Here is a 72089-nt window from a genome sequence, read left to right as displayed (position 1 = left end):
GGATGATGGGATTGATGACAGAGGGTGCGAGATGGCATGAAGGAGGAGGAGGGGAATGACGGAGCAGGACTCGGGGCCAAGGGGGGTGACATCGGAGAGGTTTTCCACACCAGACCAATTCGAAGTGAAATCGAAGTGAGCTTGAATGCGAATTTTATGATGTCACTTTTTTTCTGAATTCATCAAAATGAGGAGTCACTTTGGAATCACTGCGGAAGCACCACAGAAGGGGCTCCCATAGAAAGGAATGGCATCTGATAACACATTCACATTGTGACTTGAATCTGCATCGTTGGAAGGGCAGTCACGTCGGAACTGATCTGCAAAAGCTCTAAAAATCTCTGTGTGATAAACCCCCTAGCTTTAGCTAGGTCCAGCTGCAGCTTCATGGCCCTTGTTTCCCTTTTCATAGACTCATTGCTTGTTTTGCCATTTCAATGTGGATAATCACTAAGATTTTAGTGCTGAATAATTCCTAGCACCTGTCTAATACAGTAATTTGCACATCACTTAACAAAATCACAAGACGTAAATGAACTCTCAGATTTGCTGCCAACCCTCACCTTTTGCATGGCTCACAAGCATTCACACGCCACCCAAATTTCCACACCCCTTCACACATCTCAGATTATGCTCTACATGGATGATTTGATTCAGTTCAGTTCCAGAACATGCAACTATGCTTTCCCTTTTTATTTTTCCTTCCATATATATTGTGGGTTTCAAGAAACAATATGTGAAGCAAACTCTAGTTTAATTGCCACTGATATTACAACCACGCAGAAATTATATACTAAGTGTGAGATATCCCATGTGTATGTCTTGTGATAGTAAACACATCCATAATTCATGTCATAACTTGCTAAATCATAATTCGGCAGTGTATATGGCGTTTCCGTGCATATTTCTGAAATCTAGGCAGCTATGAGCATTGATAGTATAGGGTGGCCAATGTGTCCTTTTTTTTAGAGAGTGAGAGATAGAGGACAGGCTCATATTTGAAGTGCTGTGGTCAAGGGAAATCCCACTTTTTAAAAGTGGTTTCTCTTTGAAAGGCTGTTTAGCCTAAGATGATTTCAAGATAAAGAATCAAGGGAGGAAGCCAGGAACCTTGAAACTACCTGTTTATTCTGTCTTCATCCAGAGACACAGACTCAATAAGCCCCATGGTCCACCAGATCACAGTCTTCCTCTTTTAGGGGTGCATCTATACTGTGGAAATAATGCAGTTTGACACCACTAACTGCCATGGATCCATCCTAAATAATCCTGGGATTTGTAGTTTTGTGAGGCACCAGTCAGCCAAGAAGGCTAAAGACCTTGTAAAATCACAGATTCTACAGATCCTAGCAGTCCATATGATGGACCTGCAGCACTTGTGTGAAACTGCATTACTTCTACAGTGCAGATGCTCCCTACGATGAGATGCATTGTAATTCTGTTTTAACTGTGATTTTAAAAAGTCTAATTTTGCATCTGGGGCTACAGAGTATACAAAGGCTGCACAGAGTTGAAGACCATCCTGTTCAGAGAAGCGTTCCCAGGTATTGCATAATTGTCACTTGCTATTTGATGTTCTTTTGTTGCCTGTTTTATTGAATCATTTCCTGTATTGCTATGTATTTTATATGTATTATCCTACTAGAGAGGCAGGCTAGCTCCAACAGGCCTTCCTGGAAGAAGATTAACTAACCATCCATTAAGAAGCCAAGCCTTCCCTCCAGTCCATCTCCCCTGATCCAGGCCTCGGAGGTAGAGAAGAACTGCTGGCCCTCATCCCCTTCCCCACCACCTTTCCCTTCTCCTTTTGTGTCGTGTCTTTTTAGATTGTAAGCCTGAGGGCAGGGAACCGTCCAATTAAAAAGATTGTATGTACAGCACTGTGTAAATGTACAGCGCTTTATAAATAAAGGTTAATAATAATAATAATAATAATAATAATAATAATAATAATTATTATTATTCATGCTACAATAATAGTATCATGAGTGCATTTGTAACTGCTAGGGCTGCACCCTGTGGAATCCTGGGATTTGTAGTTTTGTCTGAACACTACAGGATTTTTTCATGCTGAGAATTCAACAAGCTCCTCCCTAAACTACAAACCCTGGAAGTCCAGATGATGTTGACATGGCAGTTAAAGGGAATCATAGCACTTTAATTGACTAGTGTGAAAGGCATCCTTGAAACAAAAAATTACCAAGTACAGTTTTATGCAAACAGGTGTCCTTATTTGTACTCCTGTCTTGGCACTGTACGAGTGGATGCCCTATACATGGTAGGTGTCAACAGCCAAACTATCAGGCTATACAGTTTTGGACTGCTTGTTTCCAAGGGCTGATTGATGTAATCCATTCCCTGCACCTAAATTTATTACCAGGAGGGGGAACCAGTTGGTGTGGGGTTTTAAAACCAAAGATATATCATTCCTGGATTTTGCAGAAGACTGCAGAGGCAATTCTGCTTGTGATGAACTGCCATCAAAAAAGGGGGGACAATAGATTATTCTCTGTATCATGAGGTAAGTTAAGAAGCAGGGTATGTATGTTACATAGCTCAGATTAGTCTGTTGGACAAAAGGGAGATGTGCAGGCAGGAAAGAATGTAAGGAAGAAAATGAAATTGGTAAGCCGTTCCACTGTGCACTGGTCTGTTCTATCTTGAAGCCAAAATTGCATCTGCACTGCAGAATTAATGCAGTTTGACACTGCTTTATCTACCATGTGGCCCAATGCTTTGGAATTCTGAGATTTGTAGTTTTGTGACATATTTAGCCTTCTCAGTTAGAGTGCTCTGGTGCCACAACAAATTACACATTTCAGAATTCCAAAGCACTGAACCACTGCAGTTAAAACAGTGTCTAACTGCATTATTCCTGCAGTGCAGATGCAATCCAAGCTTGACTCTGAAGCTAGCCATATTTTTTTACATAGCTAGGCTTTTGCATCAAATCCCCTTATCTGTGCCTCCATGTGAGGGGCAAATATGGCACCACTGGATCTCCCCTCTCAAGCAGTTTTTAAAAGCACAGAAGCTCTGGGGCGTGTGTGCTTGAGAACAAACTAAAACAGAGGAACTGGCAGTGTAAGATCCAACCAAGCTGTTCAGTATGAGATGAACAGGAGTGCAGTCGCTGCATGGTAGTCAGAGAAGGGGAAAGACAATAGATGGGAAAAGGTATGATACTTAGATAGCAGTGGGTCTGGAATGAGAAGGAGAAGGTAATTGTCCTTATTAGAAATCTCAACTTAAATCTTGGAAATATGGGTCTTACAGATTAACCCATACATTGCAGGTACTTGAAGAACTCCTTTTCATTCTTCAAATTATCGATAGAAAGGTAGCAGAGAGGGTCATGAAATCAACAAGCTATGAAGTCCATTGCCCCCTGCAAAATCACGCCACTTGTTCCCTTGTAAGAGCAGCTAAGAGGGCTGCATAAAAATTTAGAATGGCAGGGCCACTCCTCACCATATGTAATTTGAGCTCTGCTCTGTTCATATATGGAGTATCCCATTTCGTAATTGTGTTAATCAGAGCCTCTGCTTCAGAAACACCCATTTTGAAAGGTTAGTGAGTGTGGCTACTGGAGACAGCGTCTTCTTCATGGTGGCACATACATATGTTGAAGGTAGCCTGTGTATGCTCCTAAGGGCTTTTTCAAAGCCTGTTTAGACTCTTAACTCCAGCAGTTCTTTGGACCAAGAACTCTTAAACCATTTACTAAAGAAAACATAATAACCCATCATAAAACAAACCTCACAAATGCAAATACAGAGATGAGAAAAAATCAAGTGCTGTAACAAATAGAGGTTTCACCAATTAGGGGAGCACACCTCTAAAAATATGAGTCATCTTGTTTGACTCTCTTGCTTACATTGAAATAATGGCAAAAAAGATGGTGGTTGTTGTTGTGTGCTTTCAAGTTGTTTCCGACTGGCGAACCTATCATGGCAAGATTTGTTCAGAGAGGGTTTGCCCTTGCCATTCTCTGAGGCTGAGAGAGTGTGACTTGGATTTGAACCCTAGTCTTCAGGGTTGTAGTCCACCACTCAAACCAGCATGCCAGCCTGGCTCTCAGTAAAAACATTACTGTCTTGTTTTAAATAAATAAATAAATAAAATCTGTATTGAAAAATAATGTAAAAAGATTACTGCCTTATTTTTCAATACAGATATTTATTTATTTATACTTTATTTATTAATAAAATTGATATCCCACTTTTCCAGTAAAAATAGTGCTCAACATGGCACCAGTGTTCAAGGCAGCTAGAAACAAAGCCTACACCTTGGAATTATTCCTGCTTTTTTTTCCACCTATGGCCTACAAACAAATCTGTTTAAATAACCAAATTTGAAGATCACAGCTGATGTGAAGCCCAAGCCACATAATAACACAATCTGGATCTGACTTTCATCCTCTTAGTAGCTGAATGCCTTAGGGTTTCTCTAAATCAATTATCTTTCCTCCGTTTGCAGACACGATGAAGTCTTAATATAGACTTGGCTTCTCTTTTCATGTGGCTTTAAAAAATGTATAGCAGCCACCAGGAAGCTTATACAGTAACTGTAGAATAAGAGCAGAACAGGGAAAGAAGGAAGAGATAATTGGGTCATTTCTGTTCATTGCTGATTAAAGGACAACAAATAACTGCTTTTACACATCCCACTCCTAAGAAAATAAAAATTCAGCCCCATGAACACAAGAAGAGTTCTCCACAAGTCAATTTGTCCTGATGATGCCCTATTCCTTTTTAAAATCTGATACAGAACTTTGGCTCCTCTCACATTATAGCTTTGCTGACCTGGTTTCATGGAACGGAAATACAATATCCCAAACTGGATTGTGACATCTCTTGGAGAGTCAGGGATGAAAGCAGTCCACTAAGGCCTATATTCATGATGCCAGATAGGTCTGATGCACTTTCCCCTTGAGATACAAAAAACAATCAGAACAATTTATTATTAATACTGTCAGGGGCTTTGCAACATCTAATGTTAGTAAGGCCTTCCAGGCAATGTCAAGGCTCTGTTAGCAAACCAAGTGCACAGATGGCAAAAATTAGCTCCTTAATCCTAGCAACTTTGTGATCATGTCTGTTCCCACAATACAGGTGAAGAAAGGACAAAGGGGAAAGGCCAGTTTTCCAAGGCTTCAGAGAAACTGGCAGCCAAAGCATCTCTCTCCAAATCCATAACTGTGCCCACTAGAGGGCAACACTCGTTTTTAATAAAAGAACATCCTTGTAAATACATTTTCAGGTCCCTTTACATCTCTGATTTTTATGCTATTTGATAGAGGAAGGTAGCAATATGCCAGGGATGAGCACCCAATAATATGCCCTCCCCCAATATGGCAAGAACAAGCATCAAATTTGTGCTCATTGACTACAACTGTTTCTTTCTTTCCTGGAAACTCATCAGGGATGGCAGCCAGTCTCTCAGGGACCACTATCAGCCCAGGGACTACCATTTTCATCCAAACATGAATCAAGGAACACGAGAGACGCTGCGGACTGTATCAGCCAGAAAAATCAGCAGTAGCAGAACACATTATAAACCATCCAGGGCACAAAATGCTGTTTGAAAACACTGAAATTCTGGACCATGCCAACAACTATCAGGTCAGAATGCACAGGGAAGCCATTGAAATCTACAAACACCTGGACAACTTCAACAGGAAAGAAGAAATACCCTGAAAGTAAACAAAAGTTTGGTTACCAGTACTGTAGTGGTCTCTGAGACATTTGCTGCCATCCCTGATGAGTTTCCAGGAAAGAAAGAAACAGTTGCAGTCAGCAAGTACATATCAGTTGCTTGTTCCTGGCATATATATGTTAAATTCACCTGTCGAATCCCATAAGATTTTCTTTGGCAAGGAATACTCAGAGGTGGTCTTGCCAGTTCCTACCTCTAAAATATAGGTCCAAAACACACTGCAGAAATAATCCAGTCTGAGACTGCTTTAACTGCCCTGGCTCAATGCTTAGGAATTCTGGGAACTGTAGTTTTGTGAGACATTTAGCCTTCTCTGTCATAGAGCTCTCCTGCCACAATAAACTACACTTTCCAGGGTTTCCTAGCACAGGGCCAGGGAATTAATTGGTCTTAAACTGGATTATATCTACAGTGTGTTTTGGCACTTATTGTTTTTGTTGGGGATGTCCCATCCAGATACTAGCCAGAGCAGACCCTGCTTAGCAGCCAAGATCAGTAGCACTGACTTAGATATCACCAGACACTCTGTCAAAAAACTAGATGTCCCAACCTGGGGTGAGCAAAATAAGCAGTTTTCCTGAGAAAGACATCTATATGTTTAGACATTTTTCTACTGTAGTAGATTTAATATTAATGGTATGTTTTGAGGTAAATGTAATATCGTTAGGGAGGTAAATGTGTATGATGTGTATTTTTAGCTGTATCACTTTTTACTTTTGTAAATGGCCTTGAGCTCCAGAGCCAGGAGGGATGGAGGGATACATACTATATATACTCAATTATAAATTGACCTCGTGGGCAGATTTAGGGGTCAAAATTAAGAATTTTTATACAACCCGTATGTAAGTCAAGGGTGTAACTTAAGGACATGTAACAAGTGAGCCAAAGGATGAAGCAAATGAAAACAATGCCACAGAATTCTAGCAGGCATAACTGTTTGTACTTACACTAAAGGCTGGATGGATGATAGAATAGAGCAGGGTCAGGGCTTCCAGGACAGATTATGCTCTTGCCTTTCACCAAGTGGTTGGTTTCCATTTTTTAATAAGAGTTAAAGTACAATACTTACATTGAATTTTGAAATCCAAAATATTCCAAAATCCAAAATGGTCTATATGGGTGGCGGAGATAGTGATATCTTTGCTTTCTGATGGTTTGATGTGCACAAATTTTGTTTCATGCACAAAGTGAGATCCTCGACCACTAAACAGTTGAGATACCATAAGCAGGATCAGTTTGGGATAACTGTAGACAGACTCCCTGGTCTTTTAATAGTACAAACCTGCAAAATGGTTTATCTCTTGGTTTATTTGTTAGTTTAAAGCTTTGGTTTCTATTCTGCCTTTCTGCCCTTGGCATTCAAGGCAACTAAAACATAATAAAAATACATGATGAGGACCAAACAGGGTGGAGACTGTACAGGGTGACCTTACAGTGAAGTTTTATAACTTGAAAACAGAGATAAAGCTTTACGGCATTTCCTGCCTGTAATGTAATATAAGCACACCACTTGATGAATGCCATTTGAAAGGCTGCAGACCCTTCCTCTTCCTTACCTCTCAAGACAATTTGCAGACTACTTGACTATAAGATCTTCTCCCACCCTTTCCCTCTTCTTGCCTGCTTTTTGTAATATCTTTCCTGATTAAGAGATCTGAAGATCCTACAAGTCTACACACATTTTTCTGCCCTCTCCTTTGGCTGAATGAAGACATTGCCACTGTGTGGATATTGGAATAAAACCACAATGCCCAGATTGGGCCAATACCTTTATGAAGACCAATCAAAATGCTGCAAAAGTATAATTCAGTTCTTCAGAAGTCAACTGTGGAATTTTTTCTCTTGTGAATTTTCTTTTAAAAATATGACAGATATGATAAAAGCAATGTATGCAACACACTTATAAATAAATTCAGCTTGTGGGTCTAGAGTTGTCAGCTCTCAGGGCCTAGCCTTGAGTCTCCAGTTTTCAATGGTCATCTCCAGGCAGGAGAAGAGGGTGCAAATTCTCCAGTTTTGGTGGCCTCAGTTAGAGGAAAAAGCTGTGCGCCAGTGGCATCCATAGAGTGGTGCCCCCCCTTGACTTCCTCCCATTTCACACCATACAGAATTTTTAGCAATGCTTTTGTACACTAATGTTAGTTGTAAATCGTAATTCCCATATAGCATGGAGTGTAATGCTAATAGTTGTGACATAAACAACTAGCAAAATTAAAATTATACCTTCAAATTACAATATCATATGGATAACCTAAATGCATTCACATATGCATAATGAAGATTTGATTAAAATGTGAAGTTTTAAAATAAAATTTTAAAAGAATAAAACATTTAAACAATTCACATTTTTTAAAATTAAAATTTCAAATCTTGAAATTTTAATTTTAAAAAATTCTGGGACCTCTCTTTCTTCCTCCCACTGAGCTTCACCCCACTCTCACCATCTTTTAAAGCATTTTAAAGGGAAGCAGATGAATGCCACAGCCCATTTCTGCCAAAAAGTAGGTGTTTGAGGAGCAGTAGTGTCACCCCCTCTTAGGATGTCACCTGTTGCGATCCGCACCTCCCACACACACCTGCCTAGTGACACCACTGCTGTGTGCAAGTAAGTAAATAAATAGAAACATACACAGACAGACACACATGAGTCTCTGCCAACTGCAGCAACAAATCAATTCATCCATACACAATGTAGTAATATGCTACTCTACTAGCCAAGCTAAAGACTGGCACACAGCTCTTTCCTCTGCCATGGCAGTTAAAGTGGTGTCAAACTGGATTATTTATGTAGTGCAGATGCAGTCCCACTGAGAATTCTAAAGGCCCCTTGCTAAGCTCCAAGTCTCAGGATTCCATAGGATGTTGATGTGGCGAGTAAAGTGGAATTGTAGTACAGTGGACCCTTGTTACACGCTGGGGTTTGGTTCCAAGATCCCCCGTGGATAACAAAATCCGTGGATGCTCAAGTCCCATTAAATATAATGACATCGCAAAATGGTGTCCCTTATAAAAAGTGGAAAATCAAGGTTTGATATTTGAAATTTATACTTTTTTGGAACATTTTCAAACCGTGGATGCCTAAATCTGTGTATAAAAAATCAGTGTATAAGAAGGGCTGACTGTACTATAATTGTGTCGCGTGAAAGGGCCCCAGTTTTTCCAGCATGCCTGGATATCAGAGCAAGTCGGATCAAGAATGATGCCATTTGTGGCAACTGAAATTAAACTTGAGGCTTTGCAGCTTCACTGCGATGTGATTCGAAGAGGAAAATTAATATTTTTTCACATGATGCTTTAATGAATTTGAGCATAAATGTGCTGTATAAATGTCAAACCTACTCTGACTATGACATACACTTGGTTTCTCTTTCACATTGCACAGAATTGCATTCATGATTTTGAGTCATGGGTTAATAATTACACAAACTGCCACTCTTGAGGAAACCAAGAGTACAGATGGCCTTAAAAGATTGAGGAAATTGAAATTATGGCACCCTGAAAAGAGTTTGCAAGTGACTTCTTGAAAATGGGTGAATGGTGGAGACAACAGTGATAAGACTGTCAGTGATGAGTTTTTGAATCCAAATAAATAAAGAAATGAAGAGGTTGAGTGGAAAGCCTGTCGCAAATAGGGTTACCATAAGTCAGGACCTCCAAACCGGAACAAATGTAGGAAAAAAATTTAAAAATGTAGGACAGGTTTTTTAAAAGGAAGGCAACAAAAATGGGTGATTTTTTTTAAAAAAATGTCAATATAAATGCAGAGGGGGCCCGGCAGCGAGGAGCGAGGCTCCTTGGACCTGTCAGAAGGGGAGGGGGCTAGGCGGGGAAGGAACCCTCCCCACAGGGAGGCTTTCTTTTCCCGCCCGGGCTCCGTTTTTGCCGGCGGAGCCCAAGCGGGAAAAGAATCCTCGCTGAGGGAAGGATTCCTTCTCCGTCTGGGCTCCGTTCTCAGCAAAGACAGAGTCCAGGCGGAGAAGGAATCCTCCCCTCAGGGAGGCTTTCTTTTCCTGCCTGGGCTCTGTTTTTGCTGGTGGAGCTCAGGCGGGGAAAGAAGTCTGGCCTCGGCCGGCGAGGCTTCTTTCCCTCCCTTGGCTCCAGCGGAGCCAAAGAGGGGAGGGAAGCCTCCCCACCAAAGGAGAGAGGCCTACAGAGGCCTCTCTCTTTCCCCCGCCACCGCTGTTACAGACTTTGCAACAAAGCTCGGGGGCGGGGGAAATCCCGGGGGGGCAACCCAGGGCGGGACCATGCAGACCCGCCCAAAACCCAGAAAGTTCCGCCCACAGGCAGGATATGGCAACCCTAGTCACAAAAGTAATTGTGGCATACTGCAGATATACCAGAAGAAGACTCGATATTTAGAAAGTAGTAGTCCAGATGGACTGGATGGACTGAGAGACGTGAGGTTAAAAATGTATTTAAGCTGTGCATAAAACTATAACCAAGATAATGCTAAAACCAACAAAAACCCATCTAACTGTTTCAGAAGTATGGTCATTTTCTTAGAACATTTCTTTGCACTTTCTTAGCACTGGGGGTGCTTTCAGGGTTGGGAAAAATAGTTAAAAACAGCAATAACAAAAACATGTTGTTCAAAGGAAGGTTTTTTGTTTTGTTTTGTATTGTTTTTTGCATCCATGTGCAGGACTACACCAATACAGGACTGAATAAAAAAATTAAGTAGCAAAATGTAGTTCAGATATTATGGCACCAACTTACATAATCATTGTTGTTTTTTTAAAGGTGTCTTTTAAAGCAAGTTGTTTTGGTTGAACCTCTGTTAACTGAAGACTTTGTTTATAAGGCTGCATCTGCACTGTAGAAATAATCTGACTTGACACCACTTTAACTGCCATGGGTCAATGCTATGGAATTCTGGGGGCTGTACTTTGTTGTGGCACCAGATTTCTTGCAATATAAAATAAAGTGGTTTAAAAACAAGCAACTGACACTGGGTACTGGTCCAGCAATGAACAATTGCAAATAAGCTATTAAAGTTTATTATTTATTTATTTTTATTTCATATATTTTTATGCCACCTTTGCCCCAAAAAGGGATCCAAGGTGGCACATACCTTTTCCTGATACAGTTGCTGTGCACTAAGACAGCTATGTGTATGCCAGTACCAAGCACAGAATATTAAGTGGGGAGACACATCTTGGGGGTCATCCACATGTTGTTCCAAACACACTGCAGAAATAATCCAGTTCGAGACCGCTTTAACTGCCCTGGCCCAGTGCTAGGGAATCCTGGGAGCGGTAGTTCTGTGAGACATTTAGCCTCCTCTGTCAGAACGCTCTGGTGCCACAATAAGCTACAATTCTCAAGATTCCCTAGCACTGACCCAGGGCAGTCTCACACTGGATTATTTCTGCAGTGTGTTTTGGACCATATACGAGAATAATATCACTCATGTGTTCCAGGTTTGTTATTCACACTGTGGAACTGCATCTATGCGCATCTCTACAAGTTTGGTTGCTCACATGTGTCAGCACTCGAAGAAAGATAGAGTTGATGATGCGAATGCATTTGAAGCATGTTCAAGGCATGCAGAGTTTTATCCTGGTTTATCCCAGGTCTATTTGCAAAGGTGACAATGTGAATCTTTATGGGAAATTTGGGGGGGGGGGAACCCAAGATTGATTATCCTGGGTCAAGTGGCAGCCCCCCAAAAAACTTAATCGGGTGCATTCGAAATGCATGTGAACAACAAAGATTAAACCCAGATTCTACCTGGACTATGTTCACCATCTGAATAACTCCTTGGACCACCAAGAATAGTTTCTTAAGGGCTTGAATGGGTGCAAGGGAGGAGAAGTTTATGCTAGATACCAATAGCAATAGCATGGAATATTGTGTCCAGTTCTGGGCACCACAATTTAGAAAAGACATTGAGAAACTGGAGCCATGTGTCCAAAGAAGGGTGACTAAAATGGTGAAGGGTCTGGAAACCATGAAGCCCTCTGAGGAACAACTTAGGGATCTGGGGATGTTCAGCCTGGAGAAGAGACGGTTAAGAGGTGATATGACAGCCCTGTTCAAATATTTGAAGGGATGTCATATTGAGGAGGGAACAAGCTTGTTTTCTGCTGCTCCAGAGACTAGAAGGCAGAAAAATGGATGCAAGTGTGGGCGGGGCTGGCGCAGCTGGTTGCATAATGAGCGTCCTTTCCTAGCTCCTCCCTCCGAGTTAGGCGGTAGACGGCAACAAACTTTCAGGCACGTTGCAAGCAAACCAAACTTTTAATAGTAACCCATAAACCTTCCCCAAAAGTCCAACACCCAACTGGCTCTCCGCCCTGTGAGCAAACTATAAGTCTCTGTAAGGCCCAGACAAGGCACCTTCTTCTCAGGCGTCTTCCTCCGCCGCTTGACTCCGCGACGAGGCTCGTCCTCCAGAGTACTTTTCTAGAGGCTCTAAGTCGGCCTTCTCCTTCTCCCGGGGTTCGGGGCCAGTCTGCCACTGCTCTCCCTTAGGGTCCCACCAAGCGCCCTCCAGGGAGTTCTCTGTCCCGCTAGCCCAGTCCTCCGCGTCAGGGAAGGGAAAATCTCCTTCTACCCGAGGGTCTCGTAAGGAAACCTCCTCGTGTGGCCCTCTCCGACGACCCCCCAACCTGGTCTGTAATATTGCTGGGCTCCTGTCCCTAATGGGCTTTCTCTTTACCTCCTCTCTCCCTTCTCCGACCGCAACTCCCCGTCCTCCTCTTCCGCCACGTGGTCCTCCTCCCGGTCGCCTCTCACCTCCTCTTATTCCCCTCAGCTCTGCCCCTCCTCCTTCTGGCTCCACCTCTTGTCCATCCACCTGACCCTCATTAGCCCCTTCAGCCCTCTCTCTTAAGGGTACCTCCTCACTACAGCAAGCTACAGGAAAAGAGATTCCAGCTCAACATTAGGAGGAACTTAGGAGGACAGTAAGGGCTGTTCGACAGTGGAACACACTCTTTCCTCGGAGTGTAGTGGAGTCTCCTTCCCTGGAGGTCTTTAAGCAGAGGCTGGATGGCCATCTGTCAGGTATGCTTTGATTGGGAGTTCCTGTGTAGCCAAAGGTCCGTTTAGGGGGATTTTATTATTATTGTTATTAGCTCAAATATTGCAAGAGGGGCTGGCTACAAGAGCCCACCGAAATCGCCCTTCCGATATGTATACGGAGTAGACCAGGGGATCCCAATAAATAAAGCTGAGACAGATATTAATAACTAGATGTCTAATTTATTGAAACAGGGGAAAAACACATGCGTTGCACATACACTCACACACACACTCAGGATTCAGGAAAATTAGGGTTGGAAAATGGGAACAGATTTCAGGCGTTACTAATGGAGATGCTTACCAGAATGTAGATTCCCTCCGGGGAGCAAATGGGGTGCTGGACAGTGAGACAAGTCTGCTCCGCAACCTGGGAGTGAGCAGAAATGCCGGCTACCAGAACAGAGGTCCGACTGACGTGGAGTGAGTAGACCTTGAAAATGGCGCGCTGAGCAGCCAAAGTGGGGACCTTTTCTAGGCCAAATCTGGCCTGAGGCAAAGAGGCTGGCTTGGCCGAAACAAAGGTGTTCTAAAGATTTTCTTTTCACCTGGGTGTCTGCTTTAGATAGTATAAAGGGCTTATGCCACTCGGACAATAGGTTCGAGGAGGAGGTTGATGGCTTCAGGGAAGGCAATCCTTTTACTCTTCCTAGCCTTGAGATAATCCCTTCATGCGACTTCCCCGGACCCTCTGAGATGTTAATATGGGTGCTCCCTTAGGGGAGGTGTACATGTCCTCTCGCTTTGCCAGTAATGGAGGACAGGCTTGGAGTGTGGCCAGGGGTCATCCAAGGGTTATCATTGATTCCAAAATTTATATTGCAGCATGGGTAACACCTGCATGGCAGAATAAAGGGGTTGGACTGGATGGCCCTTGCGGTCTCTTCCAACTCTAGGATTCTATGTACATTTCTATACTGCCTATCGGTGGTCTCAGCACTCTCTAAGCAGTTTACAGTGAGTTTGCCAATTGCCCCCAACAAGCTGGGTCCTCACTTTAGCAACCTATGGAAGGATGCAATGCTGAGTGGACCTTGGAGCCCTTGGGATCAAACTCAGAACCTTGTGGCTTGCAGTACAGGCATCCAACCACTGCGCCTTTGGAGCTCCTGCAGCACATTAGCGGCTGGCTTTGGTCCTCCAAAGGACGTTGCACAACAGCACCCCAAATCCACAATCAGCACAGCCAGTGGCCAGGGATAATGGGACTTTTAGTTCAGATTAAAGTGAAGCTGCCCTACTTTGGTTCACTGGAAAAGAAAGTAATGCTGGGATTGGTGTGGGGATGCAGAAGGAGAGGAAGACCTGGGCAGACAAAGTATTTCTGCAGCCTCAAAGTGTGACAGCTTTTAAAAGGGGGAGGAAATGAATCAGTGGTGTGCTTTCTTGGAGGTTTGTTGTTATTGCTGTTATCCCCTTGCCTTTGCCTCCCTCCCTTCAACACAACAGTGAAAAGAGGGAGGGAGGGAGGGAGGGGGCAGCTTGAGAACCCCAGCAGCCAATCCGCAAAGAGGGGAGTCCAATTTCCAGTGCGGTTCAAACGAGAGCGTAGAGTGAAGACGAGGAGGGGGGGGGGAAAGAAAGAAAGAAAGAAAGAAGACGCCTCGACCAATGGCTGCTCCGTTCTGAGCCAAAACACAGCATCCGACCAATCAGCGCGCAGAGCCCTGATTTACCCCCCCCGCACGAATTCCTGCCAATGGCGAACCGAGGACGCGTTCCAAGTGGGCGGGGCGGAAGCCGGGAGAACCATCCTCCGCCTGGAAGATTCGAACGCCGAACGTTCATCTACACGGCAGAGAAGGCGGCGCTGGCCAATCAGGAGCCAGGGCCGGCGGGGACTGGAACGTTGAGACACACAGAGCGCCTGCTTTCCCCTTTGGCTCCTCCCCCTTCCTTCCTTCCTTCCTCTGATGCTGCTGTTGTTTGGGGTGGAAGAGGAGGAGGAGGAGGAGAAGGAGGCGGAAGAATATCAACACAGCCCCATCGGAGAGGAGGAGGAGGAAGGGGAGAGAGAGCATCCGTAGTAGCATTACTTTGGGATCCCATACCCGTTCTCCGCGTGTGTCTTTGGGGACTCTGTTTTAAACCCCTCCTGCCTTCTGCTGCTCCTGCTGCTGCTGCTTCCGTGGCCCTTGCCTCGCCATGTCGGTGAATATGGAGGAGCTCCGGCACCAGGTCATGATCAACCAGTTCGTGCTGGCGGCCGGCTGCGCGGCGGATCAGGCCAAGCAGCTCCTGCAGGCCGCCCACTGGCAGTTCGAGGTGAGAAGGAAAGGAGAGGGAGGAAGCCCGGGATGGTTGGATCCTGCTAGGGGTGGGCCTGGGTCAGGGGTCCTCGCTCCCAGGGGAGGAATGGAGGACACGGGTTAAGAAAAACAGCCCTCCCTCCATCGTGAAACCCCTCCTGGGTGGGAATGGAGGACATTGGAGGGAAAGGGAGGACCAGATAAAAGCACCACTGTAAATATCAACATCAAAGGCTGTATATATATATATATATATCTCCATGCTCAAAATGGAGGACTTTTGGGAATTACTCCTGGATAGAAAGGTAGGAATGGAGGACCTTCCAGGAAAAAGGAAGGCATCGCTGAATTAAAACCTATTAAGCACTACTGTAAATGTTAATATTAAAGGCTTAAATGTGTAAATATAAATCCATGGTGCTGGGCCACGCTCAAAAATGGAGGGCCTTGCAGGAAAAAGGAGGACATGGCTAAGTGAAAGCTGGAAACGCTACTGTAAATGTTAAGCCCATGCTTCTTAGCCATGCTGATTCCTCCCGGACAGAAAGGTTGGAATGGAGGACCTTCAAGGGAAAGGGAAGAAGGCTTAGAAACAATCATGTGAACCTAAATGCCTTTCTTCTTTAAGTCAGGCTCAAAATGGAGGGCCTTTTGGGATTCCTCCTGGAGAGAAGGCTGAAAATGGAGGACGTGTCCTGGAAAAGGAGGATGCTGTGCCCCCCTGAGATCAAGCCCCATGGCATTGGTCCTCCTTGTTTGCAGCCCTGGGGCTGGAGAAGGGGGAAGGGGCTTCTTTTCTGCCCGCATGTAAACAATCCGCCCCCAGCCTTGCCATGAATGGCTCTCTCTCTCTCTCTCTCTCTCTCTCTCTCTGTCTTTGCTCTAGAGAGTGTTGTGGGTGGTTGTGTTGCTGGGCCTTGGCTTGTGTGGTTCATGTTGTTGCTACCACCCCCCACAACAACAACAACAACAGCAACACCATTGATACTCCTGAAAGCCCCAAGGGAGAAGCGGTGTGGCTGGTTGCACAGCCTGCTTGCTGGCCAGAGGAAGGGGGGCCCGGAGGGAAAGGAAGAATTGCAAGTAAAGGAAACTGTCTTGGAGGGGGAAAGAAAGGAGATCAGAGCCCCTGCCCTCTCAGGAATTGCTCTCAGGAGTGGCAGTCTCCCCAGGCCTTGTGGCAGTGTTTAAGGGGGGCAGGTTGCTCCCACTCCTTCTCCCCGCCACACCATTGGCATTTATTTCTTGAATGTGGGGCCCCAGATGGAGGCAGAAAGAAGTGTCCAGAGAGACTGGCCTTTTCCTTCCTGCATGATGGCGATCCAGTTTCGGAACTAGGCCTCATGGCATCTCCCATCCCCTCTGCCTTAGGGTCTATGTGTATATATGCGTGCGTATCGATATACGTACACACACACATATATGTACTCCCCTCCCTCCCTCTCTTGCTCACATAAATACACACACATATATACGGATATGTACACACATATATACTCCCCCTCTTGCTTACATGAATACATATATATATACACACATGTATATACTCCCCTCTCCCCCTCTTGCTCACATGAATATATATATACACACATACACATAATATATTTACACACACATATATTCCCTTCTCTCCTCTTGCTTACATGAATATACACACATACATACAGTATATATATATATGCACACACACGCACAAACCACACACACACACACATACTCTTCTCTCCCTCTTTCTCCAATACATATACACACACATATACATACGCCCATCCCTCCCCCTCTTACTCACGTGTGTGTGTGTGTGTGTGTGTGTATGCACGCACACGTATATTCAGACACACACCCCGCCTTTTCACATAAACACACTGGACTGAGACCTGGTGAAACAGTTGCTTCAGAAAGAGTAGATTTTGAGGAAACAATTGCCCTATTTCCCAGCCCCCCTGCCCCCCATTTGGAGCGGGGGCCCTTTGTTTTGGTTCATAAGCCCAGAACAGGAAAAGGTTGGTTTCGGCCTCAGTTCTCCCTTTGGCAACAAGAAATGAGCTCAGTGTCTTTGTCCACTTCCGCTGCATGTTGTGTTTCCACTCAGGAAAGCCAGTGGATTCCTCTTCCCCTCCTCTCTCTGCATTAGCTAGGCCAGTTAATACTGCCCCCCTCCCCACCCCCCAGAGCTTGTTTTGAAAGCTAAACAAGCACTGTTGCCTGGATGTATGTGTGTGTGATTGTGAACGGACCCTTGCAGTTGGGTTTTGTCATTCTTCCTGTCCTTTTAAGCCCTTGCCTTTGGGGACATTAGTGGGGTGTGTGGGCAAGGGACTGGTTTGGTCTGTTTTGGTTGCCCTTAGGCTTCCCCCCACCATTAAAAAGAGAGGAAAGACAAGCAGCAATTTAAACTGTGTCCCAGGCCCCTGTTGAAAAAATACAAGAAAGTAGTGCCTTGGCTCTTGTTTGTCAACAATTTTGCTTACAGCGGAACTGGTGTGTAAAGGGGGAGCAACATGTGACAAGATGTGGGTTGTGGGTTTGTTTTTTGTTTTTTTTAATCTCTTTGTGAAATCTCTTTTTTTGTGTGTGAAATCTCTTTTTGTTCACCCTTGCCCTCCAACATTTCCCTTTGGGCTTTTATTGTCACATGAGCTTTCACGGGTAGAAATACTTCTTCAGATACAATACAGAGTGATGATAAATGCTCAGGTATAAGGCATATTTACACAGTTGGGAGAGTGGGATGCAATGTAAATGGGTGCAAAAAAAGAGGCAAATTGTGACCCTTTGCCCTAAATTTTCCTTCCTCCTTTTTATGCTGCAAAGAGATGGCTGCTTCTTTGGGCTCCAACCCTCCTTGTTCTAATAGCAGGCCTGTGTTTTGTTTGTCTTTTAAACATAGACGGCTTTGAGTGCTTTTTTCCAAGAAACCAACATTCCCAACACCCACCACCATCACCAAATGGTAAGTAGCTCAAAACTTGTCAGGTCCTTGCGGTATTTTATTTTTTTTAACCCCCCTCTTCTTGTGGGCTGAAGGGGAATTTGCATCGGAGTGGGTTTGGGCTCGGTGGTGGTGGTGGTGGTGGCAGTTTCTTTTTACACCTTAAATAAGTCTTGTTTTCCATGACCCAAACCAAAACTGCCCTCGTGGTTTCTTCTCTTCTCCGTATGCTTAGCAGGCGCATTACATGACACATCCGAGACCGTTCCTCCAAACAGCCCTTGGAGGATTGTCAGCCCATGTAAATAGGAGGAGGAACTCCTTGTCTTGTATGTGCAGTGTCTGCATAATTTTACACAACCTTTGATACTGGGAGGGGAACATGAGCCTGCAGCCAGCAGTGGTTGTGCATTCAAAGCTGTCAGCTCTACGGACAGCCATATTGCTCTGCAACAAGAGAAACACAGAGACTGCAAATGTAAACAAGAGCCAAAATGTCTGCCAGGAAACAGGGACTTCTGCTTTCTTTCCCTTCCCCCTCCCTCTCTTGCTCACATGAATCCACCTCTGCTATTTTTTTCCAAGCTGTTTAATAACTTAAAAACCCAATAGGGTTGGAGAAAAGGAACGAATTCAGACAAGCTTTGGGGTTTCCCCCCCCCTCCCTTGGCATGTTTTATCTAAACTTGAGCAAAACTTTGCATGACCTTGGCTGAGGGCAAGTTCCTTTGGCAAGGAAAGGAAGATTTATTATTATTTTTTAAAGGAAAGTAAACCGGTTCTTTGTGTAGGGTGCATAGTAGGTAGAGACTAAGCTGAAGCTTTGTTTTTCATGTATTTGGCTATTGTTAAAGCTTGTGTCTAGTTGCAGCAGTGTGAAAAAGAGGGGAGCAAAACGTCTCATGGAATTTTAATGCTGTTTGCCTCCTTATCCAGTGTAGGTTTTTCCACTTGAGTATACAGTAACTGCTGTTTTCAATGCTAGTTTGCCAGATTGTTCCAGTATCTGTGGGTTTTAGTAATGCATTCATTTTATGGCTCCTCAAGAATAATTCTAAATTTACTACTGAAATAGCTGCAAGGTAAGCAAGGCTTCATCTTTAGGCAATCCATACTTCTTGTTGTTATTGTTGTTGTTTCTATCCTGCCTTCTTCCCAGCGCAGAATCTACAGTGGCTTACAACAAATTAAAAGGCATAGTGTTAAAAATCCACAAGACACAAATGTTAAAAGAGTAAGCAGTCAAAAATTAAAACCAGAATAGAACACATTAAAATGCACATTCACACCAGCACAACAGTTAGCAAGGTCCAGCACATTATTTTGGGGAGATGGATGTTACATATATTTAAATAAACAATGCAGAGCTTTATCAAAATGTGAATGCAAAAAATGAACTTTGTAAAAATGAAAATGCAAAATACCATTAATAACCAAGTTGCCTTATCTGTAATCCCTAAAATGCTTATTTACGTGCATCTTATTTAAAAATAGACCTTAACAGAAAATTATTCATTTTTAGCAGATTATGGCATTCACACCCCCTCCCTCATACAGGATCTTATTTTTCATAGAGGAACACTAGCAGATTTTGCTGAGAAGTGTGTTCTGCAACTTAAACCAATACTTAATAATCCTTGTTCCTACATAAACCTTTCACTCAAATCATGTAGCCTTCAAGATGTTGAACTGCTCAAGTCCCAACAGCCCTAGCCCACATACCCAGTGGTGGGGAGTGTTGGGTGTTGTAGTTCCAACAACATCTGGGAGGCTGCATGGTTCCCACTGTAGGCTTAAAAAGTATTATGAGCAGGATGGTGAAGTAGGCTGTCCTTGAAAGCATGGTTGTACACAGTGACTCTTTTTGGTCCTAGAAAATAGTGGGGAAATGTGTGAGTGCTGAAATTTCTAAACTCTGCAAAAAAAAGTCTGGGGATTGCCTCATACACACATGGAAAAACAAACATGTGGCTTTTGCACATCGCAAGTACATGTATTTACTCCTTGTGTACTAATGTGGGAAAAGAATATCACCTCTGAAGTAGTATTAGGTGGCCAGGACCCAAATGGCAAAGTCTATTCATCCATTTGCTATGTTGACTTGGGCAAATTCCAGTCTTTCTGTGTTTCCATTTTTCTTTTTGTAGAGTGAGTATGACCTACTTTGCAGTGTTCTTTAGGAACACAGGAAGCTGCCCTACATTAGATCAGGCTTTTTGTCCATCTAGCTCAGTGTGATCTACTTTGACTCGCAGTAGCTGTCTAGGATCTCAGGCAGAGAGGGGTGTGTGTATTTGAGTCTGTTTTCTATCAACTGCTACCTGATTATTTGAACAGGAGATAACAGTTTAAGCAAGGGAGCTTCATGTGCAAATCATGTGCTGTCTCATTTTAGAGGGAAAATACAACGAATGGTCCAAAACCTCTGAACAGTACTGTATAACATTTATATAAATATTAATAAAAGCAGGAAATGTAAGCATCTGAAAATTCAACTTCTCTTTGTGTTCTAAACAAAGATGGGAGAAGTGCCATGTTTTTAGAAAACTATGACCATTTGTTTTGGCCAAGGTTATAACTTTGGGTTAAAGATCTCTTTTGTTTTAATTCCTGAAAAACACTCTATTATGTAAAACCTTTAACCAACATTTTCCTCTTCAGGCTGAATCTTATCAGCCCTCTTCTCCAAAGTAACTTTTCAGGAGAAACTGGGCTTTTTACGCATTTTCTCTCCCTCGCAATGGCTACAGAAAATCTTTGCCTCTGTGTGTATTATTATTTTCATAATGTACATTACCATAAGCAGTTCAGAGTTCATTTTTAAAGTGCTTTCCTCTGGTGAGGTCTCATATTTGCAAGGGTTTGTGTGATATAATCACAGAGATTTAAAATTATAATATGAAATAGGGCAAGAAAAAAATTCCTTGGCAAGGCTGCCCTCCAGAAATTGTGATTTATATGCCACTGATACGTTTGTAGGAACACACTCCCAGTGGCCAAGGAGCTAATTTAAGCATGCTCTTTTAAGCCTGAATGTGAAAGTGGATCTCTTGTGTTTGAGAGTATGTGCTTGGAAACTTCTGTGTAGTGTCCTTGAGTCCCTTCACATGTGACTTGCAAGGAATTCTAGTCCATCCCCTGCATGAGGCCCAACAAGTTCAGAGAAACCTTATTAACTTTCATGTCTCCTCATAACTTTGCAACCTCCGGGATTAGCATTGAATGACACTAGGTTCTGCACTTGGGATTGCAGAATGGTGGCCATGTTGAAGAGTGAAATTATCTTCAAAATGGTGGCTGATACCCAGGACCTGTCACTTGCAAGCAATGAAATCAAGCAGGCCTCCTGGTCCTTGGTGAGAGCAAGGATGGAATACATGTGGCTATGTCCAGATGTTTCTCTACTACAGCTCCTATCAGCTACAGCAGGCCACGTCAGTGGTAGAGATGGTGTGAGTTGCCATTCAGCAGCATCTAGAAAGTCACAGGTTTTCAATCCCTGGTGTTGGAGCTTTTGGATGGAGTGGAGCCATAGCTCTCAGGGTTGAAGCCCTGGAAGCAATTTGTCAGGGGCTGTGATATCTTCTTCACCCTCTCCAACTCCTTTGTTACCTCTGATTTTAACTGCAGTCCCCACCATAGCTGGAGAGGCAGTGGATTTTCCCAGCACAGTTGTTGTTTTGCACTGTCCTTGTCATAGGCCAAAATATTTATTAGGGAGTGGCTTGTTCTTGAATGGGCAAGATCTAGTAGCTTTACGAAAGACCTACTCCTGATTGGAAGTGGGAACTTCAAGAAATGTTTACAATTCAGATGTTATGGCTGCTAGCTTAAATAATAATTGTTCTTTTAAAAGTTCTCTGTTAAAGCAAGTTGATTTGACTGAACTTATGTCAACTGAAGGATCTGATTATGAATTGTATGTCTTACACTGTGAAATAAAGTATTTAAAAAGAAAGAAAGAAATGTACAGTACAGTAGTTGTGATAAACTCAGCCCCATTTTTTGGATATTCCTTGGAGTGCCACCATAAGGACTGTTATGATGAGGGCCTGCTTTTCAGAATATACCAGTACTTACAATATGGAGGCCCTAATGTTCTCCAATGTTGATAGTAGTGATATTCACACCCTTACTGGCTACTTCTCAACTTTTCTGTAAGAGCACCAGCACAGTCACTGTTTCTCTCATATATCTGGGTCTTGGCTCTAAAAATTCCAACTTTGCAGCAAAGGATTGTGATCTCTTGCTTACACAGAAATTCTGTGTAATATTTTTTCTTAAACTGAATGTAATCTGAATCTGATTGCAGATTTGTGAATTGGAGGCAGGAAGGGCATAAAGGAAATACAAGAGCAGTGGTGTAGAACTTCACTTCTCAGGCTACCTGGTGTGAACTGGCAGTTACTGTTTTCCACTGCTCTGGTTACTGGCATTAAATGTGCCCATTGGGTACACATGTTTGGTTTATTTCCTATAACCTTTCCAGAAACTGGCAGCCAGAAACTGGCAGGGGTTCAGGAGCCAGGTCTAGTCCAGGACCACCACATTGAGTAGCCCTGTTCTAGAGTACAGAAAGGCCCAGGTTCAATCTCTGTCAACTCCAGGTAGTGTTTCAAAAGATCCCTGCCTGAAATCTTATAGCCAAAATGCAGCAATGTGAGGTTGAAAATGTTTGCATACCATAGGCACGGGCGCTCATACTAGCACACATTAATTCATAGTTGTCTGACTGTTGTCCTGCAATCAGTCTTTTAGTGAAATAGATTATTCAGTTAGTTTGCATTGAATCAGACTTTTCTCAGCTTGACATGGAAATGATAAACCGTGTGGGGAATGAGTAAATGAAGTTGAAGGTACAGTCAGCCCTTCTTATACATGGATTTTTTATATACAGATTCAAGCATCCACAGTTTGAAAATGTTCAAAAAAAGTATAAATTTCAAATATCAAACCTTGATTTTCCATTTTTTATAAGGGACACCATTTTGCTATGTCATTATATTTAATGGGACTTGAGCATACACGGATTTTGTTATATACACAGGGGATCTTGGAGCCAAACTCCAGCGTATAACAGGGGTCCACTGTACTACAGTTTTGCCTCAGTAAAAGAAAGTTAAACTGTTGATAAATATATATATCAGGTACGGCTCTGCATATGTCCACAAAAAATGTCAGAATTTTAAAATGTTTAGTCGTTTTTGTTAAACTTAAAGGACACATATGCTATTCACATGGCATTATTACAAGTATTCCATTTTTTAAAATAATCACATAAAGCATTGAATGTTTTTGAATACATATTGAGTTCCCTTTATCTGAAATGTTTGGGACCAGAAGGATTTTGAATTTCAGGTTTTTAATATTTGTTCATACATAGAGCTCAAACAGACAGGCCAAAATAAAGCTGCATTGGATCATTTTGGAGGTATGCTGTTTAAATGACACACACATCTTAAGAAGCTGCACCAAAGCTGCATTCCAGTCCTTAGGACTGGAGCATAGATTTGGCGCGGCTTCCGGCCTCTTAGGACGCATGCATCATTTAAATAGCATACCTCCAAAGTGACCCAAAGCAGCTTTATTTTGGTCGGTCTGTTCCGGCCCATAATGAGTTATCTTGGAGATTTGACCCAAGTCTTAACATGAAATCATTTATGTTTTGTAAGTGGCATAGTGGTTTGAGCGTTGGACTATGACTGGAGGCCAGGATTCAAATCCTCAGCCAGCCATAAAACCCACTGGGTGACCTTGGGACAAGTCACACACACTCAGCCTCAGTCAGGCAATGGCAAAGGCAAACCTCTTCTGAAGAAACTGCCAAGAAAACCCTGAAATCCAAAACCCTTCTGGTCTGGAGTGTAATGTTAGCCTTCTGTTTCACATAGTGAGTAATGGGTGTCTCCAATCCACTTAATTCAGTCTCACAGCCTGATTCATTTTCCAGGCTCTGCTGCTAGGAAAGAGTCTTTTGGCAGTAACGTTGACAGGGTAAAGGAGAGGTGACCATGTCCTTTTGCATCTGTAATATGGTGCTGGATAACGTTTCAATGAACACCAGGGGTTTCTGTTAATAATAGCCAAATACCAAGCCAGCCCAAAATATTCAGAGCTCCTTTCATCTTGTGCAGTCCCTTCGGCAGCTCAGTGAGTAGTCTAAAAGCAGCAAGTAGGATTTCAGGTTTGATTCAAGGTGTTTGAAATGCTTAGCACACAGCAGGGGAGTCTAGTTCAGTGCCTGACTGCTACAGGGAGCTTAGCCTGTTTAATCTGTTTTATATCCAGTTCTTGGTGCTGTGTGCCCTTCTGCACATATTGCTGGCAAATCCACTTCTGGCCTCCTTTCTTTGATCTGTATGCATGTATCCTCTTTTTTTTTAAAAAAAGAACTCATCAGCATTAACTGATAGTTATAAGCCACTTTAAAAAAAGCCACAACAGCCAAACACACTAAATGTAAACAAATTCAACATGCAAAGGAAATCTCTTCTCCTGACTAGAGTATTTATTTATTTATTTGTTTATTTTGAAATGCCTTGTTATTCTGATTAACATGCAGACTGCAGTTTGCTGGAGTTCTCCATTTATTCATAAAACTGTTTCTGACACGCAGATTTAAGCCAAACCTAATGGTACCATAACTGTATGGAGACAGCAGGGCCGATTCTTACATGCTCTGGAATGTTTCTCCCAACTGCCAAACATTAAAAGAGTTTACAATTTCTGCATTCACTAGGGGCACTTTCATAGAGATTGCAAACAAAGGATATCCTGTCTCTGTTGCAAAGCTATCTTCAATCCCCCTCCCCTTTATCTCTTTAAAACTGGTTACGCATTAATAGGGAAACGAATGCTCCAAGTCATGACAGAATGTGTGACTTCCCCTTTTGCCAACCATTATCTTTGTTTTTTCCAGATATTTACAGACTCCCCTTTTTAATCCCCCCCTTTTATTTACGTTGATCTTTTGATTTGTGTCTCCTTATTCCATTATCTCAAATATTTCAAGGTTTCTGCTGAAGCCCAGGTGAAAGGTTGTGAAGTAACTGAGAGATAAATTAATAGAAGTGGGCTGGGATTAAGAACAATTTGATGGAGTTTTAGGGCGCTGTAATTCCACTTAAAGAAGATATAATTCTTGAATGTCTGCTACTTGCAGGGGTTCTTGGCATTACTAGCATTAGGGGTTGAAACGACATAGCCTTCAAGACACTGTTGAACTGCAAGTTCCAGCAGCCCTAGCTAGTAGAGCCAGTGTGAGGAATACTGGGATGTGCAGCCCAGTGACATCTAGAGAACTACTTTGTTACCCTTGGCCTGTTTCTAAAATTTGTTGTTGTTGAATGCCTTCAAGTTATGGCTGACTTGTGGTGATCCTAAGGCAAACCTATCATGGGGTTTTTATTAGAAACGTTTGTTCAGAGGAGGTTTGCCATTGCTTTCCCCTGAAGCTGAGAGAGTGTGACTTGCCCAAGCTCCCCCAGTGAGTTTCATGTCTAAGCTGGAAATTGAACCCTGGTCTCCAGAGTCATAACCCAATGCTTAAATCACTGGCTATCCCACTGACAAATCTCTTGATACTCCACTCAAGACCTTATTCCTGTCTTGTCTGCTGTGCTAACCCTAACAATGAGTTCAATAACACAGCCTTCTCTGACCTGGTGCTCTGCAGATGAAGTGAATGGCAACTCCCATGAGCTCTCAACCAGCACATGTGGAGGTCAGGGTAAGCTGCCTTGTTACCAAAGGAAGTGGGCTAGCAATTGCCATGCAGCCATCCCTGTGTGCAGTTTGTAGACATCCTTTCTGCTTTAAAGAAAGGCTGCTTAAAGTGATGGCAAGATGAAAGAAAACCAGGATCTGCTGGTAGATTTCTGGGTGATTTGCATTACTCTGACAAGGGTGTCTAGCTTACAGTTGTCTCACAGTAATTCTCACCCAGTGTACGGTATTTTATCTGTGTTCAAGCAAATGTGAGTAAAGCTTTACTTCAGCCCTTGATATTGAATGGTGCAAAGTCGGGGCCTGATTGCTGCCATGGCTTAGTGAGATAGGCCTGTGTGTGCATATGAACCTGTCTCCATGACCATTTTCAAGGGGAAAAAATCTCCCTGTACCTTCATATATTCAAGAAAGTGCCTGAAACAGGCTTAACTGTAGACCTAATCCACTGCTTGAAAGATGGCTGGGCCAGGTGCAGCCCATGGGCCTGAAGCCTCATGGTGGCTGCACCAAAAGCCCCCAAACTTTTAAAAAGTAATATTTTTGTACTGAGGGTTGGTCAGTTTTTCACTACAGAACTGGCTAGATGACCTCAAAACAGCACACATGGCAGTTTACTTTGTAGTTGTGGTTGTGTGCCTTAAGATCATTTCTGACGTAGGTTCATCATAGGGTTATGGATAACGGATAATGAGAATCCAATACATCTGGAGCACTATAATGGGAAAGCTGGCTCCATGGTCAGCAAGAAAAAGGCAGTGCAGAATTCTCAGGACCCCAGTGTGCGTACTTTGCTCAAAGTGATGTGTGTACATCATTTTGGGGCCTAATACCTAAAGCATGACTTCACACTGGGTGGAATGTTTTGACTTTGGTCATGGCATTTTTCTGATACCAATAAATGACATTGGATTAAACATTGCTCACTTGCACTTCAGGTGCATCCTTCACAAAGGTGTAATTGCTCAATACAACTTGTTAGAACACTGCTTTACTCTTAGTTGTGGAGCACTGCATGGCTACATCACTGTTGAAGGTAAGCATACAGTACTTGCACCTGGATAGTCTTTTGCATTGGCAGTCACTACAAACTCAAGTAAATGCTGTGATGACTGGTTCCTTGATAGTCCTTGCTTTCTCTGAAGAAGGCCCCATTTTGATCTCATGCCCTCTCCAATTGAATAATAGGATGAAAAGGGATCTCTTACTTGAATACCTAGAGAGCAGCTGCCAGTCAGACTAAACCAACCTTCCCTAATTTGGTGTCCTCCAGACATCTTTGACTACAACTCCCAGCAACCCTGATCATTGGTCATGCGGTCTGGATCTAATAGGAGCTGTAGTCCAAAATGTGAAGTTGCACCAATAGACCACACTACACTAGACAGACTATGAGGAAGCCCGCTTCCTATATACATGCAATATACTTCCTATATACATTGTAGAGAAAAAGAGTTCACACACACATACACACACAGGGCCAGAGTGTGCATGTGTATACAAACACACTTCTAGAAAATCATGCACAGCTTACTCTTTGCTTGATAGCTACCTAGTTAATAATGCAAGCAAAACTCATGAACTGTATTTCATTTCACAATACGGGTTTCTGTCCCTTTCTCCCACATACATATTTATGCAAGAGCAGTAAACGTGAGAATTGTTTGTAGACCAGTTTTCTAGCTTTACTCACATCTGCAAGTTGATAGTTACTGCCACAATGAGTGTAAGTTCCGTGGGGCAAGAACCAAATGGATTTGTTTGATAGTAAAAATATTCAACATTGGAGGACTAAGTTAAAGATCTCATTTCCTCAGTTGTCATGATTTTAATTTATGAATCCTTGTGTCATAAAGTACACGAAAGGATGTACAAGACCACTGTGGTGAAATTAGGAGATCTTGAATCTGCCCTGGAGGTGGGATTGTCAGTCCTTTTGTAATGGTTACTCTAATGTATATGAACCATTGTGCCATATTTGTAATGTTTCACCTCAGACAGGCAACTTTTAAAGGCAAGTTCGGCCTTTATTTAGGAAAACATTCCTTAGCAGATAAAGCAAACCTTCTATTCATTTTTTTGTGGGGGGGGGGGGGGGTGGGGAGAGGCAGAATAGATCTGCTAATATAGGAACCACTATATCTTTCACCAAGCCATTTTTCTGCATGTGGGACAGGAGGTAGGGAGTGGCTTTTTCTTCATTACCCTCACCAGCCTGTGTTGTAAAAACACAAAAGTATTGTGACACCTTAAAAAAAATCAACACATTTCTTTTTTATGTCATAGATCTACAGTTCATCTTGTCAGATGTGTGAAGTCTTTGCTGATATACCAGGATATAGATGTGGCTGGTAAGGTGGTATAAAGTCCCATTGGCTCTGTGGGCCTGGTGGGAACATAATGTAGCTGTGAACATGGTGGTCACATGCCTGCCCTGAAGAAATTTTGGTCCACCCTTTAAACTCCTCTTCATTGTAAAGTGGTGCCAGCAGAGCATTCAGTTGATACTCTGCAGGATTTCTGACAGATGTGTCAACTATTGGTGTATTGATGGAGTGACACTTGACTTCCTGAGGTCCCTTAAGCAGCTTCTGGATTGAAGTTTGGGTTGCTTATAATAATAATAATAATGATGATGATGATGGTGATGATGATGATGTTTATTTATAGCCCGCTTTTCCAAGGGAGATCAAAGCGGGTTACAACAAGGATATAAAACATTATACAATTTGGAAAACAGTATACAAACATCATAAAAACATTCCAGAATAAAAACACAGTAAAACCACAGAAAATAAAAACCATAGCCAAAAATCAGAACTAGCTGGAAAACAGCATATATGATGGGGAGCAGATGTCAAGACACATGGGGGAAAGCCTGTTGGAAGAGATAGGTCTTAAGTTTCTTCCTAAACAGTTCAAGGGAGGTAAAGAGTGGAGCTCGTCAGGAAGAGAGTTCCAAATCTGCGGGGCCAAGACAGAAAATGCCCTTCGCAAGGACGAGGTGTATCTTGTTTTAGGAACCCTTAATAATTGCTTCCCGACCGTCCTGAGAGTGCGGGGCGGATTATATGGAGAGATGCGGTCCTCCAAGTACCCTGGGCCCAAGCCATTTAGGGTGTTATAGGTAATAACCAACACCTTGTATTGCGCCAGGAAGCGAATGGGCAGCCAGTGAAGATCTTGCAAAATAGGTGTTATGTGGCCAGTCCTGGAGCATCCAGTGACTAGCCTTGCTGCCATGTTCTGTACTAGTTGAAGCTTCCGGGTTTGGTACAAGGATTGCCTCGTGTAGAGCGCATTACAGAAATCCAACTGAGAGGTCACCAGAGCGTGCACCACCGTTTCAAGGTCCTCCTGGCCCAGGTAGGGTTGCAGCTGGCGTATCAGCCGAAGCTGGTAACAGGTGCTCCTGACTGTCGCATCCACCTGAGATGTAAGGTGGAGCGATGAGTCCAGAAGCACCCCCAAACTGCAAACTGAGTCCTTCAGGGGGAGCGTGACCTCATTCAGGACAGGTGGACAAATCTCCTCTCCCGGGCCTGGAGAACCTATCACGAGTACTTCCGTTTTCTCTGGATTCAGACTGAGTCTGTTTTCCCTCATCCAGCCCATTACCGACTCCAGACAGCCATTTAGAGGAGAGATTCCGTCCCTAGTCACTGCAACAGTCAGAGACACAGAGAAACATATTTGGGTGTCATCCGCATACAGTGGTACCTCGGGTTACGAAATTAATTCGTTCCGCGGCTAATTTCGTAACCCGAAAAACCTTCGTAACCTGAATTGCCATAGGCGCTAATGGAAAAAAATAGCTCTCTGCTGCCCTCCGGTGGCGAAATAGCGCCGAGGTTTTTTCGTAACCCGAAAAAACCTTCGTAAGCCGAAACAATAAATCCCTATGGGATTTTTTCGTATCCCGAAAAATTCGTAAGCTGGGTAATTCGTATCCCGGGGTACCACTGTACTGATAACACCGTGCCTCGTGTCTCCGGATGATCTCTCCCAGCGGTTTCATGTAAATGTTAAATAGCATGGGGGACAAAATTGCTCCTTGAGGGACGCCAGATGTAAGCGCCCTCTTATCGGAACAACAGTCCCCCAGCTGCACCATCTGGAATCTACCTGAGAGGTAGGAACGGAACCACTGGAGCACAGTGTCCCCGATACCTAACTCCCTTAGGCGTTCCAGAAGGATACCATGGTCGATGGTATTGAAAGCCGCTGAGATGTCCAAAAGCACTAACAGGGACACGCTACCCCTGTCCATGCCTAGACGGAGATCATTGACTAGGGCCACCATAGCAGTCTCAACTCCATAGCCCACCCGGAAGCCAGTTTGAAATGGGTCTAGAAAATCTGTTTCATCCAAGATCGCTTGAAGCTGGAAGGCAACCGCCCTCTCGATCACCTTCCCTAAAAAAGGCAGCAGCGAGACAGGCCGATAGTTATTTCGAATCAGAGGGTTTAGGAAGGGCTTTTTTAACAAAGGTTTTACAGTGGCCAATTTTAAACTAGATGGAAACCGCCCTTCCCTGAAAGATGAATTAATTATACGGCGTAACATACTAGTTACAGCCGTTCCCTCCTGAGCTGCTAGCCATGAAGGACAGGGATCGAGAGAGCATGTCGTCTTCCTAACACTTCCAAGAATCTTGTCCACTTCCTCAGTACTCACAGACTCAAAATGATCCAGTATAACAAAGTCCACGGAAGCTCTGGAAGCCTCTACTCTGGATTCTGAAGAAATACTGGTGTCGAGATCAGCCCTTATCCGAGAGATTTTATCCGCAAAGTAGTTGATAAACTCGTCACAGCAGGCTTTAGATGGTTCCAAAATAGGGTTCAGGGAGGGAGGCAATTGGGTAAGCTCCCTCACTACCTTGAACAGCTCTGCTGGATGCGACTCTGCAGACGCAATACGTGCAGCATAGAACGAATACTTTGCTGCACTTATTGCCACTCCATAGGCCTTCAAAAGAGAGTCTAGGAATGCCTTGTCGGCTAAGTGCTGGTGTCTTCGCCAGTTGCGCTCTAGTCATTGCAGAACCCGCTTCCTTTCCCTGAGATCTTTCGTGTACCAGGGTTGTTTTTTGGAAGCAGTCCTAAAAGGACGCTTGGGAGCGATACTGTGTATAGCCCTGGAGAGATCTGTATCCCAGGTGTTAGAGTCTCAACAGAATCGCCATGAATTCCAACCATATACCCCTCTAGGGCTTTTTGGAACCTTTTGGGTTCCATCAGCCTTCGAGGGTGGACCATCCTAATAGGTCCGCCACCTCCGGGAGGGATTTGGGTAGATGCCTTGAATTTAACCTCGACCAGAAAATGATCCATCCATGACAGGGCGGAGATGTTAGTTACCTCTGCCCACGGAGTCTCCATGTCCGTACAAAAGATAACACCAAGCGTATTACCAGCTGAATGCGTCGGCCCTGAGACCAGTTGGGACAGGCCCATGGCAGTCATGGTATCCATGAACTCCCGAGCCACACCAGTTGGACCATGGCTGGCCTCAAAGGGGATGTTGAGGTCCCCCAGGACAAGAAGCCTAGGGGACTCCAGCACCAGCTCCGAGACCAGTGTCATAGTTTAAGAAAGTGTTCCCGAAACTTTGGTCTTCCAAATGTTTTGGACTTCAACTCCCAAAGTTCCTGATTGGTGGCCAAGGTGGCTGGGGATTCTGGGAGTTGAAGTCCAAAACAGCAAAGGACCAAAGCTCGGGAACCACTAGTTTAGAGATGAAAATTTGAGTGGGGGAAATTTGCTGTTAACACTGGGCTACAACTTATACATGCCCACCTCTTGCCCCTGCAAACCAGTAAAATCAGCTTCAAATTTTCTGATAAGCATTTTATCTTACATAAAATCTGTTTATACCTAGTCTGTTTCTGGGTGATTAATGTGTATGAAGAAAACTTGGACTGCTCATTATATCTTAGACTAATATACCTCACAAGATTGTTGTGAGGAGAAACCAAGCAGGGGGTGAGAGTCATGGATGCAGCCTTCAGCAACTAGGAGGAAGAGTGGGATAATTTTTAAAATATAGATAGTTCCTTCAACTTTGACTCCAGTGATGGATTTTAAAATGGAAATGTGCAGGCATAATGTTGCCTTTGATCTCCCGGGGCAAAACATTCAGTCCGAGTGTGGCCATGCATGAGGAGAGACAAGAATCTGGAATTGTGATAAGATGACAATTTATATATTACCTGTAGTGGATTTCCATCAGGTTCTTCTGCCACAACTAGCATTTAGGCTAGGTGTAACCCTGGTGTAAGGATGATGTGACCCTACAGGTGGTGTTGGACTGCAGCTTCCAGTAATACTAGCCAGTATAGCCAGTGATGGGGAATGCTGAGAGTTGTAGTCCAACAGCATCTGGTTCCCACCCCTGCTCTAACTATACAAGGAAAAGATTCCTGTCCCCTGCTTCCAGGTGAGGACAGCCACAATTTTATGTCCTTTGAGTGCTCTTCCATGGTGCTACTTTCTTCAGTCCTATCTGTATGTTTACTATTTAGGGATAGCAGGGGGAACAGAAAGTAGCCTAAGAGGACAAGGGTCTTAACTATTGTAGTTCAGCCTGTATTTTGGATGACAGATAAAGAGCAATAGCCTGACTTCTTCCAGGAATTCTACCTCCTGAATTTTCTGTGGCTGCCCACTCTAGACACCCTTGCTGAGGGACCAGTCCATCACCCATAAAACTTCCATCTGTATACTTCCATTCTGACCTGCACTATCTCTGAGTGATCATGGTTTCCCCTTCCACTTCATCCATTAAGCCCATAATACTACTACTACTTATAATAGCTGTAGTTTTAGTACAAAATAGTAGCCAAGCAAGTAAATATGCTGAAATTGAAGTTATGTGACTTGGGAGAGTTCAAAACATCATTAATTTTTTCCTCTTCCCTCCAAGCTTCTGACTGGTTACACTTCTTTGGGGTTTGGGTGTCTGGGTAATAAAAAAAAAAACTGCAGAAGCAGGGAGTGCTCTACAATTTTCATTGAAATCTTACCCACTTAAACACAAAGCTAAACACATTTCCTGGTTTTTTTCTTTTAACATGAGGGAGTGGTTTGCACTGTGTCCTAAAACTATGCAGTGCTGTTTTCATGCATTTTGGGATAAACTGATGTAGGAGTGGTTGATCCTAATTCAGTTGGGCATCACTGTTAGATTCCCTTCATGGTTCTAGGAAATACAAGTTACTACATCCATATGCTCACATTTCTTTCAAATACGTTTCTGGCCCTTCTGGGCACAGAAGCAGCTTTGAAAATGTTTAAACAGTGTCTGACAGTAACTGAGAAACTGGTAGTGTGGATCATGTGTGAAAAAGGAGTGTCGATGAACTGGACTTCCAGTCGTGAGTGTTGGTGCCTTCAAGTTGTTTCTGACTTATGGCGACCCTATCACCGGCTTTTCTTGTCAAGATTTGTTCAGAGGGTTTGCCTTCCTCTGAAGCTAGGAGAGTACGATTTGCCCAGGGTCACCCAGTGGGTTTCCATGCCAAAGTGGGGATTTGAACTCTGGTTTCCAGAGTCATCGTTCAACACTCAAACCACTACACTGATTCATTCCATGATTAGTGGGGGGAAAGAACTAAGTGAATATAGGCTTAAATCTTGTTATTAATCCTGACTAGAATAGACAGGACAAATCATGACCCACAAAATACTAGCTAGCTAGCTATGCATTATTATTATTATTATTATTATTATTATTATTATTATTATTTCAGATATTCGTGGTGCAAAATTAATAGAAGTAGATTGGTTTGTAAAGCACAGAATACACATGACCATACTTAATTTTGTTGCCTCTCTTTAGAGAATCTGAGACTTGTAGGCATTGTTTTCATAAAAAGCTCAGCTATGTTGGCTGTTTGTAATTAGTTACTTAACTACCTGTGATAACTGTCAGCCAACAATTGCTTAAACTCTCCTCCCCTCCTGCTCATAGGCTGGGAAGGGTTGCATTGAATGAGAGCCAGCATGGTGTAGTAGTGTCTTGATCTTTGGAATACGGCTGTGGAGGCCAGGGTTCGAATCCCTGCTGGGCCTTGGAAACCCACTGCAAGACCTTGGGCACATTCTCTCAGCTTCAGAGGGAGCTTCTGCCTCTGAACAGTTTCTGCCTTTGCCAAGAAAACCCTGTCATAGGTTTGTCTTAGGGTCACCATAATTCAGAAATAACTTGAAGGCCACACAACAATAGCAAGCAGTGGGAATTGCATATCTCTCCAGATAGTGATGAACTACTACTACCATCAGCCTAGCCAGCATAGTTGAGGGTGAGAAGTGCTGGGAGTTTCAGTTTAACAACATCTGGAGGGCCACAATTCCAATCCTTGCTTGAGTACCTCTCTGCAATTTCTCACCCATAAATGGTAATAGTGAGTAATAAATATGTACCTGTGTAATAATGAACTGGGTGTGTTGGCAGTGAGTAGTCTGTCTGACAAAGGGTGACTTTTCTGTATGTAGTTATACACCACTTATTAAGGATCAGCTGGCAGTTTGTGGGAGTGTTGCCATATTGTCTTTTACACAGGTCTGTCCCCCAGTTTAAGTGGAGGTGCCATTTGCAGCTTCTCATGGACAAAGGTAGCCTTAGTAGTGACCAGGTTTGAGGATTACAATACAGTGTATTGTGTGTCATTTTAGATTGTTAACTGACATGAATCATGGAGAAACTCTTCTTTCCATTTTTGAAATGGTTCCATTTACTTCCTCTGCATTTTTGGGCTTAATTCCTAGAAGACCCTGCTCCCAAGCCATGTTAGATATCTCTAGGCCTGTGTGTTTCTTTGAAAACTTGTTTTTCCCCCAGCCAATCAATGAGACAAGTGTTGGTTGATCTTTGGGCCTTTTCTACAATGACTGAAATGTCTCCCTCATATCTGATAGCCATCCTCATAGGTGAAAATGGGATTTATTTTCATCTAGATTTTATCCAGGCCTTTCCATTCAGATTAGACTATTTGTTTGCCACCAATTTGCTTTTCTGTTTTATCACTGTTAGTTGCCTTGACCACCATTTGGTGAAAACAAAGAGTACAAATTTCAGAAATGAAATGAATTCCTTTTTTAAAATGTGCCACTTTTAGCCTTGTTTGCCAGCTGGCTTCTTTATTTGTCTTCTTTGCTGTGTGTACTACTTTTTTTGGCATTTTAAAAAGATTTATGTATTTACTGATATCTTTCTGTAAAGCTGCTGTGGGAAATGATTTTATAGATAAAGTAGGGTAAAAATAAGTTTTAAGTAAATGTAGAGAGAACATAACAAAGATAAAGAAATACGTAACCTTTGGAGTTGGTTTTGAGTTGTTTACAGTTTATGGTGACCCTAGAGCTAAGGTCTTGGAAACTCCTTGATTGACTTTGGGCAAGTCACATTCTCTCAGCCTCAGAGGAGGGCAAAGGCAATCCCCCCTCTGAACAAATCTTGCCAAGAAAACCCCATAATAGGATCACCATAGGGTCCCCATCAATAGGAAATGACTTGAAGGCACACAACAACAACAATGCTACCCTATCATGGGGTTTTCTTGGCAAGACTTGTTCAGTTTGCCATTGCCTTCCTCTGAGGCTGAGAGAGTGTGGCTTGTTCAAGCTCACTTAGTTTTCCTGGCAAAGTGGGAATTTGAACCCTGGTTTTCATAGAATCATAGAGTTGGAAGAGACCACAAGGGCCATCCAGTCCAACCCCCTGCCATGCAGGAACTCTCAATCTAAGCATCCCCAACAGATGGCCAGCCTCTGTTTAAAGACCTCTAAGGAAGGAGACTCCACTACACTCAGGGAATTTGTTCCACTGTCAAACAACCCTTACTGTCAGGAAGTTCCTCCTAATGTTGAGGTGGAATCTCTTTTCCTGAAGTTTGCATCCATTGTTCCGCCTTCTAGTCTCTGGAGCAGCAGAAAACAATTTGCTCCCTCCTCAGTATGACATCCCTTCAAATATTTAAACAGGGCTATCATATCACCTCTTAACCTTCTTTTCGCTAGGCTAAACATACGCAGCTCCCTAAGGCATGGTTTCCAGATTCTTTACCATTTTAGTCACCCTCCTTTGGACCCTCCAGTTTCTCAATGTTCTTTTTGAATTGTGGCGCCCAGAACTGGACACAGTATTCCAGGTGGGGCCTGACCAAAGCAGAATAGAGTGGCACTATTACTTCCCTTGATCTAGACACTATACTTCTATTGATGCAGCCTAAAATTGCATTGGCCTTGTTAGCTGCCGCATCACACTGTTGACTCATGCTCAACTTGTGGTCTACTTGGACTCCTAGATCCCTTTCACACGTAGTTTCATTCAGCCAGGTGTCCCCCATCCTATATCTGTGCATTTCATTTTTCTGCCCCAAAGCAGTAACTTAGGTTTCTCCGTGTTTAATTTCATTTTGTTAGCTTAACATCCCATCCAGGCAACAGTTGAAAATATTTCTAGTCTATTCAGGTCATTTTAAATTTTGATCTTGTTCTCTGGCGTATTAGCTATTATCTCTAATTTGGTGTCATTTGCAAATTTGATAAATATGCCTCCAATTTTGTCCTCCAAGTCATTGATAAAGATGTTGAATAGCATTTCTAGAATCCTAGTCTAGCACTGAGACAACTACTCCATGTTGGCTCTCTTGTCCTTTGAAGATGGTTATAAATGGGAATGAGTGAGCCACATATTTCAGATCACTTTGAATCTGAAAGGGTTTCTGTAAATCTGAAAGTATTCCCATATTGTTTTAGAGTCCACTATGAAAAGTGAAGATGCATGTGGCAAGAAACAGGAACTCCATCTGCTTTCTCTTGTGCTCCAGCACCAAGTTTGGCCAATGTTTAATCTCTCAACTTATTTTACTAAGTTCTTAACATCCCATCCAGGCAACAGTTGAAAATATGTCAAGGCCAGCTTCAGAAATCAATGTGGAGAAAAGCTATGGAGAGGTGGGTCTGATCCTTCTACTCCTGCTGATTTAAATAAGAGCTGTAATGTGGGGCACCTATGGGGCGAAAGAGCCTGTATGATTCCTGTACTGTATAGGGCTTAGGATTCTGTGAAGGGTTCTCTGTCCTGAAAGTACTGTAACTGCTGAAGAAGTCTGTGTGTACTTTTTTGTGCTAATTACACCATGCATATCAGATTTTCCTGGCTGTCTCAGTGCTAGAACAAGCACCTAAGTTTATCCTCTCGTTCTTGCTTCACCCCTTTTCTTCTCTCCCTGGTGTCGTAATGTAGATTGTAATCTCTTTGGGGCAAAAACTTGTGTGTGTCTGTGTGTGTGTACACACATTGAGTTATGTTACTATAAAGCACCATGTACGATGCTGATGCCGTATAAATAGCAAGTTGAAGTCAAGGAGCAATTTTTTCATGGCATTCTGTGTCAAAATTTGTTACGGTGGAGCTGGTAGCATTTGACAATTGCAAGAATAATTTAAGGGCCCTGGCATTGCATTTGCCTAGCAATTCCTCATTGTCTTGCAATCCTTGAAAGCATTCCTTTAAAAGAAAATTAGGGTTCTGTGTCAGAATCAGAATTTGGTACGGTTATTTTTTCTAGGCTCTAATCAGAACTATTGAGGTGAGAGGCTTGGGATGTATGTACTCATCTTAATAGCAAATCATAACGGGCAGTGATGGGATGCTTAGGGTGGAATATATTACTGTGCTTCAGATCACATCTCCTGTAGTTAAAAATAAATAAATTAGAATGATGAAAATGAGGTAGAAGCAGAAAAGGCTGTAAGCAAAGAGAACAGTTTTACAGCGTTACTGAGGAATGAGGATTTTGATTTGTACATAATTGGAAATGGCAGGCAAAGGTTGCCCGAAGGCACATTGGTACTTCCATCGGATGGAACAAAACTTCTGCACTGATACCTGTTAGTGGGCTAGGATAGCAGAACCTGACTAGGATGATGGATAGAAATGGACACCGAGAGCAGTTTGAGGATGTGAGGAAGGCTTTTAGCTGTGGGAGAAAAGTACAGTTTGGAATTACAGCTTCTAGACTTCCCCTTAGCCAATATGGCTAATTGCTGATCTGCGCTGGAAAAAAAATGCGATTTCATACTGCTTTAACTGCCATGGCTCAGTGCTATTGAATACTGGAATTTATAGTTTTGTGAGATACAGTCAGCCCTCCTCATAGATGGACTTGCCTTCTGTGGCTTTGAGCTTACATGGAAGGTAAGCCCCATTAGAAATAATGAGGCACGTACCCATGCCATGCGCCCCGCGTGTCGCCACATGCATGCGCCTAATTCTTTCCTATGTGGCTTGAGCATACGCTATTTTTCCCATACACGGGGGAGTCCAGAACGGATCCCCCACGTATAGAGAGGGTGGACTGTATTTAGCCTTCTCTTTCAGAGAACTTTGGTGCCACAACAAACTACAAATCCTAGGATTCCCCAGCACTGATAGATGGCAGTTAAAGTGATGCCACACTCCATTAGTTCTGCAATGTGGATTAGACCTAAGTAATTTTTCTAGGCTTTGAGGAATAAAACCCTGAAACCAAACAGGAAATCTGTCAATGCTTACATTTCCATTTTGTTTTAATATATTTGGCCAGAGGGGGGTAAGGCTTGGTTGGTGCAGCTGTGTTAGTGTTCATTCAAGATGGTTCTGCAGCTACTTAACTATATCAGTCTCAAGATCCCTCTTCCTGACACGTTCTTGCCCCCCTCACAGCTTGTTGAGGATGTAGATTTGCAGCTTTTTTCCACTGTGGGGGCAAGTAAATGAGGAAGGAAGTGAATTGTGGGAAAGGCTAAGTGCTCCCTTGCCCATTTGTTGACCCCCCTCAGGTTGACAATTCTGTGGTTGAGACATCTCCAAGACCTCCTGTCCTCCACTGCTCTGCTTAGTTGCTATAAACTAATATCTGTGACCTCCCTGATTGAGTACGTCCCATCTAGTGTGGGCTCTTCCTCTCTTTCTCCTTCCTCCCACCATTGTTTTGTCTAATCAGTTGTGCCTTCTCATTATGCAGCCAAAGTACGACTGCTTCAATTTAGTCGTGTTGGCTTCCAGGGAGATTTCTGGCTTGATCTGTTCAAGGACCCATTTGCTGTTTTCTTTATGTTCAACAGTGGCCCTGTTCTCACTTACTGGAAAATCCGTTTCCTGAACCGATTCCTGAAACTGTTTCAGAAAAAATGTAGTTCCCACTATGTTTGCACTGGTTTCAGGAATCCGCAAGTGGCGGGGGACAGCTTGTTGGCCCGGCCTGTCACTGGCCTCTCCTGGCCCCAAAATCCCCGACCCAGCCTCCTTACCGGCTTCTTTGACTGCTAACTGGCTTCCCTGTGACCTTTTTTAAAATTTCCCATGGCCGGGGAAGCCGGGAATGAGGTTGCAAGGGTTCCAGCTTCTCTGCGACCTTCTGGCTTCCCTGGCAGTGGCTGCCAGTGGGAACCAGGGCGGGTTCAGTTCTGTTTCAAATCCGCCTAGTTCCCACTTGGGCTGAATCGATTTATTTCCAAATAAATCAGCCCAAAAAACACCACATTTTACCAGCATCTTTTTGATGCGTATTAAAAGGGTAGAAATAGTAAAAAAGCATGGCCCTGCTTTCTGAATCGATTTCTAAAATCGGATTCAGTGGGAACCATGCCTGCTTAACCCTGAGCCTGATTTTGATTTAAATGTAGTGGGAACAAGGCCAGAAAGCCTGCTTGCAATTTCTTCCTTGATCTTCCTTAGTAGTTGTTCTAAGTCTGTGATTTTTTGGTAGCAGTATGTTATTGTGTGCATAAACTAGATTGTTTGGTAAGGTGTGGGAAATGATTGGGGAATAGATTGGGATCTGGAGTCAGTTGATTCCCCCCCCCCCCCCATGGAAATATTTGACAGTCCTTAAATTTCTTATTTTAAGAGGCCTCTGTATACATAACTACATACAGTCTGCCCTTGCTATATGTGAGGGATCCGTTCTGGACCCACCCACCCCTCGCATAAGACAAATTTCACGTATGCTGGAGTCCCAATGATTTGAATGGTGGTGCATTCCCTCCAGTGCATGACTATTTTGTCCCTTGCTGTCCGCGCAAGCTTAAAGCTGTGTACGGTGAGGGTGGACTGTACTGTACAGTTGTGTGTCTTCTGGGATTCCAGGACCCTCTCTTGCTATTGTAGAGATTCAGCATGAGAGAAATCTCAGAGGATGAGCAAGTTCAGGAAGACGTGCTGAGATGAGGCAGGACATCTGGGTCCTCCATATTTATCCTCCCTTCCATGACTGGCTAGAACCAAATAAATAGCCCAGACTATTGATATCACTTTGAAACTCATGGTGTAGGATTAAACAAAGCCAAGGTGGAGTAGCCATATTTTTCTCAGTAAAACAAAATGCACAAAAAAGTCGAAGAGTTACAGTCTGCCTGGTCTCTAAAGGCGTCTGGTCTAACTTTTGTGTTCTTAGTAGTGACATCTCACACTGCAAAATTTGCAAACATTGTAGGTTCAGAGATTGTGATATGCAAGGCTGCCAACTAATGATGGAGGTGCTGCCTTATTAACTTGGCACAAAAAGAGCACTTTTCTTCCTCTGCAACAAAGAGGCTTGTCTCTTCACCCATTTGAGTGTTAATGACTAGGATGTTTGAAAGGAAATACATGATTTTAAAGGGGCACATCTCTGGGAGTGATGATTTGGTTGAATTTCTCCTGTGAGTCCCTATTCCATGTTTATAGAAGTAAATCTTCAAATATTATTAGAAGGATTTTCCGGGAGGGACACACAGAAACACCTGCTGTGTATAAGACAAATCATTCCTTTTCAATGCTGTCAAAACTGTATTCTAGCAGTAACCTTTTGTGTCTTTCTGTTTTGCTATGTGGCTAATTATTGATGGCTTTAATGCTTCTTATTAACCTTTTGGGTTTGTCCTGGGAGTGCTGTTCAGCTAGCTCCCAAGCTTGCATAAGAGAGTAGATCACAGCTTAGGGTGGCTGTTGGGCCAGTGGATTGCGGTCTGATGCCATTTGGGGTCAGAGTGCATCACCTTGGCTTGTTTTCTTTTTAAAAGTGTTAATGAATTAACTGTGTATAGCTTATTGTGGCACAAATGGCTGCAGTTTTTCTCCTGTGGTTGATGGTAGCACAATTTATGGTGAGCAGTCTGGGATTGATTAACATCATGGTGCTCTGTGAGATTTACTATGATCCCTCCCTCCCAAAGCCATGCCTTTTTGTATGCAGGAGCAGCTGAGATTTTTATGGTAGTATGTGTACGTGTTAGACCTTGGAAGAGTTACTTTTCTGGACTATAATTCCCAGGACCTTCCAGACAGCATGGCTAGTGACCATTCTGGCTAACAAACTGTACCTTTTTGTAGTGCAGAAAAAGAGTTTCCAAGCTTAAACAGCTCTGTGTGTATCTGTGTGTATACATATTTTTACATACACGTGTGTGTGTGTGTGTGTGTGTGCTGGTGAAAGAATTATCACTAGTCAGCATGGTGTGTGGTTTATGTGTTGGGCTATGATTCTGGAGATCAGGGTTCAATTTCTTGTTTGGCCATAGAAGGCCACTAGGTGACCTTGGCAAGTCACACACACACTCAGCCTCAGAGAACATTGTGATAGGTTCATCTTAGGGTTGCCACACGTTAGAAAGGTCTTGAAAAAACACAACAACAATATTTATATGAAGCTCAGGATCTTACCCCCCCGCCCCCAATAGTGCTTGAGGTTGTAAATGAAGGCTTGCCTTAAGCAACCAATTATGCTGTCTTATTCAAGGGAAGCCAACATTATTGTGTGTTTTTTCTGCAAAGCCTTAGTGATCCGGTCAGCAGGATAGTAGTTGTTTTTTGTTTGAATGGGTCAGTAGGAAGGTTGAGTCACGTATGTGGAACATTATGCAGTAGCTTCCTCTCTGTTGAACCTTGTTTGTTTTGATAGGTCCCATGTTTCTTTTATCTGGGGCTTGTCCTGCCCAGGATGAGCCCTCTTATTGGAGGAAGTGAGGGAGGAATTGGATGCAAAGAAATTAAGCATGCTCTTTGGTTGCTGCTTGAAGTAGCAATTTTTCTTCTTTTTTATATACAAAAATGAATTTTCTGTATGGTATGTTGGGTGTTATCTGTCCTCATGCTTGGCAAGTCCCTCCTGTGGTGCAGTAAATAACTCACATTACTTAAAAGCTCAAAAGTGATCAAGGGTGCCATTTTTTGTTGATTTTTTTCCATCTCTAGTCCCTTGGGTCCCTCCACACTTCCCAGCAGCTTTTGTTTCATCGTGCACACTCAGGGCCCTGTTAGTCATGTTCTCCTCTTCCGTTCTCTCGAGTTCAGTAGATTTTTCTTTCTTTGTGTACACACCATGCTCTGAGAATGATCCAGTCCTTCCTCTTGTGGGCTGACCTCACTACTTTTCCCCTCCTCCAGATGCAGAGTTGGGTTGTGACATAGAGTATGGGTTGGGGTGGGGAACTGGCACAAGGTATACTCCTGAATTTGTGTGTTGTGTGTGTATGTGTTTGAGATGCTAAAATTAGAATGGTTACCCAGAATCATCACAGCTTAAGTGAGGCAGAGGGGAGTGAGACTTTTCTGCAATCTTTTGTTTTGGTCTCTCCAGTAAGTTTTGTGATGTTGTAAGCCTAAATTAGTGTGTAGATAGGGAGGAAAAGCTGACTGGTTCTTCGTGATAGAGGGTAGGTCTCCAGTTGCAAAGCTGAACCTATTCCCAGTTTTATTGCTCTCTTGCAAAATCACCCTTTAACATTAGATTACTGTAATGAAGGTTGCCTTCTGTCCGGGCTCCCCTTTTATGCCCTCCCCCTAGTTTGCTTGCCACGTGCAAGCTCTAATTTGTAATGTTGACTTAGCGCTTGTATAATGTTGATTTGAGCAATGAGCTCTTCAGGGATAGGCCTGTCCACATTTTATCCAAGTAATTCAGACAATTCCAGTTGTGCAAAATAGCTTTTGACTATTGCAAAAGATTATAGAGTGAGCCCTTGGTATCCACTGAGGTTTTGTTCCAGGATCCCTGTGGTTGCCAAGATTGGTGAATGCTTATGTCCCATCATATATAATAATATAAGGTTTGCTTTTTTGGAATAAAAGAAATAATGCCATAAATAGTTGAATCTGTGAATGCAGAATCTGTGGATACAGAGGTCCAACTAAAGACACCAGATCCCACCTGATCTTGGAAGCTAAGCAGAATCAGTATTTTGATAGGATACCACCAATGAATACAAGCTGCTGTAGGCTATATTTCAGAGTAAGGAACTGGCAAAACCACTTCTGAGCATTCCTTGCCTAAGAAAACCCTATGAAAATCATGGGGTCACCATAAGTAGACAGACAGACATGCGTACGTGTGCACAGAGACATTCTGATGTCTGGTTGTTGTTTTTTTCCCTTCCTTCTAAATATTAATTTTGTGTGTGTGTGTGTGTGTGTGTGTATATATATATATATACACACTTATATATTCTTTTAAGTTCACTTCCTATATTTGAATTTTGTAGATCTTCCAGATTCTCAAATGGCCCCCATTTCTCCCTTCATAACTGCCTCAAACCTTTGTTTATTTTTGAAATATGTTGGGTGGTTCTACTTGGTTCCAGTAACTGGTGGAATTATTGGCCCATGTGAATGTTTCTTTTTGGGATTTCTTTCTCAGATTATAAATTCACATAGAATTTTACTGTGTGAATTGGTTGTGGGATGTTCACATGTGTATATATGTATGTCTGTGTACATATACACACATGATCTCTCTCACAGGTACATTAATGCTTCTGCACAATGCTAATACTTACACAGAATATGTTGTTGAATATTGTCTGAGTCCAACTAACAATTCAGTTCTTTTGAGTGTTACAATTAGCGGAAATGTGTAATGTGCATTTCTTGTATTTTCTGATTCTATATCCTACCTGCCCCCAAATGGGACCAACCTACTGACAGCCATAGTATATTAGCTCTTTCTCAGTATTATGGTTTGCTTTTAAAAAAACAGCATGGGATCTCTAACCACCTGCCCCATTGGCTTGCTTCTCAATTATTTTCTGTCATGCCCCCCCCCCCCAGGAAGAAGAAAACATTTCACGCCCCCCGCGCGACTGTAAATAGTATCATTTGTCTATAAAATTGTTATAAGTACACCTCTGCATAACAGAGCCTCATGCCCCCCTTTAGGGAGCCTCGCGCCCCCCCTGGGGGGCCCGCCCCACTGTTTGAGAAAGGCTGGCTTAGACTAACCAGCTGGATGGCAGTTGTCGGTTTCAGCTCTTAAGAGGAGTAGTACCACAACATACCTATGTCAGTCTAGTTCATCAGAGATTCTACAGTATCTGACTGTACTCAAGCATCAAAATGTCCCATCCTGCTTCTGGAGGAGTATCACCCATTTAGTAAAGTGATGTGGTTGTGCTTTTATCTTTTTGTTATTCCAAACCTTGCACTTAGCTGCTGTGGTTCAGTGGTAGAGCATGTGCTTTTTGCAAAAAACGATCCCAGGTTTAGCCCTGTCTTAAAATCCTGCAGTGCTGCTGTTGTTGCTTGTTGGTGCCTTCTACAACCTGGTGGCCTTCAGGTGTTGGACTATAATTCCTACCATCTCTGATTCTTGACCATGATAGCTGTGGTTGTTGGGAATTTTCAATCCAAATCATCATCAACAACAACAAAATTTATTTCTTACAATAGCAACTTTTTAACTTATTTTATTCTTTTAACATGCAATTTGTTTTAACATTGTAATAATTTAATTCTGTTTTAATGTACCTTTTTGTATGCTTTTAATTGTACTGTTTTTTAATATTGTAAGCTGCCTTGAGTCCCAGTTTTGGGGAAAGTGTGGGGTAACAATAATAATATTAACAATAATAACAACAACAACATTTATTTCTTACCCACCTCTCCCCATGGATCGAGGTGGGAAATAACAACAGACCAACAATTATACATCATTTGCAGGACACCAATTTGGGGAAGGCTGGGAGACAATATGAATTTAGATATAACTGTGGTGTGACTTTCTATAAGGCTGTTCGATGTATTTCTAAGCACAATTTTTGCAGGTTTTTTTCCTCTCTCTCTCTCTCTCTCTCTCTCTCTCTCTCTCTCTTTGTGTGTTTCTTTTTATTTCCCCCAGCCACTCCCCACGCACTTGTGATGTGTAGTTTGGGGCTGGTTTTGTATACCTTTTTTTCTTCCTTTTGAAAAATTCCTGGCTTGTGAGTTAGTATTGAATTTCACCAAGCCGAGCTACAGGAGCGCCCCTAATAGGGGTGCCCCTGGAAGGGGAAAAACGGGTTGTCGCCCAATCAGAGCGGAGTTCATGGTGAAGAGCTGCTGCATTCTCGTTTTGTAATTTTTCTGTTTGTTGTGGTAACGCTGCGGCTCTGCGCACAGGAGTGCTGTTACAACGTGGGGCCCTGCTTTCTAGAGAGGGCAGCCATGTTTTGAGTCTAAATAGGCAAACTCCTTCCACCGTTCTCCTTTCGTTCTATTCTGAGCTACTTTATCAGCCACGTGCTACTTAGAATATTTTTTTTTCATTTATCAGAACAACAGTCCTCTATTCACTGGCGTCGTGGAATATAGTGTTTGTGTACTGATGTGACTGTGACACAGGAAACCACCTTCTGTTTAATGTGACGACGAGTCAGTCACTTGACACATTTTGCAGAGAAATTACACACATTTTCTTGGTGATGAGGAAATAGGGCAAGGCTCTGTACTTCAAACAATACTTTATGATTATGATGTCCTAAATCTACAAAAAATTCTCATCCGTATGTTTTGATATTCAGTCATAGCTAGCTTTTAAAGCACTTTTGAGTCTCATAGACCTTTTCCTGGACTTTGTATGGATTCAGTCTAATTAGTTTTTTGGGCAAGGCATGATCTGACACCCCCCCCCCCTTCCTCTGAATTCAGGCTATTGAGAAAGGAATTGAAATGGCCCACGTAAACTTGTGCGGGCAGGACAAAGCAATTGAAATGAGGAGTGGCAGAAATTCTGAAGACTTACTATGGAAAGCCCTGGCCAGCATGTGCTTTGCTATTTGAGTCTTTAGCATGTGATTTGTAACTTCCTACTTGTGAGGACTAGAAGCCTGCTTTAACAGCAACAACACCAAAAAAGTTGCTCAGAAATTTAGTGTTTGGATCTGCCCCCATTTTGTGGCGAATATATGTACACACCACAGCCTGCATGAAACCAAAAACAAATTGCAGATGAAACACGTTGGGTGCCTTTACAGTAAACCAATTGTGCTATGTTTTGTACGTTTAACCAACCCAGCTGGGGTTGGATGCTGACTCTTACTTTGGTCCTTCTACCCTTGATGCAGTATGGTGTAATGGATGAAACAAATCTGCTCTGTGACACATATCCAGGGGTAGCTGTGTTGGCCACATAGCAAAGAACAGTATCCTCTAAAATCCACAAAACAGTGATACCTTTATTGGAACAACCAAAATATACAAAATACATGTTGCAAGCTTTTCAAGCTTTCCATTGGCTTCTTCATGAGGCAAAAGTGTTTAAAATCATACAGGAGAAAGAAAGAGGAAAAATTGACCATGTTAATCATAGCCCTGCATTTGGTCAAGATGTTGTGGATCCTTAGTTCAGATGGTGTGGAAGGCTATTCATGCAATTGAATCCTTCTGGTCATGTGGGTTCTGGGAGATTCAGTCCAGGAAGCAAACTTTAAATTCCAATAGCAAGTCAAAAAGCTACTGCCTTTGGGATCCAGTTTGTCTCAGAATCCTTTATAACACAGTGACTGAAAAGAGTTGGTGCTTCCTTATTTCCTTGCCTTTGTGGCTCGCATGTGAACCAGCATTCACAATGAGACCCACTGAATTGGCGATCAATCCGGCTGGTGGCAGACTTACACCTTATTTGGGGTTTCAGGTGTAGCAAAAACACGTAGGTATTTTAATAAAGAAAAATAATTAACAATGTGTGTTGTGTTCAGTGAAATACAGTGGTACCTCGGGATACGAAATACCCAGGTTACGAAATTTTCGGGATACGAAAAAATCCCATAGGAAAACATTGTTCCGGGTTACGAATGTTTTTTCGGGTTACGAAAAAACTTTTGGTGCTTTTTTCGGCTTTTTCGCACGGAATCGCGGCTTTTCCCCATTAGCGCCTATGGCAATTCGGCTTACGAAGGCTTTTCGGGTTACGAACGGTGCCACGGAACGAATTAATTTCGTAACCCGAGGCACCACTGTAGTTACATGGTGGGTACATCTAACTGGGTTTTCTCTAGCTGCTGTAGTGAAATTCCCTACCCAAAGAAGTTAGGCTAAAGAATAATTTAGAGGAAAGCCAAATGGGACTGTGTAGTGTGGAATTATTATATTAGGCATTACTTTTCAAATTCTTACTAGAAGGCTATCATGTAGGTTAGTGATTCCCAACATTGGTGCTCCAGATGTTTTGGACTTCAGCTCCCAGAACTCTCAACTGTTGGCCAAGCTGGTTGGGGCTTCTGGGAGTTGAAGTCCAAAACATCTGGAGGACCAAGGTTTGGGACCACTGATGTAGGTAATTTACTCCTATTGCTTGTTGTAGGGCAGAGTACTCTGAATCTAAAAGCAAACTCAACCAACTCCTTTCTTCTGGATCCTTGACTGAAATTGTCAGTGTTTCAGTAATGTGTTTTAGATTAATTGCTACCAGTTCCACTTCTCAGTGAACTAAGTTTAAAAACAGTTTCGTTATCTCTGTAGCCTGGGACTAGGTTTGTATTTTCAATTCTGACCCCTTTTGGTTTTTGAGTGGGGAGTCTTAGGTGCGGTACAGACCACCCTTTTGCGCTGTGCTGGCGCCAATTTTAGGGTTAGAGACCATGCGGCAACCATGCGGTCCCTAACCCTAGCATAGTGTGGCGGCGCGTCCAGTGTCATTGTGACGTATGCGCCACATGGCACTTACGTCACAAGTGCGCCATTGGCGCACTCGCAATGTCCGCCCTGCAGTGCTAAAAGAACCCAGGTTTTCCAGGTTCTTTTTCCTCCAGAGGGAAATGGTGCGATTTGGCAGGTGCAGCTTCCCTCTGGAGGGAATTACGCTGCCTTTTTGGGGCGGTCTGTCCCATGCCATACATAACCAAAACAGCATTACAAAGGCACAGCAGAGATACCATTCAGTGTGGATTCACTAAATGTTGGCTGTCTGGTGGTAGAGAAAAGGGGGGGAGAGGGAATGAAAAACAGGCCATTATTTAAAAAGTATCCCAAGAATGGGCATGGTTGCATCCTGAACTGAGTACCCAAGCCTCACTTGTAACTTCTACATGACATCTTGTTGGAGCTATTTCCATTAAAGAAAAAGTGCACCCATGAGGTATTCTCATGTGACAGAGTCTGCAAAATAAACCAGGTAACCATATTCACTTACTTGTGGTATATTTTTGCTATGATTCTGATTTTTCTAGGCAAGTATTCAGGATTTGGCTTGCCTGTGCTGGTGCAGTCATTAAGGTGAAATAACCAGCCCCTAAATCTGTCCTTTATGTACATGTAGTGAGTCATGTTCTGTACATCAGTGGGTTTTACATGCAAACAGCTTGTTGGTGCAGGGTGTAATTATACATCCCATATGGACAATCTTTTCATCCCTAGTTTGGAAGAAGAGTTGCAGAGATTGAGTGTGTGCCCTGTAATTGTACCTATTTGGGAGAAGTGAAGTGGGGAGTGAGCACATCTGCCTTCTGTGTCCTACTGAATGTGCTAGATTACCTCACTGATGAGAACATAAAGAATCACAAAAACATTTTAAAGGCACATTAAAATACAGTTGGCCCTCTGTATCCACAGATTCAACTATCCACAGCTTCAAAATATTCAGATACAAATTAGAAAAAGCAATCCTTGATTTTGCCATTTTATATAAGGAACACTATTTTACTATGCCACTGTAGTTAATGGGACTTGAGAGCCCATGTTTTGGCTGCCTGCTGGAAGCTTGAAAGAGATAGAGCAATTTTCTTGGGTAGGGAGTTCCACAGTTGAGGTGCTGGTACAAAGAAAGCTGTGTTATGTGTACCAACCAACCTAACTTCGCAAGGTGTTAGGACACGCAATAGGGTCTCCTGACGTTCTCAAACTTCTTGCAGGCTCATATGGGAGGAGGCAGTTTTTCAGATATCTTGACCCCAGTTAAACACCTGCACCTTGAATTGAACTCAGAAGCACACTGGAATCTAGTGCAGTTCTGGCAGAACTGCTGTTATATGGTCTCTAAAATGCACACCTGACCCCAGTCTAGCTGGTTGCATTTTCCACTAGCTGCAGCCTCCAAACACTTTTCAAGGGCAGTCCTGTGTAGAGTGAATTGGGAAATGGAAGACAGCTGGTTCTATATAACAAAGAGCTTCGTCATCAGAGCAAACATGCTAATAGCTTGAGCTTAGGGGCGGCGTGTCTGAATTCCACCCTGAAGGGAAAGTTGTCTACAGATGTTGAGAACACTCCAGAGCCTTACGTAACATGCAGGTGGGAGATGGGAAGTTTGCCTCTGGTTTGATATTTGGACTGGATGGACCTTCCTCTAGATGCCTTTGTGTATCATTCTTTTTAAGGTGGAGAGAAAGGAGGATGTGTTGGAGGTGCCCCAATATGGCATTTATGTTTCGGTCTGTTGTTCCAAGCATGTTGTATAGATCTGTTACCAAAGGATTTGATTCCTTTTGTCTGTGATTGGATGTGTTTGTATCTGTGTTTAACTGTATGCCATCTCTTTCTTCAGGATTTGTTCTCCTGGGTTTTAGCTGTTTTGGTTTTTTTTGCTATCTGAGGGTCCACTCACCTCCTCCTGCCATTCATCCTGTTGCTCACTACTCCATTTTTTCCTCTCCTCTTTTTAATTACTGTCACATATACTGCATCTACACTGGAATAATACAGAGTGACACTATGTTGACTGCCATGGCTCAGTGCTATGAAATTCTGGGAATTGTAGTTTTGTGAGACATTTAGCCTTCTGTGTCAGAGAGCTCTGGTGCCACAACAAACAACAGTTCTCAGTATTACATAGCATTGAGCCATCTTGGTTAAAGTGGTGTAAACCTGGATTATTCCTGCAATGAGAATGCAGACGTAGTTCCACAGCAAAGTTCGGTTTTCATTTATCTCATTAGTTGGATGTGAATTGACTCTCTGGATATAGCTAAACAGAACTATGTTGACACCAAACAGAGGATTTTGGATACAGGTGGCCCAACATACTTATGGATTCTGCATCCATAGGTTCATGCCTCCACAGCTTGGAAGTATTTGGGTATGTGTGTGTGTGTGTATCTATCTAAAAGCAAACCTTGGTTTTGCCATTTTATATAAGGAATCTCATTTTACTAGACCATTGTATATAGTGGGACTTGAGCATTCACAAATTTTGATATTCATGTGGGGACCTTGAACCACACCATAGCAGATACCAAAGGCCCACTGTACTTCTTTAGGAAGCAGGTGGAGGTGCAGTGTCAAAAGAACAAAGCCTTCTTGGAGCAATTCCTATCCAGTTAGGATTGCTTGCAAAGCAAGACCTTAATAGTATTCTGTGAGAGGAACCCAATTTTATTGTGATGGTGATGGTGGTGGCATGATCCTTCTGTAAGGATCTTTCCAGAACAAGAGGAAAGGGGGGTATTGGGTAGATGCCACTGATTCTGGTGACCACCCAAGTTTTAACGCAGGTGAGAATCATAGAATCGTAGAGTTGGAAGAGACCACAAGGTCCATTCAGTCCAACCCCCTGCCATGCAGGAACTCTCAATCAAAGCATCCCCGACAGATGGCCATCCATCCTCTGCTTAAAGACCTCCAAAGAAGGAGACTCGACCACTCTCCGAGGGAGTGTGTTCCACTGTCTAACAGCCGTTACTGTCAGGAAGTTCCTCCTAATGTTGAGGTGGAATCTCTTATCCTGTAGCTTGCATCTATTGTTCTGGGCCCTGTTCTCTGGAGGAGCAGAAAACAAGCTTGCTCCCTCCTCAATATGACATCCCTTCAAATATTTAAACAGAGCTATCATATCACCTCTTAACTTCTTCTCCAGGCTAAACATCCCCACTTCCCTAAGTCGTTTCTCATAGGACATGGTTTCCAGGCCCTTCACCATTTTAGTCGCCCTCCTTTGGACATGCTGCAGTTTCTCAATGTCCCTTTTGAATTGTGATGCCCAGAACTGGACACAGTATTCCAGGTGGGGCCTGACCAAAGCAGAATAGAGTGGCACTATTACTTCCCTTGATCTAGACACTATACTTTTATTGATGCAACCTAAAATTGCATTGGCCTTTCTAGCTGCCGCATCGCACTGTTGACTAATGTTCAACTTGTGGTCTACTTGGACTCCTACATCCCTTTCACATGCAGTTTCCTTCAGCCAGGTGTCCTCCATCTTATATCTGTGCATTTCATTTTTCCGCCCTAAGTGCAGTACCTTACATTTCTCCATGTTGAATTTCATTTTGTTAGCTTTGGCCCAGCTTTCTAGTCTATTCAGGTAGTTTTGAATTTTGATCCTGTCCTCGGGTATTTGCTACTCCTCTTAATTTGGTGTCATCTGCAATCAGTGTCCTACAGCTGAGAGAGGGCTTTGACTAGATGTGCTGTTCTTTTGTAATCACACTACATGGTGAATTTCTTTCTCCTCCTTTCTTTTCTTTCATTCATCATGGACATAATCTTCTGTTCAGAGTATGTTTATTTGAGGGTAATTAGCCAATGATGATTAGGTATTAATGCAGATTAGAGCTGCCATACATCTGGATAATATTCTTAGAAACCCAGGCAAGCACACCCTGATATGTGCACCTGAAAGGATAATTAAAAGTATAGCTAGGCAGTCTGTATGGACTGTCTTCACTGCAGTCACTTGGTTCCACTGGCAAGTCAGGACAGGACAGCATTATCTTCATGGATAATATTTCCGAAGGTGGTGGATCCTTAAGAAGTCGAATGGGCACCGAGGTCTATAGTTGATTCAGTTGCCCAGTTAGCTAGAAGGAACATACATAGCCATGAATAATAAATAATAATAAAAATTTATTTATATCCAGGCTCTCTATCAAAGATAATCGAGGCAAAGGAGTCTAGGAAGAGATTGTTTTACAGGGGATGTCATGATTTGAGGGAGCATCTGAGGACTTGTTGAACAGTGATTTGACAAGATTTCATGACCAGACAGACCATTGGAATTGTTTTATAAAATGTGTGCTGCTAAATGCCATGTTCTACAGCAAACCTACCATATATCATGTGGCTTTGAAGATTGTTGCCCTTAAAAGTCACTTTTCTAGATGGGGGCAAGCAGGCTTAATAAGGAAGTGGGCTTCCTGTGTGTAGGGATGATAGTGATACCACTGAGATAAGGAGGCAGTGGCAGAGGGAAGTATATAGGTTCTCCAAAATAGAGCATGGTACTTGGTTAATGATGCAAGTTAGAATTACAATTTCTGTCACCTTTTGCTTTGAAAGGAATAGTCTTCCACATTAGAAAATACAAGGGCACTATTAGTCATTGAGGTGGAGAATTCTTGTGACTCAAAAAGTCCTGTTTGATGGGAAGTTTGGGCAAAATGAACACATTTCTCTATATTCACACTTCATTTTGATGGTCTAACATCCCACATTTTGTTATTGTGGGAGACATTCCCATTTGTTTTCTTGGCATAAAACATAATTTACAATATTAAAGCAAGCACAGCAAGGTGCCCGTGCTGCCTTTTGGTTTGACCAGGTTGCATTTGTATTTTATGAGATCCGTGGAATTTGCAATGTTGTCTCCAAATTACAGGCCGTACTACTTTTCCTTCCTTATATGCAGCAGGATCTGTTGTTCAGTTACTTGCTCGAGAAACACCTGGATTGTGCTTTGTCTAGATGGCATCCATCTAGATGGAATCCTGCTTCAACATGTTTTTCTACTGTCATCAGACACTAGTATTTCCCAGCAGAGAGGGTCCTGTCCTCCTGTAAGAAAATACATTGTGAGTGCCTTCCAAACACTGGGCTGCAGTTTCGTGCCAGGCTGCACACTTCCTCCTCCAAGTTTGTGAAAAGGAAACCAGTGTTCCTTCTCTTAATATCTGAATCAGGAGCTTAATAGTAGAGGAGAGATGGGCAGTTTCCATTCTTCCTCAGCATTGGCTTTTCTGGCTGGGGCTAATGGGCATTGCAACTCTAGAGGTCTATACTTTGTCCATCCGTGCTCTGTTGTTGGGGTAGGAGGGGGTGTCATTTGTCACATCAGGAGGGATCCTGCTGATTACACATGGAGGAGCAACTGTCGGTTTGTTGTCTTGTACTTGTCTGATAGCTGGTCATTTTAAGTAAGAGGTGAAGAAAGCCTCAAGAGACATTGTGTTAGTGTTATGCTGACCAAGTATAGGAAATCACAGGTTATAATTCTGTTTCTTTTTTCTTCTTCTCCAGATGTGCACACCTAGCAATACTCCAGCTACGCCTCCCAACTTTCCAGATGCTCTTGCCATGTTTTCCAAGTTGCGGACTTCAGAGAATCTCCAGAGCAGCAACAGTCCCATCACATCCATGGCCTGTTCTCCTCCGGGTAGCTTCAGTCCCTTCTGGGCTTCCTCGCCTCCCAACCATCAACCTGCCTGGATTCCTCCATCGTCCCCCACCAGTCACAACGTCCACCATCACCTCCATCATCAGCAGCCCATGTGGCCTCCAGTGTCCCAGCAAGGGGCCCCTCAGCAGAAAGCCATGACGGCAATGGATGGCCAGAGATAAGACTTAACATTTTAGAATTGGGAAAGAAGTTGTGGCAGGTGGGGAGGGGTGACAAACCTAGGAGGGGGTACACAGGGAATAGGGTGGGGGTATCTTTTTCCCCCCGAAGATCGCACTGGAATATTTTATAGTTTTTGTTTTTTAAACTGATGCAATGTCATCAGTCTTCCCCGTGTTCCTTTTTTCTTCTTCTTCTACTTTTCCTCCCTTATTTGTTTTTCAGGAGAGTTAATAACTGGTCTCTTCTCTTTTTTAAAAAGAAAAAAAGGTATATATAACTATAATATATAAATATATAAATATATCTAATGTATATACATCACAGATGAAAGCAACAGGATTACCAAGATCCAAGTGGCATTCTGAGAACACTGCTTGGAAAGAAGGGTAGCTGCGTTGGATCTGAGCGTTGGGGTTTGGGGGGAGGGGATTCTCCCTTGAAAAAGTGTGTGTGCGCATGCGTGCGTGTGTTGCGTGAATAGGAGGGAAAGGTTCAGAAACTGGCCTTCATTTGTTCTTTTTGTCTTCTCTTGCTTTTCCTTTTGGCTCCCGGTTGTGGGGACCTCCTGCAATAGTTATGGGGCTGTGGAGAATCTCTCTATGATAGAAACCACTGGTCTCCCATGGCAGGCCTCAAATTCAGTTGTATGCAGGGAGCAAGGATGACATGGAAAGAACCATGGATATTTCAGTGAACCTACTTGGCAGGGATGTGTAATCCACTGATGGAATCCATCCGCTTTACCCTATGATTGCAGGAAAGTGTTCCTTGTTTTGTTGTGGGAGCTGCATCGCAGAGCTTTCTGGACGAGCCTTGAAAAGAAATGATGGAGTAATGCACAATGCCTGTGCTATATTAGATGTATTGTTGGGCCTCTCTTGAGTAGCATGTTGAATTATGCCCATGGCTTCATACACACAAGGAAGTGTATATGTTGCCCTGCTATCCTGGAGAGGAGACAATAGATGTACATGCTGGCAGAATAAATTTGACAGCCACCTCTTCCTTCCTTCACATGTGCAAAGTGTGTGTATGGAAGGGGATTTTTGTTTTGTTTTATTTTGTTGTTATTTTGTGGGTGGGATGCCCTAAACCTTCTCCTCCACACCCCAACTTTGGCCTCTCTTGAAGGCTGCAGCAGGTGTGCCCCAAAGAGCTGAAAAAAGTGATGTGAGTGTCCATTTTACCATGGACTTAAAACAAAACGACCCCCCCCCCCCCACAGTTTCCATTCTTGAGAATGGTTTTCCCCTTCAGCTCACAAGCTCTTTCCCTTTCTAAAAGGACAATGTATTTGGAAGGCAAAGCCAGAAGGGAAAGTGTTTAAATTTATATATCTCTCTTTAAATATCTTACACACACACACACACAGAGAGAGAGAGAGATACCAGCCTTCCCAGATGATAGATCTTTTGAAGGAGGGCTCCATGAGTGTTCTCATACATCCAAGGGCACGCGAGAAACTGAGGCTCTTCTTCTTGGTTTTTTGGGTTTTTTTGTTTTTTGTTTTTTAGGTTTTAAAATCAGAATCTTGCTTAAACAGGTTGAAGGTTTTTTATTAATTTAAAAATAAAAAAACACTTTTTTAATCTGACTGGTACTTGTTTTTCTCTCTCCCTTTTGTTGCTGTATAAATCTCAAAAAACACAAAGTCTGATGAATATGAATGACAGATAGAAGAAATGGGGGGGAAAGCCGAACACTTCCACACACATGTACACACACACATGTGCAGATTTGCAAATGCCCAATCAGTTTAGGACTGTGAAGTCATTTATGGTCGGCATCCATAGTTTTTTGTGGGTTTTTCGGGCTATGTGGCCATGTTCTAGAAGAGTTTCTTCCTGACATTTTGCCAGCATCTCTGAAGATGCCAGCCACAAATGCTGGCGAAACGTCAGGAAGAAACTCTTCTAGAACATGGCCACATAGCCTGAAAAACCCACAAACAATTTATGTCTGCTCTTCTAGCAAAGATTTTGTGTTATTTTTGAAAGCATGCATGTGCTCACAGAAAGTTCCAAGTCAACTTATTCCTCTTCCTCCCCTCCTCTGCCACTGCTTTTGTTTATTTGGAGACTTAAGGCCCGAACAGAGAGGCCAAAATAAAGCTGCTTTGGGCCACTTTGCAAGTGTGCTGTTTAAATGGCGCATGCATCCTAAGAGGCTGGAAGCTGCACTAAAGCTACGCTCCAGTCCTAAGGAACAGGGCTGAGGAATCTGTTGCAACAACAGGACCTCACATGGTCACCCCCAATATTAGTGGTCTGTTCCCTCATTCATCTTGAAATGTAATATATTATCATTTCTCAGCTAGGCCCTTTGGCTTTCTGCACCTGGTAAACGGGTCAACTTCTGCAAAAGAATAAATGGACACAGATAGAAAATTCAGAATTCTGTGGGAAAAGACTTCAGCATCCCTGGGTACTCTGCTATGGACTTGAAATTAGCCCATGTGGAGGGGAGGGAGCAGCAAAGGTTTGAACAGAGATAATGCTTTATTATCACACAACATGCATTAATTGGCTTACCTGAAGCCAGGATGTTTGTTTTCAATGGTTTTGTGAACGGCTCATGCATTTCTGGAAGGAGAGGTGTCTTATGGCACAACAATTGAGTGGAACATAGTAATCCTTTCATTGAAAATGAAACTACATGAGGGGTGTAAATAACATGGGTTTGTAAGTTGTGGTATCATGCGCAACTGTTTTTAGTGATCCTCTTGAAGGTTGGTAGTGTTCCACATAGAGGCTTCCCTTATGCCATGCAGTGTCTGACAGATCATAATGACTTCTAAAGAGGTAAGTGCTTTTGGCCATTGTAGTCATGTTTCTTCTCCCCTTCCCTGGTCTGTGTCCACTTGCAGGAAAGGCTGAAAAATGACAGTTTACCTATAAACAAAATTTAATTCCAGACAGCGGCCTTTCCTGTATTATACACTACTTATTACTACTTAAAAACATCATTGCACAACTTGGTGGTGGGTGGCAGGGCATGGGCTTCTATTGTGTGCTAGGCAGCTTTGCTTCTATCTCATGCCATTCATCAGGAGGCTCTGCATTAAATGTGGGTGTGACTAGGAGAGCTTGGAAAACTTAAGGAATGAGGTGTTATGCTACACTAATGTGGACATAGAACTAGTTTGTTTTGAAAAACGGAGAAGCATTACCACAGGTTTTATAAAAATGAAGAGTGCTGTGAAGTATGGTACTCAAAAGTGAAATTTTGGAGTGTGGAATGTCTGTTCAGGATATTATCAGTCATGCATATCATTCTCTGTGACATTGCATTGAGGTCACCTTTCCCTGCTGTCCACAAAGACTAGTCATTCTGTGGCTACTGAACTTTCATAGTCCACATTCAGTTGTCTTAAGATTCCACTCATGGTTTTTTGTTTTGGGGTTGGTTTTTTTTTTGGTATTTTTTTCTCTGCAGACCTCAAGGTTTCCCTAATCCTTCTGAAGGATGGTCCTGTTTGATTACCTAAGGGCTCACCTTTGCAGATTGTGACTCTTGTTAATGTATAGGATGAACTGGTTCCTGAATTTATTATAGCTAAATGGTTCTATTACATAGAGGTTGGAAGTATTACAAGTAACACTTCTGCCTGTAATACATTATTGTTTTCTTTCAGGGTGGGGAGGGGTTGTTTGTTTGTTAGATAACAAAGCCGTAACACCATACCTTGGGAGCACTGACAAAAGTTGGAAATGGCAGTACTTTTCTCAAATAACAAGCAGTATTCACTTGTCCACCCTAAAATGTTGCTTGGGTGCAAGTTGAAGACATTTTTGCATTTTAAAAAGTTTTACATTAAAGTATCACTAATAGAGCACTTCTTAAACAATACTAACAAGTTCCCCTCTTAAAAAAGCAATAAAGAATTAGGATTGGGGTTTTTTATTATTGGTTCTCCAAAGCTTGACTACATTTTGTATGCCCCTCATTTGTTCTGTGTGTATGTAGGCACATGGGTTGCATACATGAATGTGTATGTGTGTGAGAGAGTGAGTTAGTAAACTTTAAGTATCCCAGTACCTTGAGCCAATATTATGATAATATATTGGATATGAGCTGTGAGTTATGAAGAGAGGTTTGTTAGAGATTAAGCTTAGTGGCTTCCTGCGTTTATACAGGCGCCAGACCCTAAATCTGGTCTGGTCTGTTTACACAATGCCCTGACTTGATTTGGGGTTTCCACTCCTTTTGTTCTTGTGTGCCTTCAAATTGTTCTGATTTACAGTGACCCTAATGTGAAGCTGTCATGGTGTTTTCTTGGCAAGATTGGTTCGGGGGGGGGGGGGGGGGTTGCCATTGCCTTCCTTTTGTCCTGCATTAAAAAGACATGCCTTTGTGCTGGGTTTTCCAGAAAACATGGAGCAGAACATAGCAACAACAAGAACCTCCCTTCTCACATGTTCCCTGCAAGCATCCATGCCGAGTCACTCTGCAGGTGTAAGTTGCTCTGAGGTTAGAACGAAGCTGGGCGTCTTGTTCTGACCTTAGAGCAACATGTGCACACAGCAGTGACGCCGTTCGGTTTCCAAGGACCTCGTGGGAAGGCAGCCGCCCATCGTTTGCCAAAAACCTGCGTCGTGTGTGGATTTGGGGGTGGGAATTTGGGGCCAGAATACTCCAGGAACGGCTTGGCGCATTCTGGCAAATGTAGATGAATCCTACACCAGGTTGTTGAGGCTTCATTTAGAGAGAGATAATAATAATAAATAAAAGCTTTATTTCTAGCCCGCCTTTCCAGAGATCAAGGCGGGTTACAGTGGTGGATTTTGCAATCCAACAACATACAATTTACAATAAAAACATTATCAAAATTTTACAATTACATTATATAAAAGAACAACAACAGTAACAATTCCAGGCTAGCAGCGATTGTAACAACGGTGAGGGGGAGAAAGATCACAACAGGGCTATTGGGGGTATGCCTGTTTGAAAAGATACGTTTTCAGCCCTTTTTTAAATTGGGCTAGGGAGGGGGTCGAGCGGAGCTCGTTGGGGATCAAGTTCCAGAGCTTAGGGGCCGAGGTGGAAAAGGCCCTTTGTGTAGTGATGGCTCGTCTAGCATCTGGAACTCTTAAGAGATGTTTATCACCCCATCTGAGAGTGCGGGGCAGATTATATGGAGAGAGGCGGTCCTCTAAGTACCTTGGGCCCAAGCCATTTAGGGCTTTATAGGTGATAACCAACACCTTGTATTGTGTCCGGAAGCGAATAGGCAGCCAGTGTAGATCTTTAAATACTGGTGTTATATGGCTGGCCCTTGAAGATCCAGTGACCAGCCTTGCTGCCATATTCTGGACCAGTTGAAGCTTCCGGATTTGGTACAAGGGTTGCCCCATGTAAAGTGCATTACAGAAATCCAAACGAGAGGTTACCAGAGCATGTACCACTGTTTCAAGGTCCCCCCGGCCCAGGTAGGGTCGCAGCTGGCGTATCAACCGAAGCTGATAACAGGTACTCCTGACCGTCGCATCCACCTGAGATGTAAGGTGAAGCGACGAGTCCAGGAGCACCCCCAGACTGCGAACAGAGTCCTTCAGGGGAAGCGTGACCCCGTCTAGGACAGGTGGTCAAATCTCCAAACCTGCACTTCCAGGTCTGTGTGCTTAGGGTTACATCTTGCAAACTTGTTTGTATCAGCATCTGCGAGTATTGAAAGAGCTGATGTGTGGAGTAGCAGTCCTAGCTTCCAGACTGACATGGACCCTGATGATTGCCAAGTGGCGATTATTGTGCATATATGTAAGAGAGGAAATAAGTTGCCTAGGTAACCACAGACCTGTTAAGTGTATAATTTGAGAGGGAGGCAAGGCCTAGAAACCAAGGAGAGAGAGAATTATCAATGTGACAGAAAGAAAGTAGATGCTATATAAATGTTAAATGCTCATGGTAGGGATTAGAAGGGTTTCACTGTAGGTGGGTTGTGCTAGCCTTGTCTGATTTTGCCTATTAAAGTGGCAATTCTTTTCTCTTACTGAGGGAAACATGGCAGATGCCTGAATGCTTTGAGTTTCAGTGAATGATATAGTCTCAGGGGAAGGCAGTGGCAAACCTCCTCTGGACAAATCTTGCTAAGAAAACCCTATGATAGGGTCTTGAAGGCACACAACTTGAAGGCATACAACAAGAACAACAAAATCAGGAATAGAAGTATGGCCTTCCAGATGTTTTGGACAGTTTGGAAATGTTGCTCTTAACTCATTATCATTCCATTTGTTTTTTAAAGAAGTAAATCTTACTTTCAGTGTGATTTCTTAGTTCCGTAATGCTTTTTAATAATTTTTTAAAAAAACAACCTTCAGTCTTCCAAAGTGAACCCCCATAACATTTTTATGGTAGAATGAAACACTCCTTGATAGACTTAGAAACCTAGAGATATTTCTCAGCATGCTGATTTTAGTGACATACTACTTCCTGCATTACCCTCCAAGAGTAATAAATCACTTGTTACATGCTACTTCGGAGATTGGGTTTTGACCTACGGTTTCCATCAGCATGGCCAGTGAAAAAGGACTGTTGGAGCTGTAGTCCCAAACATATGGCAGGCCAAAGGTTATCCACCTTTGGAGTAACTAGAACTCTGGAATTTTGCACATCAGTTAAGTGAAACCACTTCCTCCCTGGTGCAGAGAGCCATTGATCTGACGAGGGACGGAAAACTACGATGACTGTTTACACATGAAAACATGGGACATTTTGTGCAGGTATTGTGCAATGGGTAAAGAATTAGAAGAGAGAACAAAGCACTTTCATGTTACAGATAAGCAGCAAGTGGCATTCCCCAAGGGTTAGTCATAGGACCTATGTGAGGAAATACTTTGGGTAGTAACCCTGGTAATAGCAATAGGAGTGTTTTAATTAAGTTTGGAGATGGCGCCACAGTTACAAGCATTGTCAATACAGATAAGGATCAGGTCTGTTCTCCAGCTGAATTCAACAGGTATTATAGACTGTAGTGAGGGGAGAAAAAGTATACAGTACATTCATTTGCTATGTGATTCGTACTTGGAAATGACTCTTATCTGAAAGAAACTTCCTTGTGACTAGAACTCGCAACACCAAAATGGTTTTACGGCAGAAGTGTTGCTAGCCCCAAGCCCATGGGGCCCTGGTGCCAAATCCATTCTCTAGGGACCTGAATGTCCATTAGTGTGTCAGTTGAAGAGCTTTCCTCAGTTCAATAGCCATGTTGTTATTGTGGGCCTTCAAGTCATTTCCAGCTTACGGCAATCCTAAAACTAATGTATCATGGGGTTTTCTTGGCAAGATTTGTTCAGAGGAGGCTTGCCATGGCCTTCTCTGGGGCTGAGAGCATGTGACTTGCTCAAGGTCACCCAGTGGGTTTCATGGACAAATGGGCAATCGAACCTTGGCCTCCAGAGTCGTAGTCCAACACTCAGAACTACTATGCCACACTGGCTCCATGTAGAGTGCCATTTTCATGGGTCTTTCCCTCTTCACAAGCTGCAACATCCCCATTTGCTTCCCCTCCATGCATCATAATCATGTTAGAAAAATATGGTTCTGATGGTGTTAATGGAAAGTGAAGTAGGATACACTTGTGTTTGTGTGGGATTTCCTAGACAGCTCTACTTCTGTGTGTGTGTGTGCATCTATTGCAAATGGTGGGGTGGGGGAATTGAAGTCCCTACTACACAGAAAAATTTCCAAGAAGAGAAAAAGAAAGTTCTTTCCAGCTACTCATGCTGACATGTCCCTTGCTTCTCCTTTTTCCATCCTCTCTTTGTATCCTAGTCCATGCTGCATCCTTCTTTTGATCCCTACAGACTCATATTCCTTCCCTCCAACTTCCTACTTCGTTCTTCTTGCCCCATTTTTTCTCCTTCTGCCCCACACTCCAGCACTCTCATCTCCACCAACACCAACCCAACATTTTTTTAAATGCCCCCCCCCATGGAATTGTACCTCATGTAATTTATTTTTGACCATTAATGGTGGTAGAAGTCATTAATGAAGAACTTAACATTTGGAGCAGGATCTGGGTGGGAATCAAGAAATTAATTGCAGGGGGAGGTGACTCCCTAATTTGCCCTAGGGGATTAGCACTGTAAAAATTTTGAAACACCATTTTGCTGCAAAAGTTGCCATTTTTAAGTAAGGTGTGAGTGAGAAGAGCAAAGGAGTTCATGGCAAGGAAAAATACCACCCTCTTTCTTTTTATACACTTTTTCACACCTTTGCAGATTGATTGTAAGTGAAGAGGAACTACTGGTGGTTGGGTGTAAATTAATAGAAGATTAATTTTATCTGTGTTAACTTGGATGCAAAAATTAAGTGGCTGGCTTTGCTTTTTGAGAAATATAAATGAAACCTAATGTTTAAATGCCAAACCGCCCCTGTTATATATCAGTCGAGTTTTGTTGCCCCTTGCTGCTCTCTTTTGGAAGATGGTCTCTGCCCCCATTTAATAAACATAAAGCATACTGGCTAAGAACGTGGCTGATGGGCTATGGGCATTATATCATTGAGTAGCTTTTGGCAAGCTATACACTCTTCATCTAATCCTCTCCCCCTGCCCCACCTGCGGCAGTTGGAATCCTAATGCTGATCTAGCTTATGGGGATTGTTATGAGCATTCCTGAGCAAGTATGATAAGTGCCTTAAAAACTCTTTAAAAGCTACACATTTTCCCCACTTTTGCCTTGTTAGGTAGGTCACACATTTACATGTGATTCAGAATTTGTCTTGCATGCCAAAGCTACAAAAATGTTGCTTCTCCCATTTCTGTTGGGAGTTATCTTGGTGTTGCACAAGTAGGTAAAAAAAGCAAACAAACCCATCTTTCCAGTACATTTCACTTGATAGGTTCATGTTTTGAACAAAAAGCTTGTCAGTTGTACCTCCCTGTTGCTATCATAACTGAAGCTGCCTTGAATACCATAATGTTATGAAAACCTTGGCTGTTTACTCTCTCAGTAGCTGGTGTACAAAGAGGGGGAGAAAGAAGCTGAAAAATAATAAGCTCGTATCTTGGCTGTGCTTTGAGAACAAGTCTCAAAATAGCCTTGCAGAATGTCAACCAATGGGAAGCAAGAGAGGTGTGAAGCAACCGGTGGGTTCAGTGATGAAGCTGGTGGTGACACCTTCAGCTCTTGTCACTAAGTGCTATCACTTCCAAGGGACTTCAGAAACCTGGTCCTAGTTGGCTAGCATAGCCTGGGGATCTGGTGTCACACCTGCTAGATAGTTGCTTGGCAGGTGCCGTTGTCTGTGCCCTAATATGGGTGAGAGTTGCCCGATTGCATAACTCCCCTGCTTCTCATCTCGTTGCTTCTGTTTCTATTCTTGCTATGCATTGTGGATTCCAGGAAATGTGCACAAATGAGCCTCATTGCAGGAGGCAGAAGGTTCTTTGGTCTCCCTGCCTATCACACGGTGTTCCTGAAAAGCTATGCAGAGCATTGAATCTTCTTTTTGCCCAAGTATTTCAAGGCAGTTAAGTTTGCCTCCATGTTTTGAAGTTTATCACTTGACAAGAACAACAGAAATAAAAGAAAGAGACGTCTCATGTGTTATGCCAGAAACAGCAGAACATGAAAAAGTTACTGTTTTAGACTACAATTTGTAGTCCAAAAAAGCCACATCTCCTGTGGTGGATCAGGGACATCCTGTAGAGAATTCCTTTCCACTGCATAGAATTAGGGAATTGGAAGAAACCACAAGGGCTATCCAGTCCAACCCCATTCTGCCATGCAGGAATACACAATTAGAGTACCCCCAACAGATGGCTATCCAGCCTCTGTTTAAAAACCTGTAAAGAAGTAGACTCCACTACACTCTGAAGCAGCATATTCCAGTGTTGAACAGCTCTTACTGCCAGGAGGTTATTCCTAATGTTTAGGTGAAATCTTTCTCTTTAGTTTGAATCCATTGTTCTCTGCCTTAGCCTCAGGAGCAGCAGAAAACAGCATGACATCCCTTCAAATATTTAAACAGGGCTATCATATCAATTCTTAACCTTCTCTTTTCCAGGCTAAACATACCCAGCACTCTAAGCCTCTCCTCATAGTGCATGGTTTCCAAACCTCTCACCATTTTGGTTGCCCTCCACTTACCCAAAAGACAGTCATCTAAACCAATCAGAAGTTTCCATGCTGGCTTGCCATAACAGTAGTAAGGTCCATACTCTCCCTAGTTGAGTACCAGCCTCCACTCTGAGAGGACACTGCTACAAGCCCTCCTGGGGAAAGATCCATATGTTGCTTGCAGCCCCCTTCTGCTTCTTTTCTGCACTCTTGAGAAACAAGTACCCATTTTATACGTCTGTATATCTTTAAAATAATGCTTGAAGCAACTCTGCATCTCCAACTCATTGTAAATACATGGATTATGGAAAGAATTCCATTGTATCCCATTCTACAAGTGCAGGCAGGAGCAGTAAGGAATGGAAGGACCTGTACACTAAATGCTTAGCCAATTAATGCTTCTACAGCATGTGAAGCTGATGTTTTACTGTCAGGACAATGCACTTTGTGGCCAGTGTGAGATTCTGTATTTTGCATGGTGAGATCCAATGGAGCGTAGAAGTTTGAGTGTTGGACTATGGAGACCAGTGTTCGATTCCCAGTTGGACCATGAAACCCACTCAGTGACCTTGGACAAGTCACATGCTCTCAGACTCAGGGGAAAGCAATGGCAAGCCTCATTTGAACAATCTTGCCATAAAAACCCCCATGATAGTTTTGCCTTAGGGTTGACATTTATCAGCAAAGACTTGAACATACACAACAGCAACAAGCCTATAAAGATGCTGAATGTGCAAGGCCCTGAATTTAGGTAATTCTTACTTGCATTCCCGATTCCTTTCCCAAAAAAAGGAACTAATATCTACAATGATACATCTGTGAGAATTGTTCATTAGGGTTTAAAATGCAAGTCTTGTGTTCAGCAGGTCTCTCTTTTGGGGGTTGATTCACACATTTGTCACTTGGCAACTTGCACATGTTGACTGAATCACGGAAGATCAAACACCACAGGCAATACCCCTTTTTCCTCAAACACAGTGCTTTGCAAGGGCACTGCCACACACATTGGACTGTGAGTCATTGACAAATCAAGTGATCTACCAGAATATATGCATCATTTCTTTGACTGAAACCTGAAGAGAGAGTTTATCCAAATATACTTTTTGATTGCTTAGGATCACCAAACAGCTGTCTTATACAGTCATTGTGGACTTTACAGTAGCCATAGGATGGCACACTTGAAGTCTGTCTTTTTTTTCATATCTTTTATCCTTTTTTCCTTCAGAATTCCTACCAAAATAAAGAAAAGAAACAGTGTCGAGCATGATTGCAGCTGCCTACCAGATAGATCCAAGAGGTAAAATAAAGTAGTGCCCTGTTCCACTTTTCCCAGCTCCAGCTTAAGATTCTTGGTCCTGCAGCTGTTCTCATTTTTTCAAACAGGGATACAGTATCAGCATGAACTGTTCCCAAAATCTATGTTAATTGTAGAGCATTCCGTAGAATGTCACCAAGTATTGTGGCCTTATATTGGACAGCCTATGCCATTGTTGCAAGTGTGACAATTCTTTTCCTCTCAATACATACTGTACCTTTTGTGACCTAAAGAGATTACTTGATTACTTTAAAACTACAGCGCAAACTATTGTCTCTACCACTCCATCTAGATGCACTTTTTGTTTGTTGTCGTTATTTGCTGTCAAGTTGCTTTTGATTCTTTGCAACTCTGTGACTGGGAGACCTCTAGGATTTCCGGTCATTAACTGCCTTGCTCAGGTTTTGCAAACTCAGGGCCATGGTTTCCTTGATTGAATTAATCCACCTATAATGTGGCCACCTTCTTTTCCTACTCACTTCTACTTTACCAAGCATTATTTACTTTTCCAGTAAGTCACATCATCACACAATATGTCAAAAGTATCTTGGTTTCAGTTTTGTCATCCTGGTTTCTAGGGAGAGTTCAGGCTTTATTTGTTCTAAGACCCATTCATTTGTCCTTTTAACAGCCTATGGTATCTGTAGAACTCTTCTCCAGCACCACATTTCAAATGAGTTGATTTTGTTCTTCCTTTACCCCTGTAAAACACAAAAGCAGACAGAAAGCTTTTCAGTATAGTGTATGCTATCATTCACAATTCTTTTCTCTTTTAATATCAATATGTGATGTGTGTTTTTTAAATAAGCCTGTCTGCTTGCTCTATCTTTGACATTTGTTTTGTGCATTGCATAAAATTAGCTGCTGTGACCAATAAAACCGGGGCACACCTATCCCTCCTGAACATCGTTTTCATTTTAAAACAAGGTATTTGAAACAATAGTGCATGAATGCTTGCATTTGCTTGGGATTTATGTTTGCTGGTTGCTCAAAACTTAAGATCCTTGGAAATGCAACAGCAGAGTGAATGAAATGCAGCTATTCATCCGCTTGCTGGCAAGGGATTGTTTTTTTCTATATACACACAGGCATACACACAAACTGCTCGCTGCTCTCGTCATAGCAGGGAGGCTGAACAGCTCAGACTGCTTGCTGGCCTTCCATTGGGCAGACTTTGTTTTGATTCAGTGATGCCTATTCTTTCTTTTCTCTTGCTCCAGCACAGGATGGGCTCAGGTATTTAATGTATGACACTGTGGGGGAATATGGAGAGCTGCAATGAATAGGTCGGTTAACAGGGTTCCTTTACTGCCTCTCCGCCCTCAACATACTGAATGCTTGCTCTGTTCAGGGAGCAATGGAGGCTGACAGAAGCAAGAACTAAAACACTCCACTCATTCCTAAGCGCTCTCTGTGTGGTTGGCCTTGGATTATCCTGTATATACAGCTGATTCTATGCCTCTCCCACTGCTTTCTTTTCTCCTGAGGCTATTTTGTTGAGCCTGCCTGAAGACACAAATGCCAAGTATATTTTCAGCCTTGCTTTGTACTGAGAGACACCTTTAGATATAAAATAAAAGGATTGTGGGGTGAGCAGTTAAGAAGGTAGGAGAAGTAAAGACTTCAGTGTATTCAGTTAGGATTAATTCACATTACTCTTATCAAGCCATAGCAGCCAAAGGTCATAGTTATCTTGTGCTGATTCTTGGCTGTATTGCCACAGGCTGAGATGCCTTCTGTGTGGCTACTGACAGTTGCTGACCTCCACATGAGTCACACAGGAAAACAGATTATAACTGTAGACTTCATTGTGGGAAATGTTAGCTGCATACAGAATTCTTCTGAGAGTGGTAGCCAGTAGTTGTGTTACCACCTTGCCCACTGGCCTTGATAATGTGGCATGATGGATGTTGTAGTTCAGTTCATCTCACAACTTTGGTAGAGGAAACAGCTACCTATGGTTGCTGAATGGGTTTCTTCTGTATTAAGGGGGAAATCTTGTGGTACCTTAAGGGCTAACAAATATATTTTGGCATGACTCTTTGTGAAATACATTCCACTTTAGTAGATGCATGGACTGTTTTTCTCACTTGGCAAGTAGGCTTATACTGATGAGAGCCAACCAGAAATAACACTGCATAGATCTGATTAAATGGGCTGTACTGTACAAGAGCTGAAACATTAAGTTTGTCTAAAACATTTTGTCTGTCACCTTTCACCAGGGCCCCGGAGGTGTTGTACAATGGATGGAAAAAAATTAAAACATAAAATGCATTACTAAAATAATTAAAAACAAATTCCTCTTTAAGATAATTCTAAAACCACAGGTGATTAGAAAACACTTAAAAGTATATCTTGTAGGGAACCAGGAGAATCTCAGCGTTTTCCCTGTTTGTTGTTGTATACTTTCAAGTCATTTCTGACTTATAGCGAGCCTATCACAGGGTTTTCTTGGCAAGTTTCTTCGGCTTCTCTCTGTGGCTGAGAGAGTGTGACTTCCCGAGGTCACACAGTGGGCTTACATGAGTGAGCTAGGTACCAGACTAATAAGGAATTCTGGAAATTCTTAGTTAATACAATCCATTTTGGGCAACTAATCCACAAACTATCCTGTAGTATTTCATCAGAATGGTTAAAATTTCTCCCAGTCTTGGTTAAAATAGGATCCTCCATTAGTTTCAACTAATGGGTATTTTGAGCCCCAAACCCAGATATGTGGCAAATTGTCCCATTGCTCCATCATATGGGTCAGATCAGATTTCAGCCTTCAGTAAGCTGTGTGGAAAAAGTTACTCATTACAAACTGAAAATCAATCTGGTCATGCACCCGGTGGCCACCTGAACTTGCCATTCAAGCTGAACTACTTCTCTAGTTAAAGCTGCTTGCTGGCAACACAATCAAGGAAAGTACAGTAAGCACCACAAAGTCAATATAAATATTCCAGGGACTCTTTTAAGTGTTCATTCATTCATTTGTGGAAATTATGAGTTCTCCTGATATGTCTGCCCATCACACGGGAACCTGTGGCTAAGCAGATTTTTGAAGCGTCTGTCCATATTGCATGTTTTTGAAAACGTGGATGTTGGGAACGTAGTATGCAAAGCTGCCTGTTGTTTCTCCATCTTCCTATTCAGACTGAAACAAGAAAACTTGTAGCAAGCAAAGTGTGCTAAAAGGTGGCTAAAACAGCTACACAAACTGTACACTTGCTGCTTGACTATAAGAACTCTCTTAGTGTGGGAGTACAAGCACGTTCTTGTTTCCTCCTTGTTCTGTCTCCCATGCTTTCCCTGGGTATCCTACACCCAGATTCTCTGTGTATGTATACAAACACATTCTTTTGCAATAGTTTATTTTAACACACTAAAGCATGTGGTTGGACTGAAGCCAGTGAAGGGCAGGGGAGAGGCAATGCAATGCTCTTTTAAGTGCTATGTAGGGATTGGCTTCAAGGAAGCTTATCTTTCATCCACACAACTAGTAAATGGTTTAGCTTTTGGATGGATAGCTAGCTGCTTTGGCTTTGCTGCCTTTGTAGGAATTGTGTATCTTTGTGGTGTGCCCAACTTTACATGTGTCCCCTCTTGGATATCTTTCTGCATTGCGTAGGACTGGAAAAGGAGACTGCTACCTGTTAGTATTGCCATAGCTACTATTAAAAGGAATACAGTTCAGAACTGGCATGGTGTAGTGGTTTGAGAGTTGTACTATGACTCAGAACACCTGGGTTTGAATTCCGGCTCAATGGAAACCCATTGGGTGACCTTGAACAAGTGACACACTCTCACACTCAGAGAAAGGCAACGGCAAGCCCCTCGGCACAAATTCTGCCAAGAAAATCCTATGATAGGTTCACCTTAAGGTCGCCATAAGCCAGATACAACATTTAAGCACACAACAGTAACAACAAGCATCTTTTATCCTGTCTACAGTTGCATGGGAGAAAAAACCACAACCCCACAGTGCAGTGATAGGAAATGGATTGCATCCCAGTTCCATTGTTTACTATAAAAACAGAGGGTGTGTATCTGTCAGAGATGTAGCTTCAAAACCATAAAATATAGTTACAGTACCTGAAACTTGACATATTTAAAGGGCGCCCAAAGATGAGCGCTTGAAGTTGTGTTTGAATCCTGCAGCACCATTTCCAGTCACTGTGTGGATTTCTCAACCAGTACATATGCTTGCAAATGATATGGCTTAAAACCATGAGGAATCTTTCCAGTGTCATAGTGATGGGGCTGACCCTTCCACCTTGCTTTGGGGAAGATGCCTTCAACAATCAGTTGTCAGGATGCCTTGTGGCAGGAGATATACCTAGAGGTGTGGACAGCCATTTCCTCCCTCAAAATGGGAGCAGATATAACACACCCAACTCTTGACTGCTATGCAACTTTGTTTGAAGGATTTGATTTTGGTCTATCAAACTGAGGATTATTCTAGTCTGTCCAGAGTCAATTATTTTTGCCAGTCATTAATAGCAAGAACTATACAATGATAGAAGAAATTTTCTTTTTCTCTCCTCCTTACTGAGAAGTCCTCCAGATCTCTGCACCTCTGGGCAATGAACAGCTGATATTAAAATACGACCCCATATTTAGTGTGCCTTATCTAAACATTCACCAAGTGGTGTTAGGTTTCTTATACTGTACATTTGTTTGCACTATTATAAAAAAAAAGTTGCATAGTATACACATCCATCCTGGAAAGCTGCTTTGGAACTCTATTTTGATTTGGAAATGAAACATTTGAGGGGTGCCTCTTTTGTACAGGGTTTTCCCACATTTTGAAAGGTCAAGATGTCACTCCTAGTGACATCTTGTATTAAACTACAACATCCCAGTATTTGGGGACCTTATCTCTTTGCCTTTGTCACCTCTACACTGGAAGGCAGCTTATAAGAACCCTTAAAATTAAATCCAGCCCTTGAGCAGGAAAGTCACACACACTATTGGGGCAGATCCATATCCTCCCAATTGTCCTGATTTGGCAGGGACAGTCTTGATTAATTATTGTCATCCCACTTTTTCACCTGCTTTTAAAATGTCCCAGTTTCACTCTTGTCCACTTTCCCCCTTTGTTCCCAGCTTGCTTTAATTCATGAAAAATGAGTTCAAAGTAGAAAAGGAATTTGCACATAATGAATTCAGTAAGGGGAAGAAGAGTGGAGGAAGAGGAAGAAGAGTGGAATCTTGCCCTTCCCAATAGACTCAGGCAAAAGCAATCTGCTGCAGCATTTCCTAGTTTATGTGTTCTTACTCATTAATAACTTTCCTCATCTTACCATTGTCTGATATTAATTGGTCATACACAGGTTTTCATTGGCGAAATGTTGGAAGGTTTATTGATGAGATATACGAATTGATTGCTTTTAGAGACCTTTAGAAATCCGGGCAAGGATTACATGAGCCACTAGGATCTCAAGTAACTTACCCATTCCCTATCTAGTCCTGGAATATATTTAAGAAAGAAGGAAAGATCTGTGTCTAAAAATATGCTTGTTTTACTCTAAGCAATGATATGCAGCCTGAAATAAAATTCCAAACAGTAATCCGCAATAACTAACATCCAAACATACATAGAATAGGCATAAACATTTCCAGTAACTCAAGTGTATTTCAGTTCTAAGGTCATCCTTAGAAGGAAAATAAATTTACTTTTGTATGACCAAGGGGATTTCTTAGCTTAAATTTAATAGGATTTTCAAATTGTGATCTGTATTTCCAAAAATTTATGTTAATTTATTTGGATTAATTTTTCACTGTTTCCATGATTGTAATGGCCATTGGCTAAAAACAAAACTTGACTGGTTGTAATTTTGGTTAATATATACCAATCAATCTAAAAGGTTATTTTTCTGAATAGTATAGCTCCTTCTGTGTGTGTGTGTGTGTGTGTGTGTACACACACACACACTTTTAAAAAAGGATTTTAAAAAACAGCCTTGGAAGGCTTGAACATGGGGGCAAAATAATCTAAGGTCCTCTATTTATATAGCCTCTGGTTGCACAACTACAGTGGCTCCGTCCTTCCCTCCATGTCCTACTTGAATAGGAAATATATAGTTTGGAGTTGCACCCATTCAGAATAATATACCACAGGAAAGTACTTACCGTCTCAAGTTTTTCATAGCCCAAAATAACTGGTAGGTGCATATATACCAGCTTATCTGTGTTAATAGCTCTATATTGTGAAAAGGGTCTGCTGATTCAGAGCTGAAATCAAACAAATGTAGGTTTGCTTTCAGGCCATATGTGTTCTTTAAAAAGATCCGGTTGATTACCTACCACTGTGTATACTGCTATCAAATCCCAAAGCAGGAATGGATGCAGAGGTCTTTTCAAAGCAAATAAATTATTTAAAGAGATATCACTCATTGTATAAATCTGAGTATTTCTAAAGGGAAAAAAGTTATAGGTGGTCTTTAATCACTAGTTTCATAAAAAGGCCAGTGTTCGCTTGGCCTGACTGCTTTTGTGTTTTATTTATTAATTTTGTTTACAGTTTTACCAGAACAATATTAAATCAATGATGGTTGAGCAAATTAAAAGCTATCAAGAGAGAGTTACAAATTCAGTTGAACTAAAATGTCTTAAACATTTTTGATACATCCGGCTATAGGGGAAAATCAGTGTAATAACATCTTTCCGTAGACCGATTGCCAAACTAAAGTAGATTCACTGAATCAATGGGATTTACTTATCATTCAACAAGTGATTCAGTGAGTCTACTCTATTTCGGACTGACCATAGGATTCAGACCTTTGTTTTAAAAAAATTGCCATGTTCTTCAACAGCAGCTAGGGTTGCTATAAGTCAGGACCTCCAAACCGGGACAAATGCAGGACAACATTTTCAAATGTAGGACTTTTTTTTTTAATGGAGGATACACAAAAAATTTGATTATTTTTTAAAAAATGTTAATATAAATGCATGTTTCTTAGCCATGATCAAAATGGAGGACATTTGGGCATTATTCCTAGACAGATGGCAGAAATGTACTTCCCTTTCTGGCCAAACAACCCCCTCCATTCCGTCATCATCACTATCGTTTTTAAAACTAGGCAGACCTGTTAGCATTAAAAGCACCAAAAATACACAAAAAAGACACTTTGAGGGAAATAAACCTTTGGAAATGGGCACCCTCCTCCTCATCCTCTTCTTCCTCTTACTTCTTCCTCCTCTTCCCCCTCCTCTTCCTCCTCCTTCTCTTCCTTATCCTCCTCTTCTTCCTCCTTCTCCTCCTCCTCTTCTTCCTCTTACTTCTTCTTCCTCCTCCTCCTCATCGTT

At 42.6% G+C, this 72089-nt stretch overlaps 1 protein-coding gene across 2 annotated transcripts; it reads left to right on the top strand.

Annotated features, from left to right (window-relative positions):
• Positions 1–14585: 14585 nt before the first annotated feature.
• UBALD2 (UBA like domain containing 2) lies at positions 14586–55017 on the top strand. 2 transcript variants are annotated; one of them, XM_042452145.1, is made up of 3 exons: positions 14591–15009; positions 17884–17946; positions 53102–55017. In XM_042452145.1, the coding sequence occupies exons 1-3, from the start codon at positions 14890–14892 to the stop codon at positions 53420–53422; spliced, it is 504 nt and encodes a 167-aa protein (XP_042308079.1). In that variant the 5' UTR covers positions 14591–14889; the 3' UTR covers positions 53423–55017. The 2 variants fall into 2 exon arrangements, with proteins under 2 accessions (XP_042308080.1, XP_042308079.1); XM_042452146.1 differs by lacking the exon at positions 17884–17946 and having other exon boundaries at positions 14586–15009.
• The last annotated feature ends 17072 nt before the right edge of the window (positions 55018–72089 follow it).

Source organism: Sceloporus undulatus, chromosome 2, assembly GCF_019175285.1.
Source record: "Sceloporus undulatus isolate JIND9_A2432 ecotype Alabama chromosome 2, SceUnd_v1.1, whole genome shotgun sequence".
NCBI classification, from domain to species: Eukaryota; Metazoa; Chordata; class Lepidosauria; order Squamata; family Phrynosomatidae; genus Sceloporus; species Sceloporus undulatus.
This window is presented reverse-complemented; position numbering and strand designations above follow the sequence as displayed.

What these genes read in the sequence shown, in the direction of transcription:
- UBALD2 (XM_042452145.1), top strand. Translation starts at nt 14,890, where the DNA reads ATGTCGGTGAATATGGAGGAGCTCCGGCACCAGGTCATGATCAACCAG. An exon ending in CCGCCCACTGGCAGTTCGAG is followed by an intron (nt 15,010 to 17,883) that starts GTGAGAAGGAAA and finishes TTTTAAACATAG; the next exon opens with ACGGCTTTGAGTGCTTTTTT. An exon ending in CCCACCACCATCACCAAATG is followed by an intron (nt 17,947 to 53,101) that starts GTAAGTAGCTCA and finishes CTTCTTCTCCAG; the next exon opens with ATGTGCACACCTAGCAATAC.